The sequence below is a fragment of the Thermobia domestica genome, chromosome 4 (genome assembly GCF_964235325.1).
Source record: "Thermobia domestica chromosome 4, izTheDome1.hap1.1, whole genome shotgun sequence".
NCBI lineage: Eukaryota > Metazoa > Arthropoda > Insecta > Zygentoma > Lepismatidae > Thermobia > Thermobia domestica.
This window is the reverse complement of record NC_137457.1, coordinates 45,957,818-46,029,906: the sequence shown is the minus strand read 5'-3', so window position 1 is coordinate 46,029,906 and position 72,089 is coordinate 45,957,818.

Below are 72,089 nucleotides of genomic sequence, written 5' to 3'. Positions count from 1 at the left end.
ATTGCCTCATTCTATCCGACCGATCTCGGATATTACTCCAGACGTTGTCATTACGTCAGCCAATCTCTCTGCCCGCTGTACTCTTAAAATATTCGATCCTCTTGATAGTGATAATGTTCCCTTTAAATTATCACTCACGTCATCACTCTTACGTCCTGTCTCTCGTACCACATTACGCTTCGATAAAGCTAATCGAACAGGATCCAGAAACAACATCAACACTACCAGAAACTGAGGAAGTTCTTTATAATTCTTTGGATAAAATAACTACAGCTTTCCATGACGCAACAAGCAGTTTTGTTCAGACTGACACATCCCATAGTTATCAGTATATTATTTACCCCTTATCGGAGATTCACAAGCACTCTACAGAAATTACAAACGTACAGGGAATCCAGAGTCATTGCTGTTAGATCATCAATTTCATCGCACAGTTCACAATTATGATAAAGCATATAAACGTCCATGAATAACAGCTTGCAAATAATTTGGCAGACACTGCAACCAATCCACAGTTTCTGTAAGATTACTGATTGCAACACCCAAAATACCTATCCTCTCGTAGAAAATGAAAATCTTCTGACAAAGTGAAACCACATGCTGTACCGATCCAATTTTTCCTGGACTTCCGGTTGGAGTGGAAAACTCTGGATTCGGAAAAGAATATGAGGAAAAATTTAGATAAAACTTTTACGTAATTAAATTAACTACTATTGTATGGTGGTTAAATATTTAACCTTATTTCAACTATTTTTCAACTATTTCACAATGATGTCGTTATATTACTTTTTTTAATTTTTCTGAGAAGAAAGAAAAATTTGGAATAGTCTGAAAAGAAAGAGTTAAAGTTTGATGTTTGTTCGAATCAATATTTGCCGGGTTTTAGTTTAAACTTGTGCTAGATGAGATAAATCGTCATAACTTCGCGAAATAAGGGGCGTGGCTTTCTCGATTCCTACTTATAGTTTTTGATAGCCAGCGTTGTCTCGCTGACTTATCCTGCGTCCACCTAACCAAGCTGTTGTGCTGGCGTTCCTTGTTTTGTGTCCGTCTTAGTGTTGGAGGTTGTTCTTTCGTTCTCTGCGTGACGGTTGTTTTGTGTGTGGTCTAAGTGGTACCTATGGAGCAACACAGAAATCAGTTTATTTTATTGAAATATTATATATTATTTAATGTCTGAGTATAGTGCTTGTGTATTCTCTAATTCTAATAAGGAATATTTTTGAGACTTACGATATTTTTTTTTGTAGTTTAAAAATTTAGTGATCTTCCATGATCGAAAAGGGATTTCCAGTGGACACATTTGTTTTATAATTTTTTGTAGTATTTACAATTCAGTTTAAATTACAATTTAATTCTTTAAATGATTCGCCTTCAGAGATTGTAAACTGATTAAGTTTAGTGAATTCATTTCGTGTGAAGGAAGTGGTAAAATACATAATGCAGGATTGGAATCCTGCTTGACTATAGAGTTATTGGTTGAATACTGGAGTTCCCAGAATTTTTCCACTTTCCAATTTATTAAAAAAATTAACTAAAGATTATTTGTAAATAAAACTGAAATGTGATTTCAGTATTGTTCCATGAAACCGAAGTCCAAACCAGTATTTTAACCCGTTGAACAACGAAAAATTTAAGGTAACCCGATTGAGAAATTTATTGAGGTGAGTGAAACGAACTTTAGTATATAGTGGTTGTGGTTTCGTTTAGAATGTAATTTGTATGTGTTGTGAAATTGAAATCCACTTGGCCGTATTATTACAATTTACGCAGATATCATACTTCGTTAAAATATAGTAAAATCTAGTTGTTTTTAAGTATCGTGGAACTTTTTACTTTTTATTCCGACTAAAATTTGACATCTCGCTTTTTGGCACAATTTTTTTCTTGATTCTTCCTTTCTTTTAATATATATTTTTCTTTATTTATGGTTTGGAAAGTACTCGATATTTTTGCGTATTCTAAATATGAAGTGATATTATTAAATTCGCATCTAGCATAAAGTTTGAAGTTTATCTAAAGTTTATTGATTCTGAGTTAATCACTTTTTTTGATAAATTCATATTACTGCTGAATGAAAATTAATTTTGCCTTAAAATCGTTAGAAATATTTTGCCTTAAAATTATATTCAGCTTCTATTTAAATTCAATTGTCTAGCTTAGTTGATATATTTGGAGGACATATTTGCTGAAGAATGTAAATTCTGTGAAGTTTGGATAATAAAATATTTTTATTTTTCTTACAATACAGTAACTTCGATAGAAATTTTATCTTTTTCTTATGTTTGGTCATTAGACCTTAAGAATTATAAATTTATCATTTTTTTTGCTTATATACATATACATATATATATATATATATATATATATATATATATATATATATATATATATATATATATTCATATGATTTTTAAGTTCATCGTACTATTGTTATTTCAGTCTGTGTATATGTGTTAAGCTAACGTCATAGTACATATACACTACCATAGTTCTGATTAATAAAATATTGTTAAAATTTAAATTTGGTATTTGATTTATCAATTTTTTATTACAGTGTTATATATAATTTGTAAAATATTGGATCAAAGGAATATTGAGACGCGCTTTCTTGAGACGGTGGCAGATTAGCTTTACGGGAAGCTCCTTCTGCTAGGTGAAGCTTCTTCCTGAAAATTATTATTATTATTATTACTATTATTATTATTATTATTATTATTATTATTTATTATTTATTATTATTGTTGTTTGCATTTTTTGATTTCTGGAGGAGGTTAAACTGTGCGTAAAGGTGCGTTACAATGCCTTCTCAACCTATCTGCAATGTATCTTCAAGCCATCCTCGCTGTCATCCCACCGTATTTTAACATAAATTTACCATAAGTTCAACCCAGTATCTCTCATACACGTGTATTTTACCCGACCATCGTCTAGCTACGCCTATCACTGTATCAGATATCAACTCCGTCACGGCTCGCAAACCAAACACTGTCCCTATTATGGATTCAATCACTTATTGGCAGGTCAAAGTAGCCCCTTGCGTCTAACTACGTCTCTCGGAAACTCTTTTTACGTTTACTCTCCGCACAGGGTACCTGCCCTTTCAGTGGAAGAGTTCCAAAACACTCATGTTTGCTGAGGCACACAAACCACGGAATACTGTATCACCTTACAGGAGCATAATTAACTCAGACTTTCAGCAAAATATTGGAACGGTTTCCTGTTAACAGAGTTCACAATCGTTTAACAGCAAAAAATTACTACATTTACATCAAGCTGGTTTCCGATCAGAATTAAGCATTAACGATCAGTTACTTCGCCTCACCCACATGATCATTACAATTCTTTCAAGACTCCCTGTTTAGTTTTATTCGAGAAAGACATTTGGTAAAGTATGGCACATTTGACTTCTATTCAAGCTTCAGTCTTTTCGTCTTCCTATCACGTACATCGGCTCCATATATAATTTCCTTACAAACAGCCTGGCTTACATCTACATCAATGTCAGTGCTTCTTATTCTTTGTTTCTTCATAGCGGCGTTACTCAAGTCTCTGCCCTGCCTCCACTTCTGCATCTGTTTTATGTCGCCGACATGTCGTTCTTACCTCAAAATGTTCATATTTTTCAGTTCGCCGATGACATGGCTTTCCTGGAGTTAGCTAAAACTGTCTCTCAAATAAACACAGCGATGAATGAAGCTATCAGTCAGTTTAGAGATTGGTGTCGTAGTTAGAGCTTAACAACAAATGCAACCAAAACTCAGGCGATAGTCTTTATTCCACCAAAACGTCGAGACCCAGCTTACCGTCAACAGTGTCACCATACATCGCTCGAAGACAGTAAGGTACTTGTGTATAACATTTGATCACCATCTTACATGCCGTCCACACCACGCTACCGTCGTAAGCAAATCGAAAAATATATTAAATTTACTTAAACGTCTCATAATAACAACGTGGAGTCTTTATTTTATTAACACTTACAAGGTCTCCTCCTTCCCGTTCTGAAGTATGATTCCATCCCCTCGATAGCACCAAGCGACAAAACATTACGAAAAGCTGTTAATAATGAAACGACATGCTCTCCGCTTAGCCTACAGCATAAAATTACCGAGTTCAACTCGTGAACTGAACGATCGCATCACATTTTCTCACCTTTTTTATCATCTCTAAGCTTTTCGTCTCGGTATATAACTACGCTATTACAGCGAGCACGCTCTCTTTTTGAAAATATTTACAGCGACGCTCCCTACACACACTGCCATCGCAACACGACTACACCTCTCTCACTCCTTTTCACACTACATAAATATACTGTACCGACAGATCATCCAGACTTTAACATTATCAATATCATCAGCACGTCACACATCCCTGCCCATATTTCACCTTCATATCATGCACAGTAAACCCGGTTGTTAATAACAGGGCTTCCATGTATATCTCATCACTAGCACAGAGGCTGCTGGATTTTAACCCATCATTTTCCTTTGTGTTGTGTCGTCTTTGCAGCACTTCATTCTCATTTCATTTTACTCATCTCATCATAAATAGGTAGTCCACTCATATTTCCAAACGTCATCTTTGAATTAAAAAAAAAAAACTTATGGATGTTAAATAAAGTTAACAAATGTTCCTTTGACAATCGGAAATTAATTTCCTCATTATGATATCAAATCTCTTTCCCTAATAGAGGGTGTAGCCCTCGCAATTGGTGGTATAATATTATAGTTAGCTAACTTAAAAAAATAAAAAATGTATTTTTATTACTGATCATGTATGTGTGTTTTTCTGGTTTAATTACATTTTATATATGATTAATATTAATATAATAAATAAATAAAAAACAAATATAAAACCTCTTAGTCCAATTAAATTTCCTTCAACTCAATAAATCAAATTAAAGCACTTACCCGAAGAAAGGGCTCAAACTTTTAACCGAGATAACGGACAAAAAATGTATTTTATGTTTGTAGTGTTTTGCTATGATAATGTGATCGTTATTTTCAGGGGCATCAAGTTTCATTGTGGGCCTTATATCATCTCATGTGATTAAATGGAAGTGATAATTATGTGTTCTGTGCCTAGTGAATACAGTCATTGCAGTGGTATTTACCTCGTTGGTAATATGGGTTAAGAGATATTGCGTTCTAAGTTACCGTTCAACAGACAAGTAATTAGTGCGTTCTTTTATAACTTACGAAAGGTGAAATTACTTTAAGTGAGAGTACTCGGTTAACTGTTCATTAAACAGAGATTTTTTGGTGTAAAGGAAGAATACTGATCAAGCATATTTTACCACGGCAGCGTTAAATTCATTGGATTGTACGAAATGTGGTGTCGATTTCAAAAATCAAGTATAAGAAATAGTGAATGGAAGAAGAAACAAGATACTTATATTTCTTATATATGTTATACGATTTATTTGATATAGGGCACGGAAATGCTTTAACTTAATATACATTCAGAAGAAAAAGGAAATCCTTATATCTCAAGGTCAAAAAGTTGGTAGTGACATTTTTCTACTTTGTAAAGAAGAAATAGTAGCAAGGCGACTAGAGCTTGAAACGTAATATAAAAACAGAAATATGAAGAGAAAGAGTGTAAAGTAAGCAAATTGCGTAAATAGTCGATTATCAATTGAAGTGGTGAAGACGAAGATGTACGTCAAACAGAGAATACCATTCCAATCGAAGAAGTAGATTCAGATTAGCCAGTGGTAGGATCTTCGAGAAGAACTGAGGGGAGTAAGTTTCCTTACTCCAGGACTCTTGAGGTCTTGATCGCTATACATAGAACTTCATACACATATTAATCGCAACAGCAGAAGCATTGAGACAAAGCTTCTTCTAGTACTGGATATACGAATGGAGCTTGTATTCTTGTTGAACAGAAATTGAATATATTTTATATTTTCCGTGTAATCATCATATTTTTGAATTCCTATTAAAGTGTGTATTTGAGGAATGTGTTTCAGTTTCTTCCGGTTCATAGGTTCCAGTTTAAAGCGTTTCCAGAAACAATGACCGAGATTTGACACAATAATTTGGTTGCAGGAATTTATGATAGATGTATCAGTTTAGTTCTCTGCAACTTGAAGAAAGATATGCTTGTTCGTCCTTTTGGTAATGGAGCATTGCATATACGATTACAGAGAATGTTTGGAGCTTACAGTAGTTATTCTAGGAAGCAAGTCACCTCGAGGTATTTTTTTTCGTTTCACTGGAGGTGTACATCAGGAAAGGTGGGTGAGACAAATCATATATTGCTAAAGATAATTCTCTTCCGTAATCCTTTTAAGCATGACAATAACACTTTGCGCCTTTATGACATGTTGCGTCAATTGGACAAAGCTTTCCGCTTTCGAATGTCAAAGAGAGAAAAAAGGAGTTGTCGCGTCTGCTGGTATACCTTGTCCATTCAGTCTGCTCGAAGACTCTAGAGAACAAGCAAGACCGAGTTTTGACCCAAACACTAAAGTTATGGGGGAAAATTTGGGTAAAACATTTCATGAAATCGTATGGTGTCCTTAAAGAGATATTTTGTAACGTGTTATTCTCAGGACTAAAATAAATAAGCGGGAAGCAGGACTGAGTCCAGTGTCACTTTTCTTGATTCATTGTGTGTAAAGGCTTGGTTTAATTGTCCGAGTGCATTTCGTGCACCACATAAGGATTAACAATTTTTGAAGAGCCCTCAAACGTACAAACTCATAAACTCTGATGTTTCGAGAGTGGCTTTATTGAAGTTTTCTGTCGTATTTGGTACCTCCCAAAGCGGTATATGGCACTTTTATTTTTTGACGAGAACATCAATAACGAGCAAAAACAAAAAACGGAAGAAACTTTTTAAGACCGTGAAAGTTCATATGAAACAATGAAGTTATTTGAACTTCACGCTTGTGAAATAGGTTCCTCGAAATTTTCCTAGAAGTTCCTCGAAATGTTTCGGATTTCTACACGATTTTTATTCCTCCATCCTGTTTGCTGATCCACAAATGATAAACTTCTTTTCGAAAAAAATTAGTTGATATGATGCATGTTACAAATGACGCAGCAGTATAAGCTCAGAAGTTAATTGAAGAATACAATGCTGTTCTAACTGAAAACGAAGAACAGAAGCTTTCCTTTTGCAAGTGGTGAAAACTGGGGAAACTTGTTTTCAGGATGTGGAAAAGCTAGGTTGTGTAAAATGTAAAAGTTTTCGTTATGTCGATCTACATTTCAAATACATATTTTTGTAATTTTTTGGAAAATCAGCGCCTATCAATTTTAGTTTTATTTACTAGCTGGTTGATTTCTTACTAATGTAAATTTTATTAACGAATCAAGTGGCATGAGAAACAGATTCAAATACTTTTTTCACAGTAGTTCGTAACACTATATATTACTATAAGTACTATATGTACGGACGATGATTATAGTGAGGGTAGCTTGTTGCCTGATAACAAACCTACTGTATTTGAACATCAGTCAATTATAAATTACTGAAGAATACGGCTAATTGTTATGAGTTTTTTTGTCAAATAGTTAATTGAGTGGTATTGAAATTAAAATGGATTTTTATTTCTAGAAATCAAGATCTTTGCCTCACGGGTTAAGGTTGATGGATTTTTGTGAAATTTTATGTATGATTTTTTATTACCAAAGGAAATGAAATATGGGGACGAGCGGAAGAACTTCGGAAGTTTATTTCCCCATATATCTAAGGATCACCCTATTGCAACTCGCATTAATAAGTCTTATACCTACATGCTTATAGCTAGTCAATATGGAAACATGATGAAACAGTTGAAATTTAGCGGTTGTAAGGTATAAGTTGGAACCCTAGAGATGTAATAGTAACGCAAGATTGTTTGAAACTTGGGGGGACACTTGGGCTTCCCATTTCTTTTGAAACATATGTGGCATTTTTACATTAACCAAGTTTTATCTAATATGTTGAAAGTTTAATACTTTTATTGTAATGGCTATTGATGTAATATAGACTACGTCTTTGAATAGTCTTAATTAATTGCTTTAAATTGGTGTTAATTTACTTCATGGAAACTATATTAAACTTTACTTTTGTTCTGTTTTTGTTAAGTTGCAAAATTTATATTTAATATTGAACTCTGGATATATCCCAGGGTTACTGAGCAACTCCGAAGAGATAGAAGTAAGCAGATGCCCGTTTCTGTATTAAATTTGACGTTTTGTTTTTCATAAGGTTGCAAATAATGATTGGGCTGAACTCTACCAATCTGAACGTCTATAGTTGGATATATTCTAACCGAAAACCAATAATTCGAGAGCATGAGCGGGGTTGTTTGTAGGGATGTACTTCGTGGGGTCATCCAGATATAACTTCCCCCCCAGTCCAATCTCTCAAGTGCATTAATGGTGTGAGAAAAAAACATAAGGAACTCCCAATTATAATCTTCCATTCTACTATATAAAAGTGATAAAGGACAATAGTCTAGTGAAAAAGCAAGTTGTGATTTTACTAGTGGAAATAATTATATATATTCAGTGTTGATTGATGTGACCCGTTGCTTCTAATACGTTTTTTAACTAGTATTTTAATAAACAAGCATAGTGTCTTTCAATCCGTGTGTTTTTGTTGTATATATGAGTAATGTGTGTGTGCGTTGTGGTCTGAGAAACGGTATGATCGTCCGTGAGATTTTCGAAACGAGACATCAAAACCTCTTGGTGCCTAATGTTCATCTCGTTATTGAGACGAAGTAATATGGCTGCTGCTACAAGCAACCTTTAAAGGTCGACGTCAGTCTTCAGCAAAAATATGTAGTCACCAGAAATGGAATAATAATGTTGGAGGGCGGTTATATAAATAAGACGAACTAGGTGTGTGAACCTGGGATTTCACTGATTGTGGCTAGCCATAACTAGGTCCTTGACTGGCTAATAACGTATTCCCCGTAGCACTATGCTTGATGCCCTATGCAACGTACGTGTTTGCTCTTACAGTTACAGAGTAAGACTCTTCGGACTTTGAGGTTCGACATAGGACCTGCACTGATCGGATGATCAATGTTGGCAGTATATTCTAAAAACATTCAGGCTATAAAAAACATCTGTACATGCAAATTGAATATGAAAAAATTACGTTATTTTTAGTTCACTGACAACGACGTACAAGACATTGCGATAACTTGGATATGGGAACATTTAGTTAACCACTTGGCAAACCATGTGGCTGGCGTCGTTCTGTTGCTCCTAAACCTGATGTGCTCTGGGTCGCAGTATTTTCATAAATGATTGGAAGATTCAGTTCCAAATAACCATGCAACGTACTCTTTGTATAATAATAAGTCAGAGAGAAACAATGAGAACCTTCGACGCTCACTAAAATGTTATCACCACAAAGCACCGTTTCAGATACATAAACGATAACGACTTCTTTGTTCTTTTGCGTGGGAAGAAAAGCAGTTTCCATCGAAGAAAGAACTTATTTGCTTCGCAGGAAAAATATAAATCGAAACATAATTACTCTCTTTACAAAATATACAGAGCGACCAGAATATATACTCGTATAACCTGGTGCCGGCTTTAAAACCGTATGATAAGCATACTGTAGCAACAGTAATCGAAAGATGTTATTCGATCAAGGTGAAGATTGTAATGGAAGTTACATTTGGTATTCCGAACCCAAAAGAGACGTTGGGTGGCACAACATAGAAAGAATTACCATATGGGTAACATACCATTGTGTTATTAGGTTGCCGAATTTCATTTTTGAGTTTATTTGCTCAAACGTTTGGTCCCTTACAGTGTTTTCTTTAACACATTAACTAAAATCAATGAAAATTACTCGTTCAATTCTACGCACTTTTTTTTATGATAGCTTCGTAGATAACTTTAACTAATTTTAAGACTATATACGATAAATGCTCTTTCGTTTATCCTTAATCACTATTAAGAGTTTTCAAATATACTATTAACGAATAACACTATCTAGTATACTACTATAACTATTAGATTGTACATGGAAATAAAATTAACATAATTTTTACTTATAACATTAAGTACTATCCTGAGTGAAATTTTCAAGTATACACTTTACAAATATTGCACAATGCAAGTTGCGTATGCATTTACTGTTTTCTACATATAGTTTTTTTTCTTGCAACTAATACATACATTGAACATTCTACATATTCCTATTTACAACTAACGGAGTACGATATGAGCCAATCACAGGCAACGGAACAGGAAGACGATGGTAGTAAATGAAACGAACATCATTGCAGTAAACAGAACAGTAAGCTAGTGTAGATCAGAATATGAGAGTCATTTTTAAACACATGGATAAGATAATATGCAATATTCTTTTTAGCCCAGGCCTCAAGCGTCGGTTAGAGTTCTATTCTAATAAAACATATGTCATAGTCCTTACTATGTTATTATGAATGCTTTTTAAGTAGTTTCTTTGTGCTATTATCATATTCGCATTACTGCGCTATTGTAACTATAATACCGTATCGTATTTTTTATGTGGTAAGTCGTAAGTTACGTATTAGTGAGGTCCAATCTAGTATCATTCAGGTTATTTATCTGGTCTACGGGTGCATATAGTTAACTCGAATTTATTTTTCTAAACATCCATACAGAGTAGCACCAAGTCGATTTCAAAGAAATGGAACATATCCGCCAGATGTTCCCTAAAAAAAAGTCCAAGAGATAGTCCGAAAGAGGAGCTAAAGGCTAACCAGTAGATTCAAAACGTGGAAGCCGTACAAATAAAGGACCTCATCAGCGCTCTCTATGGTTATCGGTTTGAAGATACCCTAGGTGGGGGAGGGGGAAGAAGTAAATCCCAAGAAAAATGAACCAGACAGGTTGCCGGTGCGAATTCAAACCCAGAACCACCCAAAGACGTGAAAGTCTACAGCGATGGTTAGCATAAAAGCCATATAGAGCCTGTAAGATCGACTGGCCAGTGTTCACACTTGCAAGTTATAGCAGTGCACCAAAACAAGCTCACAACATAAGGCGTAAGTATGTGTTCATGCATGAAAATGGTATACCTGAGTAGAAAGAGTCGCCGAAGAGATGGACTTCGCGCACGTAGTATGTAATTAAAAATATCTCGAACATCAAAGTGGATATACAGAAGTCCACCAGAGAAAAACAGGTGTAGAATAATAAACAGTAGAAAGGTTTCCTTAAAGAAAGTACGGCGGGAGGAAAATAAAGCACCACCACAAGTTTGTGCACAAATAATATCTGGTCTTGTTAGTAATAGCACAAAAGGAAAATAGTAAACTATTCAATAAAATTACTATGTAGCGAGTATTTTCTAATTTGCAAGGCATGTATAGACCGAGCATTTGCAGGGAGAGCCAAATTAGATTGCTAAGAACCGTGATCCTCAACACACACAAATGAGATCCCTGTGGGATATCAGTAGTGCAAAGTATTATGGATGGCAGACACGTAAGTTAACGAACGGCGGGAAAATACGCTTAGAAACAAAGTAATATTATGAAACATAGGTCCAGAAAACCAAATGTTAAATCCATGCTGTACGAAATTAGCTAAGCCAGAGCTAAAACTCCTCACTATTCTCAGTTCGCGTTTGCCAGTTATCGTCCCAGACCAGAGGAGAGGAACGGTCAGGTGACGTAACGTTACTTGTAATTGACTGTTCTGAACATCCACTTTGCCAGAAAAGGGAAGCCATCCTTCTCTGGAATGTTAGAGAGTGGTGGGGAGTGTGGCTTCATATGGATCGAAATTCGACGAGTCTCACAAAATCGGAGTAGTCGGTGGCCAAGTACGGTTTAGTTCAAGTCCGGTTATGGTCTAATTTATATATATATATATATATATATATATATATATATATATATATATATATATATATAAATATATATATATATATATATATATAATATACAGTAGTAAGCCTACAGGACGTGAGATCAATTCCCTGATGACATGTTTAAAGGTCACGTCAAGGAAATATTAAGTTATGGCCGAGAGATCCACGTACACCTGTCAGGAGAGCCGTACTTCTGTAAGTTAAGTATGCAGTGCGCCGACCAAAGAGGCACTCACTAGTGGTGCATGTGGAACCAATGAAAACGAAAACTGCACCATCTGGTACGTGGGAAGATATGCGATCCAGAGTCATAGCTAATGTAATATGACCCGGCACAAATAAAGTGCTTGTTTCCCCCTTACAGTGTGCAATTTTAAGACTTGAAGTTATAGAAAGTCCTGCTAAAGGAAATGCATGGCAGAGAGTAAAATCATCTTCATGATGTATAAGGGCTCTCCAAGTGGTGTTTCATTGATACAAAGGAAGCTTGTTTCTTTCTTTGACTTAGATCCAAAGTGGTCCTTGTTATTGCTACAAAATATACATCAGAGAGTGTTTCATATGCACTCACTGGCATATGTTCACCTGCACTTTCCAATGAACTTCTGCTGCTTTCTATCATTAGAACAGTAGCGGATTCAATATCTAGAGAGTGGGATGAACGTTAAGTCTGAAAATAAGCCGTGCTTTATGTACTTTACACGGAAACTATGCCGTGAACAAAATAACCACAGTAATAATTCTGTTTGTGTAAAGTAATTATTTGTCAAACAAAAATAAATACGAGTAGATACTGGTACCCTCAATACAGAATATGGGTTTAAGAGTGTAGTATATCTTAGACATTGCTGTAGGTACCATGTTTAGAATAACTAATTATAAAATTAGAGCTCTATCATTATGAAAAAAATATACTTAGACAATTGGTTTCAGCTTTATCATTGGAGTTGTTTGTTGCATTACAGCGGTAGAGTTCCATCCAGATGAAATGGGACGCCCGACGCCCCGGAAAAGTAAAGAACTATTTCATGTCGGTGTTTCCTGTTCAATAGGAAGTTGGAAACTATCAGAGGCATGCTTATGAGTTAATACCATCAGTGAGTTTATACTAGTGAAGGGACAGGATGCCTATTGCGGAGGATCCGACGTGAGCAACGTCGAATTTTTAGCCATTTTTGGAGGCGGATCTGCCGCCTAGTACACCCGCCTGAACATCGAGGTTGTTCTCTTGCTCTTGGTACGCGAGACCGTTTTCTAGCGTGGTGCAGAGAACCATTTTGCATAAGTGACGGGCTTTTAGCCTTAACGCGGGCATTGTGTATCCAAGTCGAATATTTGATTGGGTACATCGTAGTAGAACGCTCTAGCTGCCCCCATCCAACAGTGCAATTAAAATGGCCGGAGGTGTTTGCCAGGTGGACTACTAAAGATAAGGGAATAATAAATATTGTGCTTGTCATGTATTTGTACATGTCGCGCGCCGAAAATCTATAGTACACATAAACAAGGCGACACTTAAATCTCAGCAAGGTGTGCATGGATTAATATTTTGCGATAATTATGTGTTTGAGATAACTTCTGATAATTTTCATAATATTCTATCACCGACATAAGTCAGACGCAATGGGTTTCAGGCTTCGTAATCTAGTTCATTGGGTCACCGGATGAATGACAGTGACTACAACTCAGATGAAAAGGAAAAGAGAGAACTTGTACATATCAAACGAGCAGTTTCCCACCAACAGTCAGGACTAAGTTCAAACTTGGGTGCAATATTGTCATACTAATAGTGTAATGGGAATCAAAGAGAGGGAGAAGAAGGAACACATGTCCGTCCACATTCATTCGGAAGAAATTCCCTAAACAGCGTGAGCAATTTTGCGCTCTTACAACTTCTCGTGGGATATTAGCTCTTCTTGGAATACATTAGTAATGACCGCAGCGAGTTCGCCACCTCACTGGAGTCTCGACAATGATAATATTACTCATTTCCTGAGGTTCAACTCGTTAATCTAATGTGTTATATAAGTTGTTAAATATATTACCTGTTAGCTTTCTAATATCACATATATAGCGATCGCTTTCTATATGTCGTGTATACTTGTAATTATGTACATCGCCGTGATGTGTTTATCCTTTTACTTTTACTTTTCTTTGAACTACATGTTACCCCTGATCTCAGTGAATTAGTTTTGGCTCTATGTAAAGTATATGTCTGTGCCCTAATACAGTTAAGTTAAATAGTGTGTAGCACTATTTGATTCACGTAGCGAATTCATAGAGTATTCGTGAAAACAATTTGTCAGTTTGCACCACCGTTATGTTATGTATCTACACTCTGCACATTTCTTTTAGAAAATATAACCTGTGGCTTCCTATCGCCATGTAAAAATAAATCGGAAAGAAAAACATCAATGTACCAAATAACTGCTTGAAATTCTTCAATTTGTCTCTATTTTATTTCATTATTATGACTACTTCTGAGGAAAATCTATCATACTTTTCTCACCATTGAGGCACTGTGCTGAAGCATTATTAAGGATGTAATATCAATCATAACTTTGTAGATTTCCTAAAATTGTTATAAATTGTATCAATATGTAGGGGGTTCGTTTGCTTTCTAGTTCGTGCCTGGCTTTGTTTGTTTTTCGGAAGATGTGCTAATAGCGTATAAAACACTTATCAAATATGTACTTGGAGGATAAGTGAGCAATTTCGTCGGTTTTTATAGGTTTTATTTGAACGTGGCCTGCAAAAGGCATCACCATCAGAAGTTGGACAGTTGATTCCTTCATATTCAATTTCCTTCCCAAACTCATCTGTGCTGTCCATGAACTCAGACGGTTGTAGAACGCGGAAGATCCAGGAACCATATCGGTGCTTCTTCTGAAGATGAATCTGCAGCTTTAATGCTTCGCAGCTTATTTGGTTTGTTACTAGAGTTGTCAGCAGTTGAGGATCCCATAGCTGAGGGATCTTGTCCACCTGTTGTGTATTGGTACGTCGCTGTCTCTTCTGCAGCGGATGGCTGTAAAGTTCCTAGTCGTAAACCACTCCGTAGGAACTGTCTGCTTTTAGACCTTCTTAAGTGAGCTACGAATGCAGACCTGTGTCTTAGGATTAGTTACTATGAACTTAGGGAATTCTCATTGATATCATACCGTAATACCACTAATGGGGTGAAATTGCCAAAAGTATATATATATATCTTGACGCGGCATTACTACTTTTATTAAACACTCTTCCTTACACGCGTATTCACTACCAAACCGCAGCGCAATGTCATAAAACGGAGTCTGTCCAAAACTTGACCAACTGATACTGTTAAGATCTTTCTATTACTCCATAAGGATGAGCAGACAGAGATTATATTTGTCTCTTGACTTATGTGATGGAAAACGTTAGTAGATTCAGTAGAAATTGTACTTTCTCTATGGTTCACCAAGCAATGGTCAACAGTCAACTCCGAAAAAGGTGACTGTTCTACAGTCTCTTCTTGTATATTAAAATACTTAGATGAACCCGCATTAATATTTTTATCTACTACTTCCAAAGTATTTATGCCATATTCGGTAGAATTTAAGACAGTCTCTTGTGTGTTCGACTCATGTGTGTCGGACTGAGCTTTTCTGTAATAGTACACCCAGATGTGTTCGGGTCTGATGTATATCTAATTGTAGTGAAGGGGATGTTTAGCGTCCTCGTTACCACCCATAGAAACTTCCCTTCGGGGTTGCACTCCCAAAACCTCACTTGACATCAATTTCACTTCATGGCGGTTTCCTGTCTGCTGGGAGTCATATCAGGGTGCAAAGGAGCTTCCTGTATTTCAGAGGAAGCCGATAAGGTACTACTCTGGACGAGAAGGTTTTCTCTCCATTTTGCATTTAACCATAACGATGCGTCCTCTAAAGTAGACCAGTGGGTTCCCTTAAAGGGGTCCCGACACATGGGTTGTTACTTGTTGATTTAGTAGATTGAATTAAATCTTGCACATTTGAGGTATTAATGTTCGCGGTAGTGGAGCTATTCGGTAAATCGGAAGGATGTTGCTTCTATTGAGCTCGTCTTCGTCTAGGGGATTTCTTACGAGATGTTTTCTCTATGTCCTTTTCTGTAGAACGAACCGAGCTATTACTATTTGCTCCACGTGGGTCTACGGAAATACATTTATCATTCTTTTTCCACTCTGCGCATGGAGCTTTTCTCGGATTGATAGATACGGGGGTCTATTTTGATATTTACTTGGCAAAGAACGAGAAATATGATACAGGTTTGATCCTCTCATTGCATTCGACTTTCCTTACAAACTATTAGGTGGTGCCTATGCTTCCAGTTTCTTACTTCACTCACACGTTTGCGTTCTTCTCGACTGCGGGAAAGTCGCTCTAGAGAAGCACTCTGGAATTGTTCTCAAAAGGCAGACGCTCAGAACAGCCAATTACAAGTCACGTTACGTCACCTGACTGTTCCTCTCCTCTGGTCAGGGACGATACTTGGCAAACGTGAACTGAGAATAGTGAGGATTTTTAACTCTCGCTTAGCTAATTTCGTACAGGATACATACGTACAATATGGATATAACTTTTGGTTTGCTGGACCTATTGCGCCTACGCGTAATTTCCCGCCGTAAGTTAACTTACGTCCCTGTCATACATAACATCTTGCACTAGTGATATTGCACAGGGATTTTATTTGTGTGTGTGGAGATTCACGGTTTTTAGCAACCTAATTTGGCTCTCCCTACTTATGTTCGTTCTATACATGCCTTGCAAATAGAAAATACTCGCTACACAGTAATTTTATTGATTGGTTTACTATTTTCGTTCTGTGATATTACTAACAAGACCGGATATTATTTGTGAACAAACTTATGGTGGTGCTTTATTTTCTCGAGGTTCGCAAGGTTCACCTCTTCGACAACTCGTTCTACCCAGGTCTACCATTTTCATGCATGAACAAATACTTACGCCTTATATTGTGAGCTTGTTTTGGTGCACAGCTATAACCTGCAAGTGTGAACACTGGCCAGTCGATCTTACAGGCTCTATATGACTTTTATGCTAACCATCGCTGTGGACGTTCAAGACTATGGGGTGGTTGTGGGTTTGCGTTCGCCCCGGCAACCTGTTGGTACATTTTTCTTGGGATATGCCACTTTCCCTCCCCCATCTAGGGCATCTTCAAACCGGTAACCATAGAGAGCGCTAATGAGCTCCTTTATTTGTACGGCTTCCACGTTTTGAATCTACTGGTTAGCCTTTAGGTCCTCTTTCGGACTGTTTGTTGGACTTTTTTAAGGGAACTTCTGGCGGATATGTTCCATTTCTTTAAAATCAACTTGGTGCTACTCTGTGTGTATGTTTAGAAAAATAAATTCGAGTTAACTATATGCACCCGTAGACCAGATAAATAACCTGAATGATACTAAGTTGGACCTCGCTAATACATAATATACGACTTACCACATAAAAAATACGATACGGTATTATAGTTACAATAGCGCAGCAATACGAATATGATAATATCACAAAGAAACTACTTAAAAAACACTCATAATAACATAGTAAGGACTATGACATATGTTTTATTAGAATAGATCTCTAACCGACGCTTGAGGCCTGGGCTGAAAAAGAATATTGCATATTATTTTATCCATGTGTTTAAAAATGACTCTCATATTCTGATCTACACTAGCTTACTGTTCTGTTTACTGCAATGATGTTCGTTTCATTTACTACCATCGTCTTCCTGTTCCGTTGCCTGTGATTGGCTTATATCGTACTCCGTTAGTTGTAAATAGGAATATGTAGAGTGTTCAATGTATGTATTAGTTGTAACAAACAACCTATAATCTAAAATCAGTAAATGCATACGCAACTTGCAATGTGCAATATTTGTAAAGTGTATATTACAAATACTCTCTGGGTAGTACTTAATATTATAAGTAAGCATTTTATTATTTTTATTTCCATGTATATTCTAATAGTTATAGTAGTATACTAGATAGTGTTATTCGTAAATAGTATATTTGAACACTATTATAATACACGATATTGACCACGAAGATATCAGCTTTTGTACACTACTTGTGACAATCATAACGCATTATTAGGTCTATTTACTGCTCCGCCGGTGACGCGTTTACCATATATTGAATGTATAAAGTCTCAATTATAAGGCATCACGAAAAATATTAATAAGTTCTGTAAATTAACTGTTTTGCGAAGCCGTATGAAATATCTACAATTTACTTAAACCATACTACTCTATCACTGACGATTACGCATGAACAAACCCTAACAGTTACTTGTCCTACATTTGACATCCCTCTGAAGGTCACTCAAAAAAATTGTGCTATTTTCGTATTTCGTTTATGTACACTTTCTGATTGTACACGTTCTTTACAGATGTAACACTACGTCCAAAATTTCCTTGTCCCTCAACCAGTACCTTACATTCTAAAATCCGTCATATTGTACCATCCAAATGGAAAACCCCATGTGCCTTTACAGTAAAAGCAGTGGTTGATTCGTTTACTTTATGTCAGCACCCACTACATGAGGAATTCCGTACGTTATCAAAGGTTTTCGTGTCGGTGAGTGTCAGCATCAACCCTCGCAGGACCAAGCGTCAACCCGTTTCGCTGTGGACCAAGGGGGGATTAAAATATCCACGGTATTATTGCACTTAAATGATATTTTGTTGCTGTGAAATTTAGTATAATTATCAAACACACCTTTTCATATAATATTTATGATTTTCACAAAGGTATTTAATCTTATTTGTATGTAACTGCATGCTGAGTATTATTCAATAAAATTAATTGGACGGATGATACCATACATAGGTTTCACATATTATTATGTGAAACTAATACTAAATTCATAATCTTGGCAATGTTAACATCAAACTAATTTTGAGTTCTTGAACTATGTACGCCACTGTTCATATGCTATTGATGTAAGTAACTTTGTAGTGCGGAACTTTTCACGGAGTATTCAATCGGAGTTTTCAGTGTCGAGCTGACAGTTCTCGCAAATGTTTACTTTCTCACTATGTTTCCCACAAACAAATCTGCTGCATTTGGTACACACGATTTTTGTTTTAGGAAGGTTATTTTGTTTTTCACGTTTCGTTCTCGCCTGGGAGTTGCATATATGACACCTACCTTTGACTGTTGTTGCAGACCGTGCAATATCCTGACGATGTGTGGTGATTTTTCTCTTCAGTACGTTTTCCATTGAGGAAACAATATTACGCTGCATACCCATAACATTTTTGGTGCGTTCTTCAATGTTTGGCTTCACGAGTTCAATTCCCAGTTCGTGAAGAAACAAGCGCCTTCTATTACTTTTCGTTTCATTCCAATCAGGAAAGTTCATTGTGTACAAAGTATATGCGCTTATACAAGCGATGTCAATAAGTGTAAAAAAGACGGATAGTGGCCATCTCCGTGTACTTCTCTTGGTGCTGTATTTACGTGCCATTTGGTCGATTGTATTGACACCACCTTTTGTTGAGTTATAGAATACATTTATGTCTGATTTGTTCTTTCCTTCAGTATCTGATATCTTGTCATAATTATGTTGAGTTGACAGTAGTAATAGAAGTTTTTTCTGGTTTTCCTTAGCGACATAGGACACTATTGTTACCGGAGGCTTTTCGCTGTTGAGATCAGTGAATGCAAACATATTAGAATGTAGTTCCCTGTTGTTGATGGATTTAAGTTCCTCAGCAACGTGTTTCCTATTGCTTTGTAATGTAAGACCATAGTCAGTGTACAAATCTCCAGCCAATTCTACTGACGTGTAGTACCTGTCAGTAGTGACATTCCTACCTGTATTCTTTATAGGAGTGACAAGTCGTTTCACTACTTCCTTTGGTCCTCTTGAGGCAGTTGTGCGCTCTTCCTTACCGGCATACACTTCCATATTATAAAGATATCGGTGATCACAGTCAGCTAACATCCTGATGAGTATACCGTATTTGCCAGGTTTCTCTTTCATAAAAACTTTGAACTTACAATTTCCGTGGAAAAGGGAAAGCATTTCATCAACAACTGTATTAGTTCCAAGTTTACAATACTTTGGAAACGTGTCGTTCAGAAGGTTGAACACTTCGCGTAAAGGAACAAATGTGTCCTTAGCTTTCCTTTGCTCTCCCGTAGCCTTGTCATCAAACCGAAGAATTTTGAGGAGAGAACGAAATCTGTTCCGACTCATGCTTGCAATGTATACAGATCGTCAAAAATCATCAGACCACAAATCGTGATAGTCTAAGTTAGTGTCATCGTTTGCTCTCATCACAATAAGCACTCCTATAAGTGCAAGCGCTTCACTTTCATTGGTGGGGTTAATATTTTCTCTAGATGCTTCTTCATTGGTATGTTTCACGATTTCTGATATAATGTCGTCTGTGAAAAAATTCAGAAATGATTCACGAAAATTGTTTACAACACCGTCTGACTTTAGTCCAGGTTGTTCACGTATAATATTTTGCTTCGTTCTTCGTAGATAAGGTGGTGGTTTATCAAGGTACACTCTACCAGATTTGCTTATGTACTTTGTAGAAACATACGTTCCCTTACTATCGTTCACATTCGCATTATCACCACAGTTTGATGTTACCGATTCCGTGTCACTGGAATGGTAAACTTCATCGTCACAATCATAAATGTTTTCGATGTCACTTGCATGGTTCTCGGTCTCACTTACATCTTCTTTTAAAGCACTTAACTCAGTTTCACTCATATCAGAAGAAAGTTCCTCCGCTATTTCTTTTTCCAACAAATATATGCTCATTATTATGTTGTAAAAGAAACACAATGCACTGAAAACTATACAAAGACTGTTCACAGACTGTACAACTGTTCTCAAAGGAGTATCACCCTCGTAGTGCTAAAGATGTAGACAGTCTACTATATCAACACAGTAGCCAGCTAAAAGCAGAAAATAAAAACTAAAAATATTCCAAAATTCATGGTACTTAATTGGACCAGGGGGGGTTATTTTGTGTCCACCGTCGAAGTTTTCTTTTATTATTAACCAATGAAACAGGAGAAAGGTTTGTCCCATCGAAACAATTATTTTAGATACTTACTGACACAAAATAAAAATATGAAGAAGGGGCTCACAAATATTCAACATCAAAACAACGATATCCAAAGGTGTGGACATTTTATAGCCACCCCCCCCCCCCTTGGTCTTTTGAGGGTCAATGTTCTACTATGCTTATTCCTTATAACCCTCGGCTGTTTATATTATCGCCTTTTAATTCGCAAATCTACACCGATCCCTCGAGTAAGATTTGTAAATCAAATACACCAGCGAGCTACCCGATCAGCGAAATATAAAACACCACGTAATGCTCAACCTGCCGAGTATATGGCTGTATTAAAAACCGGTTACTGAAAGAAAGGACATGGTTACTAGTTACACAGACAATCTATATACGGAAATAAGTATAGGGGAACAGTTTTAGTGATTATTTTACTGGCTTTTTTTTACTGAGATAATTAAATTATCGATTTTCGTTATATCTACCTTTGTTACGTTTTCTCAATTATCATTTTTATTTTGCCTATCATTTTTAGTTTTTTTAATATTTGAAATGAGCAGATTTAGAAAAATAAGTATATTTATCTCATCTATTAAGACATTCACTATGTAAATATAGGTATTCATCATCAAAATGTAAGGATTCAGTCTTTGTTTTGTATATACTATCATGTAGCATTCAGTAGATATTGCTGTAGAGTCTTAAAATATATCAAGGAATAATCAGATGTACGTATTCACTTCCTCTTTTTTAGTAGTAATAACCTCTTATTTAATACTAAACTTGTGGACTCTACAATTCCTTGAGTTGATTTTGGCATGTTTGGTTAGCACCATTTCATTCAACCATAACGTGTTCTTTAGTTATTCTTTCAGATGGATAACCTATCCTAATCATGGGCTGAGAAAAGTGCAGATAGCATTTCAGTAGGTGAGAAAACTTGATCAATGTTTATTGATATTATTTTTATTTCAGCAATATGCCGACTGCATATATACTATTTCGTAACAGTAACTACTACACACACATTTATCATTGCTCACATATCCTACAACTGTAGCATGTTGTTTCTAAACCCTTGCACCTCGAGGTCCAATCAGTTCTTGTACTAATTACCAAACTCCTGTACGAATTACATTTAGAGTTGAAACAAGGGATTTCAATCAACTCTTGTGCCTCTCTATAGCCTACTATTAGTAGTAAGGTGTATCTATTTTAGTTGTAGTTGCTATAACGATATTCAGAATACATCCTTGCACTAGCATAAGCCGGCTATCTTTGTTCCGGGTGGTCCCGGAAACTGATCTCAATCCTCTTCGTTTGTTATGCAAATAATCATTACTTTTTACAACAATTAGTTTCACTAATTACTATTTAGTTATCATAACACTATTAGTGGCCGTTTTATATTTAATTAGTTCCACCATATTGTAGGATAATTGACCCCTTGTAGTGTATATTCATTATTCGCACACGTACTACTATTGTCCTTGCAATTACTGTTGATTTAATGTCACTTATCTTATCAGTTACAAGACATTTTGTGTCCGCCATCTTGGGTGCACTTCCGGGGGTTTGACACACAAAGTTGTGTATATTCCAAGTCTTATGTATTACTAATGCTATGTGAGTATCCACCATTTTCAAAACTGAGCCCCTTGTATCACTCCACCCAACGAATTCTTGGTTCGAGTATGGACCAGGACACTAATTCTGGTTTCCGGCGGTTGTGCTTCTTTTATTATTCCTATTATTCTCTGCCATTGATAGTTTCTTGAAGTTCTCCTAAGCATCTGAGTTCGAACCCGGTATGGGTCACGCATCTCCTGCACTTACATACCAGTTGCTGGCTAGTGAAGGGCAACCTACATCTATACATAGTTATTTACAAACACAACCGCATATTAAGTAAGCTGCCAAGCAAGCTTTGAAGCATACATTCACTAAGCACACATGTTACCTGAACCAAAGATAGAAAGATCGTTAAGAAAATAGTTGGAAATATAGCAGCTGCAACTTTTCTTATGTTTATTTGCTTATTCTTATTTCGTATTTTCTGTTTTGTTTTGCTATTTTTTAATGTCACGTTAGTTTTATCAATTTAGCTTTTTTAGTTCGTTTTATCAATTAATTTACCAATTTCTTTCTTTGCTATGTTCTTTCAGTATTTGTAATACAATATGTGATTCTAGTACTTTATTATCTACATTTGTGCATTACTAGTTTTCTTATAACACAAAAAGGAAAATTACTAATACTTATGTCTAGTTATTATTAGTAGCGTAATTTTAGTATGGTGGTCAAGTACTTTTCTGTTTGTTTTTGTTTTATTTTACTCTTTTATTTCTTTATATAATTTACTTGTTCCTGTTCTTTGTGTGTTATCTGCAGAGCGCATACAAATCAATCCCAGGCTCCATTTCAACGATCTCGTCAATAGGATGGCGAGTTCCTGCCACGTTCGATGTACAATCCCGCTATTCGCATCGGCCGAATTCCACCGTATTTTGTCCTGCCTACGCGTCATTTGGCTATCCAGACTCTTTTGTGTTGCACATTTGTTTGTATTTAGTATTAGCCTATATGGTATTCTGTGGTACTGCTTTGGTTTCAGTGAATTTTGCTTCCAGCCCTCCTGCGTGATAATAATAATAATAATAATGTTTGTTTGTATCACTCTAAATTTCGTTTTCTTTTGCCTGCTTTGTATTTCAGTTTCAGTCCTTGGTACAGTGTTTCATGTATAAGCCACACTTTCCCCCATCAACCCTTTTGTTAGTCGGCCATGTTTTCTTCCTCGACTCAGTCAATCAAATCATGTTTCTATCACCCAATTACGTTCTGCTCTTTTGTCACGTATGTCCTGCCACACCTATACGCCATGATTGTTTTTCCCTGCTTTTTTTGGCACACCTCTCTTTTTGTATCCGATTTTTCATTCCCTTTATTACTAACCAGATATATATTTTGCCCTCATACAAATATTAGACGCGATTATGAGTTTGCTTCCGCAGGAATTTGTCACTTTGTTCTTTACTTTGCACCTACATGATTAGTCATCACAAGCCCACCTCCTTAACTTATCTTTGCATTTCTTTGCTCATTTGTTCGATTTTTTTTAGAAAATAACGAAACAGCGAAGTCAGATTACGCTAAAATAAGCACTTCGATACGAGTTCATTACACTCACCTGCTATCGGGGTTCTCTCTGTTGCTTTGGGGTGTTCTTGTGTCTCTCTTTGCGTTTGCACGCGGTCGTCACAGAGTCGATATCGATTCATGTTTTTTCGTATTTCTTGGCACTTTGCACCAGCTTGTTTAGCCCAATTTTGTTTATCGGTCACTCCCGATTTTGTTTTCGGTTCACAACTGCCCTGGGCCGATCCACCTTTCAGTTCCTTCTTCCATAGACTGAATTGCATAGTTCATATTTCTGGATATCCGTTTCCTTATGAGTCCGGATGGCCCGCTTTTGTTTGGAATTCCACGTGAAATAGTGTTATAAGATGCTCCCCAAGATTAAATGTGCAATAAGCTTGTAATACTTATCTTCTGCATAATCCCTTTTTTATCTTTGGCTCACGTTTTATTTCTGTTGCAGAGTAGATTCTACCTTTGACATGTTTACGAAATCCTTCTGTTACTAATTCTGATGTCTTTCGTTTCATGCATTTCTGGATCCTTGGTTAACGGTTTTGAACTGTTTGGCCGCGACTCGCGGTCTTCAATGGCTTTCTTTTGTTTGTCTGCCCTCGGATGGAATTTTTCAGTGGTACATCCCAGTATTTTGTTCTGGACCCTACGCCGCTGTTCACTATGGATATGCTATATGCCATTATAATGCTATGATCTCTGGAGGCTCTTTGATATTGGCCCCAGGTGTCACAGATAGACACACCACTAAGGCGACATAATGTGATAGTACTTTGCCGAGCATGTGTTATGCTAATATTTCGTGATCAACAATACTAGCGTATTGAGTGTTTAACCTTTATTTCGGAGCAAATAATATATACATATACCAAACTTTGAACCATACTTTTATTCATATATTTTTATGTCTACAATTGCTTAACCCGTAAGTACTATGGACCGTCTCTCAGACCGCTGGGACTTTTCGTATCATTATATTTTCACAAGTCTCACTATTGCAAGTGGATATTTTCGTTTACCTTCCTGTCTAGCTAATGGTAACGTATTGTGACGTTCATGTTATAATTGATCCCCTGTGCGCGGCGCTGGAGGGGTCGAGCGGTCTGACAAACGTACTATAGTAGTTACGTGAGTATTTTGCTGTACAGTTGTCTTTCGTTTCTACTGATTATTAGCAGTTTTGTGTTTTACCGTGTGGCATGTCTTGCACCACACATCAAATAATGACCCAGAGACTGAAAAATAATAATATTTTATAACGAGTAAAGGCGGAGTGGATACTCTAGACAAACAATATACAGATAACACATCAAGTCGTCGAACAAGACGATAGCCAAGACAATTTTCTTTATGTTGGTGGATGTTGTGTGTGGTGTCAATGCGTATGTCTTGCATCAAGTCTACGCTAAGTCCGCAGTGATGACAAGACAAACGTTGGCAAAAGGACTTCTTAGGCCTCACATAGAACGTAGATTGTTCTTCGGACATCTGCCACAAGAGCTGAGTTTTTCAATCAAGAGTATACTACAGCTGAAAGTGAGTATCCCACTATCGCGCATAAGGACTTGAAGAGGAAAACAGTCTTCTGTCCACTGAGTTGTAAGCGGAAAGCAAAGATATTCGTGTCAACAGGTTTGACGGTACCGATTTCCTTGCAGTGCAGAAAAAATATATAAGTGCCTACCCGAAGAAAGTACATGCTGTCAGAAAGTTAGTGCGGTACTTTCTTTACCGGCAAACTAAAAATAAGTTTTATTCATACAAAAACTAAAAATAAGTTTTATTCATTACCTTTTCACTACAAAAATTGTAACAGTACCTACTTTTAAGTTTAAAAAGGGTAAAATTCCATGTTTTATGTCCGTTTTTACTGTATTTTTTATTCTCAGTGCATCTATAAGAACAGTGCATTTTAAATTAGTGTTATTCTGACTACATAGAAACGGAGAAAAATCGAATATTCCAACAATTACAATTTTAGAATAACAATGAAAGCATTGTTTCAAATTTTGACTATGTTTTCTTTCTCATTCTTTTAACAATATAAAGCTTCTTTTACATCGTGAAATTACTATGTTTAATTTTTCTATAAGCAACTAAGATATGTAGGATAGCATTTTTAAAAATATGCAATAAATCTACTATTCAGAAAATGCGAAACAACAATGCGGTCTGACAGACCGTTGCATAGTAGTTACGTGATTACTTTCATCCATAGTACTTAAGGATTAAGGTTGGTCTTCATTCGGCAAGGCTCGGTGTCTCCCAATGGTGGTGGGAACATTTTGTGTTCGAGATCTATGGTTTGGGAAACGGCGACCACAAGATATGGCTTCCACTCTCATAGAACTCGGATCTTTTGGTGCAGTTGAACATATTTTTTTAATATTCGTTTTTTTTTATATTGTAAGGATGCCCGCATCATAAAAAGAACACATGTAACTCAACACGTGCTATTGACCGTAAACAGCGAAGCAGAAAAGAAACCGACCCAGGAACACCGAAAGAAGACGGTCCTCACGAAAGTAACCGGAGAGGACAGATAAAAGCCGAACAAGCGAGGGACCCGTCATCAGTCGACCAACTGATCGCTTAACCTTTACCTTCGTATGTCACTGTGGAGTAGGATCATCTCTTCCTTAACCTACATCTCACCGGACTATGGATCCCATCTTAAACCTATAATGCAAATATAACCTACCAAAGTGTTCTGGAAACTACCATGAGTGGAAGGGGCCTGGCAAAACATTTCATACTCCTTCACTTGGTTATTGAGGAATATACATTGAATTAGAGACACTTGCATTTATTATATTTTGTAATAAAACTTTGTGAAGGGAAAAAGTCATCCGGACCAACATTTGACTCTACCTATAAAGTACATTGGGATATATTTTGCATCCCAGGTTCCCATCTTCTGTGACAGCCAACATTATTAATATTAATCAATATGTGTGATTCATATATTGCCATTATTCATGTTGTTTCTAAAGTTATTCATACGTTCCATTTTATAGCTTTGCCTTGTCTGTATATGCATATATACTTATGCTTCCTGACAAAGACGAAAATTGTTTTCTGTTTTGTTGTAATATTACATTTATTATTTGACGAAATTGAAAGTGGAAAATGCAATAAAGACACCATCAATGAATTAAAAGTAAGATAAAATATCTCATAACTTCAGTTCGTTTTGATGTACCGCAAACCGGGGTAACTTCGTCAGGTTCTGAGCATATTTCTTTATGCAAACTCTGCAACACTGGATGTACATAATTGAAATCCATGAGGTATGAACACGTAAATCGTAATAAAACTGTACCATTAATGTCATTACGATATTCCCTCCCCAGAGTTGCCAAGTTAATATTTTATTGACTGACTGAGTTACGCCGCCACATGATGCAACTTCGTCAGGTAGGTGTTTGTCAATGAATTTACCAAGTGTCTTCAGGTATGGGGTGAATTCGACATACGGAAAACATATAAGAAGGGTTTCTAAGCTTTGTAAAGTTCCAATACCATACGGTACGGTATGAAAAGCACGTATTGAGTGTTGCCAAGTAAAAGAAAAACTACATTCAAACGGTTTTAATGTGACAAGTCACAGTACAGACTTTATACCGGTAATGTTGGTTACTCATGAAATATTCTGACATCATTCTCACAACTATCGCATATGTAGTGATCGTCTTTGGTTCTGTTATTGCACACCCCACTAATCCACTTCTGACAATCGAGGCATTGCACCCAGTCACCTCAAAGGCAATATCTGTTATCACACTTTCCGATACCACACGTGTTGTCGTCGCTTTCCGTATTATATGCTAGGAGGCCAGAATCTTTGGTACCTTGTCGATAGGCAGGCAGCTGTGATACCAGAGGATTCCATGTTCTTTCCCTGTAGAATATCCTTACCACGTGTGCGTTCCCTCGGCTCCATTTTCTTACGGCGAATGTTCAAGCATTCCATAAGGCTCACATCTGTTATTTTGCTGATGCTTGTCAGATGGCTTTTGGGCGCCATCATCTGTCCCTCGCGGAACAATCACCTTTCTAATCCAGGGTCGTCTGTTATGTTGGTATTGTCAAAGTTGTACATGTTTTCCATTGGTGTGGTGCTTCCTCTCTTTCATTTCATTCAACGCCAAAGGCCGTCCCACAATTCCACCTTGAGCGCATGCTTTTTGTCCGGGAGAGTCGTCGTGGCACACTTGTCACTTTGGAAGTATAAGAGGAGATTTTCCGTGAGCTATTAACTCCATGGCACTTATACGGATTTTCCCTTGTGGTAGTTTTGATAGCTGTGGCCTCCCACAACTTTGTAGTACATTCAATGCATGCTTCCAGCTCACATGAAAGAAAGAAGGATATACCCCTTATGTTCACTATTGATAACGGCACGCATGCATATAATGTGACAACATTGTAAGCATGACGAAGTTACGCCGGGGTGACATCTCTTGAATATCCGACTTTTCCGTCTCACTCCTTAAACAAGCAGTTATTTTGATTGTTAAAGAAAAGGTTCCTGATAAGCAATTGCTTATGACTCTGACAAGAGACATGTGAACAAGAGACTCATCCTGATTTCTGAAAAAATCCTGAATATCACACCACCACATGCGTCAACAATGACGAAATCGGGCATGATAAAGTGACCGAATTCGTAAGAACTGTGTGATTCCAGTGCGAGTGACAGTGCAGTGTCAACTTTTTTGCGCAAAGCCTAACATCAGTTTTTCAGGTAAAAACGTTTATGTTTTAAGTAACCTTTTCTTGCAGGCAGCCTCGGAGCAAATTCAATATGGCAAAGTATTAAGTGGAGAACTCTCAAATAATTCCTTATTTTTGAAATGATAGAATCACTTAAATCCTTTAGTAAAGGTTACGAGCAGCTTGATTGAAAATAGGTGCAATTAACATTTGTCATTGTAATTTATTATTTGGATTTTCACTTTATTCTGTAATTACTTAAACTTAGAATTTGAAACAGCTAAGAGTAGTAGAAAATGGATCGACCTGGAACATATGAGGCCACACTTGCTCAACTCAGGAGCCCCTGGGAAATTGAGCACCGAACACCGTCAACCAACGGTCTTTCACGACCTCCATTTTAGGGGTGAATTTGTTCCCTTTTATGAGCACTTTTTATGGGGTGTACTCGTTCCCTTTTATGAGCATATTTTTCATCCCCTACTTGGAACATAGCAGATAACACATAAAATTACGAACACATAGAAGAGCAGAAGACTACATAACATAGCGGGGGTGTATTCGTTTTCTTTTATGAGCACATCTAAAGGGGTGAACTCGTTCCCTTTTATAAGCATATTTTCCAACCCCTATTTTAACATAGCAGAAATGACATAAGACTACGAACACATAGAAGAGCTAATGAAAGAGTATGGGTTATTTTCCAGCCCTTATTTTATCATTTCAGAGAATACATAAGATTCGTTCCACACCTATTGGAACATAGCAGATAGTTCATACGACTACGTAACATAGCAGGGGTGAACTCGTTTCCTTTTACGACCTCCATTCTAGGGGTGAACTCGTTCTCTTTTATGAGCATATTTTTCAACCCTTATTTTAACATAACAGAAATGTCAAAAGAATACGTAACATAACTGATAACACATAAGACTATGTAACAAAGCAGGGGCGTAGTCATTCCAACCCTTATTTTAACATAACAGAAATAGCAGACAATGAGCAAAGATTACAATCGAACACCCACGTTCTACAGATAGTCATTTTAGATGGTGTATTCATTCATTCTCTTTGATGACCATTTTTCCACCCCCAATTGAAATTACATAGCAGAGCAGATAATACATAAGATTCGTTTCCTTTTATGAGCACTTTTAGGGGTGTATTCGTTCTCTTTTATGATTACTTTTTCAACCCTTATTTGAACATTTTAACAAAGCTGAAATTTATGAACGAATTCACCATCCCTATTTTAACGTAGCACTGATTTCGTTCCCAACCCTTAATTTAACATAGCAGAAATGACACAAGCATGTCCCCAAACTACTGACCATCGTGAACAAAGGTCAAACTCAAAAACAAAACAACATATCGAGGTGGTGTTTCCACATTTAGCAATTGGTCATCAACTAGTACAAGTTGCAAAATAATGACCATCGAGATCAAAGGTCAACATACATAAATCCTAATAACTCGAAAACGGATCCACATACTGAGATGGTGTTTCCACATTTAGCAATAGGTCATCAACTAGTTCATGTAAAGAAAGTACTGACCATCGAGGTGAAAGGTCAACATACTTGAAACCTAATAACTCGAAAATGGATCCACATACTGAGGTGGTGTTTCCACATTTGGCAAGGGGTCATCAACTACTACATGTCTCAAAATTAATGACCATCAAGGTCAAAGGTCAAAATACTTAAAACCTAATAAATCTTAAACGGAGCTACGTATTGAGGTGCTGTTTCCAAATCTAGTAACAGATCATCAACGAGTACAAGTTCCAAAATAATGACCATCGAGACGAAATGTCAAAATACTTAAAACCTAATAACTCGAAAACGTAGCCAAATATCGAAGTGGTATTTTCACATTTAGTAATACGTCATCAACTACTACAAGTTCCAAAAATAATGATCATCAAGGTCAAAGGTCAAAAACTCGAAAATGGACCCACATATTCAGGTGCTGTTTCCAAATCTAGTAATAGATTATCAACTAGCACATGTTTAAAAAAGTACTGCCTATCGAGGTCAAAGGTCTAATATTTAAGCTTTAATAACTTGTAAACAGCGTGTCGGATAAATTTGTGTGACCTATTCAGTTTTGTACCAATCAGAAAAAAGTGGAGAATGAATAAATTTGAGCGGCTTATTTGCTATTGTACTAACGAGGAATGCCATTTTGTACTACTCAAATAAACGGAGGAATAAATTTGTACTAACCTAAGAAAAGCGAAAAATGCCCTTTTTATTAAACGAATCAATAAATTTAAACTAACCAGAAAAAAGCGAAGAAGGACCATTTTGTACTACTCCAATAAACGAAGAAGTATTCAGTTTTGTACCAACCAGAAAAGAAGACTGAAGGAGGACCATGTTAACTATTTAAATAAACATAGGAATACATTTCTACACCGAGGAAAAGCAAAGAAATAGCATTTTTATGGCATTCAAATAACCGAAGGAATAAATTTAGATAGAGTATTTAGTTTTCTACCAACCAGAAAAAAAAAGAATAAAATTTGAGAGGTCTATTTCCTTTTGTACCAACTGGAAAAGTGAAGAAGAGCCACATCAAGTATCTTAGAATTTTATATCATTAGGTACTGTTTAAACAAACGAGAAATGACAATTTTAACTAGCTCAGAATTTATGTAACAAAAGAACAAATTTGAATGTTCTGTTTTTGTATCAAACCAGAAAAACCTAAGAGGGACCATTTTAACAAGTTCATAATTTTTGTACTTTTTCGTGCTATTCAAGTGAATGAAATAAATAATGTGTGTCCTCAAAAGTGAAATTTAATTTAACCAGCTGAGTATTTTATGTCATCTTGTAGTATTTAAATATACGAAGAAATAATTTTTAGTTGTCTGTTTTCTTCTGTACTAACCTTAAAAAAGGCGAAGAAGGGCTATTTTAACTAGCTGAGTTTTTTATGTCATGTTGTACTACTCAAATAAACGGTGGAGTATTTAGTTTTGTACCACCGAGAAAAAACAAAGAAATTGTACCATTTTGTAGTATTCCAATAGACAAAGGACTTATAATTTGTGTCAACTCTAAAAAGGACCATTTTTAACTAGCTGAGCATTTTATACCATTGTGTATTATTTCAACAAACAAAGGAATAAATTTGTATGATCCGGAAAAAGCAAAAAGTACCATTTTATATAATTTTGAACTAGTCAAATAAACAAAGGAATAGAAAAAGCCGAAGAAGGATCATTTTAACTAGCTGAGTATTTTATACCATTTTGTATTACTCTAATAAATTTGGGTGGTCCATTTCATTTTTGTAACAATCAGAAGAAAAGCTCAGAATGTTATACTTTTGTGGTGCTACATGTTGTATTACTTTTGTGTCATCCAGAAATCAATTTAAATTTCCACTCCAGTCACTAACTAAGGCTCATAAAATATTTGAACGTAAGAATTAACATACCAGAGTTGCGTCATAATTGTATAGAACAGACTCCATAGCAACTAGCGTACTAAAGAAAAAAGAAGAAACATCATGCATGGCCATATTGAATCACAGCAGAAGACATCATATCAAAGTAAGAAAAGTTTTCAAAGTTCCATTTTCCATACCATCTATAAAGAGTGCTGCAGATATTTAAACAACGATACGAATGCGTTACCTAACATTTGTATTGCTAGTATAGTGATACAAAGTCCTATGGTACTGCCTATTGCTCAACGATTCAATTATTTTTTTTAAAATTTCCTTTCCTCGTCTAAGTTCAAAAAGACAAATATATATTTTTGCATTTATGTATTTTATTGGAAGATAATAGAACATACATCATGATGTTATATTGCCTTGAAACATATTATTTGATTGTAATATAAGACGGAGAATGCATAGAATGCTTTTATTGTAGATATATATTTTGTTTATTTGATTTGTTTTTCTTGAAGAGCAGAAAAAATGACTAGCATGAAGATTGTTTATGTTACACCTAGAGAAAACGAAATTCAGCGTGAAAACGAAAAACCTATACTGTTAATTCACCCGTCTGACCCCGATTTGCCAGATGAATTACGTGATAAATTGAGAATCATATATCCAACACCAGAAATAGAAGAAGTGTATTATTTTAGACGCTATAATTTATATAATGATGAAATACTCCCGGAAAGTGATAATGACAGTCTTTCAAATATTAACTATTTTGAAGTGGAAGCTAATGAGTGCGAGTGTACTAGTGAAAGTATTAGTGATACATGTGATATACAATTATTTAATGAGTACACTCCAAATTCAGTATTATTATGTAAGCATGTTCTGAACATAATGAAAATAAAAAAAAATATCAGAACTGTTTGCTGCAGTATGACTACGAATTATTACAAAAGGTGTGGACGATCTTAATTAAACTTGAAATGAGAAAGAAAATCTATAAACTTTATTTAAAGAAGCATTTTAAAGGTTGTAATATTAAGAACACTTATACTTTGGAGAAAAAATGTAATCTGGTGTATGAATACATTACAGAGTCTGATTATTATATCAAAGAAATAGTAGAAATGTTTTTTAGAGAAAGATAAACAATTATTTAATTCTGTAAATGAACACTGAGACACTGCAGAATATGCATTTGATTGTGTAAGAATAGAAGAACTTGAACTGTTAACTATATTATTTTATAAATGGATCAATTTGTAGTATTGTAATATTACAAACATTGGACTAGCGCATGTAAATAATAGTTAGAGCTAGAATACTGAATTACCGGCAACTGAATTGTCAGTAAGAGTCAATTTTAATTATTCTCTGGATGACACTAAAATAATACAAAATGTAGCAACACAAAGGTATAACATTCTGAGCTTTTCTTCTGATTGTTACAAAAATGAAATAGACCAACCAAATTTATTGGAGTAATACAAAATGGTATAAAAATACCGAGCTTGCTATAATGAACCTTCGTGGTTGGTACAAAACTAAAAGAGCTTTTTCTGTTTGCTATAAAAGTGAATAGGTTACACAAATTTATACCTTCGTTTATTGGAATAGCACAAAAACGTACATAAATTCCTTCGTTTGTTTGAGTAGCAGAATATGGTCTTTCTTTGTTTTTCTCTGGTTGGCACAAAAAATGTACATAAAAATAGACCTTCTCCGCTTTTATAATTGCAAAAAAAATTTATTCATTCGTCAATAGGTCACTCAAATTTAATAGCACAAAAAGCCTAGTTACCATTCACCTTCTTTGCTTAAGACACTCAAATTTATTCTTTCGTTTGTTTGAGTTAGTACAAAATGTTAGTTCTTTCCTTTTTCTGCTTGTTACAAAAGTGAATAAGTCACACAAATTTATTCCTTTGTTTGTTTAAATAGTACAACAAGGTCAAGAATTTGGATAGACCAAATGAACAAAAAGTTATAATATGCTGAGCTATTTAAAATGGTCTTTCTTCGCTTTTTTGGTTAACACAAAAATGGTATTTCCTTGCTTTTTTCGGTTTGGTACAAATTTTAGAAAAAGGTATAAAATTCTAAGCCAGTTAAAATGGTTCTCGTTGGTAAAAAAAGGAAATAGGACACCCCCAATAAATTTATTATTTCTTTAAAATGTCTTCGCTTTTCTGGTCAGTACAAATTTATACCTTTGTTTTCTTTTTCTGCTTGGTACAAAATTAATAATCCATCCAAATTTGAGTATTACAAAATGATATAAAATTCTGAGTTCTTGTTCGCTTTCTCAAATTTATCCCTTCGTTTGTTTAAATAGTAAAACATGGCCTGGAAATGAAATTTCTCGTTGGTACAAAATTCTGGTCCTTTTGTGGTTATTACAAATTTATTCCTTTGTTTATTTGTGTAGCTTTATTTCTGTTTGGTACAAATATTACAAAAAGGCATAAAAATCTAAGCCTGTTATGAATGGTTCTTCTGAGGTTTTCTTCTCGTTGCTACAAAAGGAAATAGGACATCCATATGTAGATATTCATTTCTTTAAATGGCACAAAATGGTATAAAGATCTGAGTTAGTTAAAATGGTCCTTCTTTGCTTTTTCTGGTTAGTACAAATTTATTCCTTCGTTTATTAGAGTAGCACAAAATGGTATAAAAGTCTGAGTTAGTTAAATTGGTCCTTCTTCGCTTTTCTTTGGTTAGTATAAATTTATTGATTCGTTGAATTAAAATGGGCCTTCTTCGCACTTTCTGGTTAGTACAATTTTATTTTTTCGTTTATTTGAGTAGTACAAAATGATATAAAATACTCAGCTAGTTAAAATCATCCATCTTCGGTTTTTCTCTATTCCTTTGTTTATTTGACTAGTTATAAATTATATAAAATGGTACTTTTTCCTTTTTCCGGCTCATACAAATGTATTCCTTTGTTTGTTGGAATAATACACAATGGCATAAAATGCTCAGCTAGTTAACAATGGCCCTTTTTAGAGTTGACACAAATTATAAGTCCTTTGTCTATTGGAATACTACAAAATGGTACAATTTCTTTGTTTTTTCACGGTGGTACAAAATTAAATACTCCACCGTTTATTTGAGTAGTACAAAATGACATAAAGCACTCAGGTAGTTAAAATAGCCCTTCCTCGCCTTTTTTAAGGTTAGTACAGAAGAAAACAGGCAACTCAAATTTATCCCTTCGTTTGTTTAAATAGTAAAAAAGGTATAAGATTCTGAACCAGTTAAATATGGCACTTCTTGTTGGTACAAAATTGAATAGGTCACTCAAATTTATTTCTTCGTATATTAAATAACTACAAGATGATATAAAATACTCAGCTAGTTAAATTGAACTTTCATTTTGAGGACACAAATTATTTAATTCCTTCACTGGAATAGCACGAAGAAGTAGAAAAATTATGAACTTGTTATAATGGTCCTTCTTAGGATTTTTTTGGTTTGATACAAAAACAGAACATTCAAATTTGTTCTTTTGTTACATAAATTCGGAGCTAGTTAAAATTGTCATTTCTAGTTTGTTTAAAAGTAGCTAATGATATAAAATTCTAAGATAGTTGAAGTTTCTTTTCTTCACTTTTCCAGTTGGTACAAAAGAGAATAGACCTCTCAAATTTTATTCTTTTTTTCTGGTTGGTACAAAACTAAATACTCTATCCAAATGTATTCGTTCGTTTATTTGAATGCCATAAAAATGCTATTTCTTTGCTTTCCTCGGTGTAGAAATTTATTCCTATGTTTATTTAAATAGTTAACATGGTCCTCCTTCAGTCTTTTTTCTAGTTGGTACAAAACTGAATACTTCTTTGTTTATTGGAGTAGTACAAAATGGTCCTTCTTCGCTTTTTTCTGGTTAGTATAAATTTATTGATTCGTTTAATAAAAATGGGCAATTTCCGCTTTTCTTAGGTTAGTACAAATTTATTCCTTCGTTTTTTTGTGTAGTACAAAATGGCATTCATCGCTAGTACAATAGCAAATAAGTCACTCAAATTTATTCATTCTTCACTTTTTCTGATTGGTACAAAACTGAATAGGTCACACAAATTTATCCGATAGGCTGTTTACAAGTTATTAAGGCTTAAATACTTGATCTTTGACCTCGATAGTCAGCACTTTTTTAAACATGTACTAGTTGATGATCTATTACTAGATTTGGAAACAACACCTGAATATGAGAGACCATTTTCGAGTTTTTGATCTTTGACCTCAATGGTCAGTACTTTTTTAACATGTACTAGTTGATGACCAATTAAAAATGTGGAAACACCACCTCAATATTTGAGTCCGTTTTCGAGTTTTTGACCTTTGACCTTGATGATCATTTTTTTGAAACTTGTAGTAGTTGATGACGTATTATTAAATGTGGAAACACCACTTCGATATTTGGCTCCGTTTTGGAGTTATTAGGTTTTAATTATTTTGACCTTTGACCTCGATAGCCATTATTTTGGAACTTGTACTAGTTGATGTTCTATTACTAGATTTGGAAACAGCACCTCAATACGTTGCTCCGCTTAAGAGTTATTAGGTTTAAAGTATTTTGACCTTTGACCTCGATGGTCATTATTTTTGGAACTTGCAGTAGTTGATGACCTCTTGCTAAATGTGGAAACGCCACCTCAGTATGTGGATCCGTTTTCGAGTTATTAGGTTTTAAGTATGTTGACCTTTGACCTCGATGGCCATTATTTTGCAACTTGTACTAGTTGATGACCGCTTGCTAAATGTGGAAACACCACCTCAGTATGTGGATCCGTTTTCGAGTTATTAGGTTTTAAGTATGTTGACCTTTGACCTCGATAGTCATTATTTTGGAACTTGTACGAGTTGATGACCAATTGCTAAATGTGGAAACACCACCTCAATATGTGGCTCCGTTTCCGAGTTATTATGTTTTAAGTATTGTGACCTTTGACCTCGATGGTCAGTACTTTCTTTACATGTACTAGTTGATGACCAATTGCTAAATGTGGAAACACAACGTCGATATGTTGTTTCGTTTTTGAGTTTGACATTTGTACACGATGGTCAGTAGTTTGGGGACATGATTGTGTCATTTCTGCTATGTTAAATTAAGAGTTGGGAACGAAATCAGTGCTACGTTAAAATAGGGATAGTGAATTCGTTTATAGATTTCTGCTGTGTTAAAATGTTCAAATAGGGGTTGAAAAAGTAATCATAAAAGAGAACGAATACACCCCTAAAAGTGCTTATAAAAGGAAACGAATCTTATGTATTATCTGCTCTGCTATGTAATTTCATTTAGGGGTGGAAAAAATGGCCATCAAAGAAAATGAATGAATGCACCTTCTAAAATGGCTATCTGTAGAACGTGGGTGTTCGATTGTAATCTTTGCTCATTGTCTGCTATTTGTGTTATGTTAAAATAAGGGTTGGAATGAGTTCACCCCTGCTTTGTTACATAGTCTTATGTGTTATCTGCTATGTTACGTATTCTTATGTCATTTCTGTTATGTTAAAATAGGGGTTGAAAAATATGCTCATAAAAGAGAACGAGTTCACCCCTAAAATGGAGGTCATAAAAGGGGAACGAGTTCACCCCTGTTATGTTACGTAGTCGTATGTATTATCTGCTATGTTCCAATAGGGGAGGAAGGAATCTTATGTATTTTTTGCTATGTTAAAATAAGGGTTGGGAAATAAGCCATTCTCTTTTATTAGCTCTTCTATGTAATCGTAGTCTTATGTCATTTCTGCTATGTTAAAATAGGGGTTGGAAAATATGTTCATAAAAGGAACGAGTTCACCCTTACTATGTTATGTTGTCTCTGCTTTGTGTTATCTGCTCTTCTATGTGTTCGTAATCTTATGTGTTATCCGCTATGTTCAAAATAGGGGTTGAAAAATATGCTCATAAAAGTGAACGAGTACACCCTTGCTATGTTACATAATCTCTGCTATGTGTTATCTACTCTTCTATATGTTCGTAGTCTTATTTAATTTCTGCTATGTTAAAATAGGGGTTGGAAAATATGCTCATAAAAGGGAACGAGTACACCCCCTAAAAAGTGTTCATAAAATGGAACAAATTCACCCCTAAAATGGAGGTCGTAAAAGACCGTGGGTTGACGGTTTAAGGTGCTCAATTTCCCAGGGGCTCCTGAGTTGAGCAAGTATGACCTCATATGTTGCAGATCGATTCATTTTCTACTACTGCTAAGATTTTATAATTTGTTAAAGGCTTTTAAAGTATTGTCACAACACTTCGCTGTTACACATATATTCAGAGTTTTGCAAACTATTTTTTCTCTTTTCTTGTTATCTTTATTTTATTTTAATAAATTGTATATTGTTAAATGAAGAAAGAGAGTTCTTCCGTTATGCTAGTCCTAAACCCGTCCTTTCTAGGGTAGAAGTGTAGGGTACAACTAGGTGGGTGTACCTTGATCACTATAACTGTAGATAAAATTTAACCTATACTATCTCCTGTTTCTTTGCCTTCTAGAGTTGCGAATTTTGGTAGCAGGGTATTAAAAGTGGAAGTGTAAAAGCACCCAACCTGCATAACATTCAAATATTCGCCTCTTCAAATTATGACTTAACGTATACCTAACAAAACGTGCTATTACCAATAAATTGCGATGATTACGCATAGAAGCATAATGACAAGTAATTATTTAAATGACAAATATGAAGACACAAATGTAAAGATTTTTGAAATATTCGGTATCAGTGTAAATAAGACGCCGTGATTTAAAAGTACTAAAATACAATAAGTAGTTCTGTAACATCATTTGAATGTGCTCGCTGACTTTCCAGTTGTAAATCCAAATAAATTACTATCGATAGGTCTTCAGCTGAAATAAGAATATTAACCTTCATATCATTTCACTTTGATAAATTTTACCGTTATGTTATAGACAGAAATTTATGAAATTAGCTGAGATGATATGAAATAATTAAAGTGAGATGCATTCTTGTTTCACTAATTAAACAAACTTACAGTGGCAACTATACAAAAAAAACATTATTTAAAATACTACATTACAATGCATGCGAACGTAATCTGGAAGTGCATAAAGAAACTATTGAAACATATTATAGAAACTTAAAACATGGTTTACACAGAAATATTTAAGATTTTGATTTAAACGTGTTAAAATATGAACATAGCATTAAGCGTATTATAAAATTCACAAATGTTGAAATATTCACAAGAGCATGAAATACAATTTAATATTAATACAGGGGAATATAATTAAATTCTCCTATTCAGTATACATAGGAAATTATACATGAAATACAAACCAGGAATACACAAGTTACAATGAAATTTCAATGTGAAAATAAAAAAGGCGAATATGTTTCGAGCAACTACGAAATGATGTGTTAATTATTGGAGTGGTAAAATTATTCTCTTGTTCAACACACCATAACTCCCCAGAATACAGCTTGGAAAATAATGTACCATAATGTCTCTTCTTGAAGGATCTTTCGCATCAAGATGCTAAAGAATGAAACTTAATGTTAATTAGAAGCCATAGCAGTTAGCATAGACTCTAAAAAAAGAAAATATGTTTAGTTGCAGTAACTTCCGCAATCGAAGTAAACGACGTCTTGAATGTATGTATAGATGTTTTTCCTATAATAAGGAAAACTACATAAAATGCTAATTTAAAATATCTTAAGACTTAATGGTCGACTTTGCTTTCTGAGTCCAAAGACATAATATTAATATACTATATTAAAGACATTTATTCCATATTCTTCAATAATATCCATTTCACACATTGAAAGTAACTTCCTTCGGTCAAAATGAACTATGGGTAAAATGAATATAATAAGAAAAGTTAAAATTATTTAAATACAATACAAGTAAAGGATCTCTACCAAGAATCGGGGATTCAGAAACTGCGCATACGTTTAGATAGAGGAGGGCTACAAAGTAACACTGGTAAAATATGCCGGCTGACAGCAAAGGATAATTCCAATATCGCCGCCCGTAGGTCATGCCAATCGACTTTCGTAAGCAACCTCTCATCCACTTCCCATGGCCAGATTGACTTAAAGTTTTGCAAATTGATAAAAGTATGAATACTACACATTTTTCGGTTTCAATTTTCGCACACACTGATGTATTGAACCCAATATGGCCGACCAAAATGTTAATGTATCAACGACACGTGTCTGAAAAACGAATTGTACTATGGAAGTACAGTGTCACTAGAAGTGTATGAAAAGCATTAAACCCATCAAAATATCGCAATCGTAAAGTCAATAGGCCGCCAAAAATCCCGAGCAAACAGCTCGTACTGGAAACACGAAATTTGGTGTAATGTTGTATTATCATGTGCGAGTTATGAACAAATCAGAAAATATTAATAATGTCCCCACCTTGAAGCCAATTGTCTCCAAATATGCATTGAAAATAAGACAAGAACAATTTAAAACAATTGATAGGTCAAATAGTTTAAATTTACGCAAAAAATTAATTACGGATGTTAGCTTGTCTAATGTGCCCTAAGGAAGTAGGAGGTATAAGTATTATTTGCATCCACTCTCCCAAAAATCAGGCAAGACATACAAAGATATGATCGTAGCAATCACCAAAGATAAAAAGAAAATATATGAATAATTATGTGAATAAATGTGTTTTTGATTTGTGCCGCGTTCGAACATAGGCCCCTTTAATTATAAACCACGATTTTACCCGTGTAGCCACGGTCCCAGTGTTGGTAAGGGCGATTTTTGTTACATATGATATGGTTTTCAAATTTTAAGACGCGTATTCTAGGACGTTTGTGGCTAGTGCGTGTTAGACCTTAACAAACGAACAGTATATGTTTGCGTGTAACACTTCAAACAGATAGCACAGGTACTGGTAACATTTTTAACTTATTGGCATTTTACCTGAAATCTTTCCAGTGACATAAAGAATATATTCATGCGAACCACCTGAACTGTTTACAGTGGATATTTTATATGCGTATTTCACGCCTATATTCACCCGATGTAAATACTGTGATCCATTTGTATTATTTTCCTAGCATATTAGTGGTAATGAACATTTACACCAAATTTCATTTCTGTAGTAGGAGGTGTTTTTTCAAGATTTTGTTCGGCCATATTTATTTTCAGATGGCGATATTTTGAACAGTTTAATGCTTTTCGTACACGTTTAGTGATACAGTGCTTTCATAGTACAATTCGTTTTCCAAACACGATTCGTTGACACATTGACATTTTGATCGGCCATACGTCAACGTCCTCGAATTTTCAAGCCAAGAGATGTGTAGTATCCATACATATATCAATCTGCAGATCATTAATTCAATCTGCCCATGGGAAGTGGATGAGAGGTTGTTTGCGAAAGTCGGTTGGCATGACTTTCGGCCGTCCATATTTAATTTATCCTTTGTTGTCGACACGGCATAATTCATCAGTATTCCATAATAGCCCTCCTATGTCTAAATATATGCGCAGTGCCCGAATCCCCAATTCTTGGGAGAAAACCTTTACTTGTAAGTCATATACGAGTAATTGAAAAGTAACAACTCAAAATGTCTGTCGATTCCTTTCTTCGAAAGGAGACTTCTCCTTAATAAAAGCCCTCCAGTTAGATTTGAAACAATAAGTTTGACAAACGAAGACTGTCAATTAGATGTGTTGAAGTAATATTACAACAAAGGATGATCTAAATAGAAAGATAACCAACGAGTGAATATTAAGTAGTTGCTTTGTCTTGGTTTACTGGAAATCACCTTTTGGGTTATTGTTCTTGCTATGCTCTCGGTTTCCACATCAGGTTTTGGTACTAGGAGTAAGAGAAATAAGATTATTTGGGGTGGCACGTGTTATTAAATTCAAATCTCGTAAAAGGTGTTTTGAGAGTTGCCTCTTTTCCCAAGTTAACCATATTTAGCGGGTGTTAGATGCCGGATTCCAAAGTTTGATCCAGTTCGTAAAACGTAATCCTACATAAACACCCATCACAATAACAATAAATTCTGCAACACGGTTATCAAGGGCTTTTACACGAAGAAAAGGAACGCGGTAAATGTAAAAAAAATACACCTTTCATCACTAACGTTACGCTACCTTGAAAAGACTAAGTCAGGTTGGGATACCAGACGACGTTTCTGTTGTCTTTGATTCCAACGCTTGATTCTCTTATAATAATCGCCTTTCTGCGGCGTTTTGCATCAGATATTTGTTACTCCAATTAATATCATCTTCTTCACCAAAACGTTCAGAAACCTTTGAAACAAAATGTTTAAAAATGGGACGCGAAAATTGAATATTAGGATGTATGCTCGCAGGGGAAATGCCTAGTCTCTCTCTCTAATACAGTAATTATATAAGAAAACTGTCTGTGATAGATTCTTAGTCCATTGCTGGTGCTATTGACTACACAACATCCTAAGATTAGATAGAATTTCTTTATTAGATCGTTCTCTGAGATTAGGTTGAGCATGATAGGGTGTGGAATAATTTACTTTAACATTATGCTGCTGCATCTGAGATAGAAATACTTTACTGTGAAACACTGGAGCGTTACCTGTGAGTATGGCTTCCACTAAACCAAGAAGATGCATACAAATGTCAAAAATGCATTTAAAAACTGCAGTAGCCGTGATTTACTTTACTAGGTAAGCTGTATAGTAATTAGTAAATACATTTAACGCAACTAATTTAAAACGACCGAACTGTTTCCTGTGGGATAAGGGCCATGAAAATATAAAACTAATAATGCTATGGAAAACAAATAAGTATTAGTAGACAAAGAAACTAACGGATGGTGATCAGGTTTCAACTGCATATACCTAATGCAATCCTAAATGTGCTTCTTCACATCAAATCTCATTTTGCTCCAATAAAGCGAATACAAAATAATTGTTATTATTTAGTCAATAAAGGGTAATGAAATTGATTGTGATAAGCAACTCCCACCTTTTCCACTGAAGACCTAGGGATACAAATTTTCCTTGAGTCCGTTAAAGGAAAATATCTATACAATAAAATACCATTGTCTAACTTAAAGAATTTATAAGAGTTCCCAGAATTTTTAGGTAAATCTTCCATTATTTCACCATCTAGAAAAGAAAAAGTACGTAAATATTCAAAATCTTCATTCTGTAAACGCAGAAGTTCTTCATGCGATATATTAATGATTTCATCTTGTATGGCCTGTAAAACAGAAACGGTTAGGAGGTAAATCTGTAGAAGGAAGTAAAAATGAGAGTGCGTCGGTATATAAATTCCCGCTCCACTCAAGAAAAAAAAACGGTTACTATTTCTAATGAGATATTCTGCTAATGAAATAAGCATTCAGTTCAATAAAGAATAATTTCTTTGTATAATTGACGGTGGAAGTCTGTCTACAGAGGACCTGTGTTAAGATAAATGTAGTTTCTCACTGGCTCTAATGCATTCAGAGCAAAGCAACAACAACAAAAAAAAACTTTTCCATTCACATGAATAAAATAATAATTTTGTTCGATGATTAAAAGTCGACGACAATATAGTTTGTCCAAGAGGATAGTTGTTATTGGTTGAATGGGCTGTGTAAATTAACGCTCAAGAACTTGCGCTGCCGAAGTTAGGCGAGTAATCGCGCGTGGTCAAAAGGACGGCATGAATATAATGTGTTGGAAATATCGTTTTAATCATTTTTCCTGTAATTTTGTTTGTTGTTGGTTATGGCGGAATAAAATATTTATTATTTTAATCAGTTTAGCGGCAATAGCTATTAGAGAAACCTACAATTAGACCTCTACTCTTTTTTATTTGTTATTTGGAATGAAATAAGATTTTCTTTCTTACATTCCTCTTTAGATTGATAACTGTGCACTGGTTTTATCGAAAACCCGAATTCTGATTATGTCCTTTTGTTTTTGTAACGAAATACAATATTTCTTTCTTGATAATAATACATCTCTTTGGTTCATCAAAAATTAGAAAAGCAATTGTAAATTAGTAAAATATATACTATACAAACATAACAAAAAACAAAACTTACAGTGTATTTTACATTCAATTAGAGCTTACTGTAGCTTGTAGTTTGTAGCTAAGTAGTTAGCATACGCGCCTTTGGAGTGGAACTTCCGAGTTCAATTCCCATTGGGAACCCACGTGGTTCGGATTCCACGTTAAGCAGTAGGCATACGTCTCATATAACATTGAAAGGGGCCCTAAATTGAAATCATCTAGGCAAGTTTTGAATAAACATTCAGTATGACAAAATAGACCATCTCTTTGATGAGGAGAAAAATGTACTTAATTCCGATGTATAAAATGCAGCGTTGGATTACACCCAAAAATGGTCCCTTTTATAGGCGAGGATTCAAGGGACTATGGAGGCTATAGCCCCCCTTGACCCTCAGATACGCATTGGCTAAAATTAATGTCAATCCTACATTACACTGGATAAAGCGGCAAACTATGGTTTATTTATTACTGTCCTTTTATACCACAAAAATAAAATGTGAAGTTTGCGAACCGTATCGATACATAAAGTGTAACATTGGATTGAATTCAAAACAGTATTCCTCTTATTTCACTGATGTACTGGGAATACAGGATTCATTATAATAAACTATGTTACCCTTGTTATGACAAGAAAACTAAAGTTTAGTTTGGAGTGAAGCATGTGAAGAAAATATTAGGTTATCTTTTAGAATAAAAAGGTCATCTCAAGTAGATTGTTTCCTGTCTTATCCCAGTATGATTAATCATATAGCTCAAATGTATACGAAATCATACGTGAATGTCCAGTGCATGGTTTATCATACGTCCATAAACTTTCTCAAAAATGGGACACATTCCATTTTTATTAATTTTTGTATATTTGGTAACCCATAGATATTGAATATAAAAGATGGTGAAATAATTCAATTTTTAAAAATTTTGGTATATTATGGGTTAACATTAAGCACCTACGATGATAAAATATACGTATTAGAATATAGGATACATTCTCTTGCTTGTGATATTATAAGTTCAAAGAAAAAATTAATAACATTAAAAGAAATAAAATACGAGTATAAGAGAAAAAGTCAAACAGAGAAAAGAAGAATTAAATAAAATATGTATATATAATTAGTTTTAACTTTAGAATGTAAGTTATTTTATTGTTCAGAAACTGTAAAGTTATATTTGATTAAATTATATGTGTAAAATACTTCTAAGTAGCATATTTAGTAAAGTATGTTTAGGAATGATGTTAGCCATGTGCAATATCCATATACGATGTACAAAAATGCTGTAAAAGTGTATTTTAGTGGTAAATGTGGTTTAATATCACGCTAAGAGTGCTTTGTAGGTAAATGTGGTTAAATATCAGGTAAATGTGAATGCTTTGTAGTATTGTGTAGTTTTTGTTGTTGTTCTTGTTGCTGCTGCTGTTGAATGTGTGTGTTGTACGTAGTGGTGTTGATGTGTTTGTTTAAATTGTGTTTTTGTTCGACGTATTATAGAAACTACATACTATGTATCCCAGTTATACTATTCCACTTAGAACAAGGCTCCGTAAATAACCTTCCACTACACGGATATTATCTTTTAGCAACAGCTTGCTCTTCTCCTTCATCCAGCGCATCAAGTTTTATAATTAAGAACATACTTGCATTTAAGTCTGGGAAACTAGATTCTGTTAACGGCCCGCTAGTTCGGAGGTATGAGAAAAATCTAAGAAGTCTCACTTAGGGACGGTGAGTCTCAAATGAGAGCATGCACCAAGAATCTTACCCTGGTATTACAACACTGTGTTTATGTAACATTAGATGAACTAACCAAGAGCTGGTAACGGTATAATAGTTGAAGCAAACGATTCTATCATATGTTTCTATTGCAATTAAAAGAAAGAGAAAAAAAACAAAATATAAATTACAATTTTTACCTAATGTAAACACAGTTGTAGTGTATAGCCTCATGTGAAATCATGTGATGTGTGCCCCAAATTCACTGACTATAGTCACGAACCTACAGCAACTATGGTACTCTGAAACTACAGTTATAACTTCAACATTCCCTTCATTCTTATGTGACTTATATTGAGGTTTACTATAGTTGATGTTCTAACAGGCGTCGAAAAAATTACAACAAAACTCGAACGATTCGCACGTGCCACATGCCCTCTCCAACAGCGACGCAGCTTGCTCCACGCCCTGACAAGAAGTGAAAATTTAATTTCCTGTTGCTTCCGCAACGCTGCATCACCATGGCGGAAAATTGGAGGGGTACCCCATTCCACCCAACTAGCCCGATTTTCCCTCGCCTTCCCAAATATTCCAATCGCATGTCATGATATATAAAATTCATTCCTAGAGTGACAAATAGTTTGAACGATGTTAAGATTAAGGGATTAACTTGTACACATGTTGTCCTCCAAAACTTAAGGTGCTCATCGCAGATATTTTAGTATTCTTAATTTTGCGTTCTCAAAATTATTCCGTATATGGCTTAATAGACACAATGACAAAATTCATAAAGTTTTAACACAAGTTAGCAGCATGATTACTATTAGCAACGTACCACTTACACAGATAAACTGTATATATATTTAAATTCATCTCTCAAATACCTATACGAATCCTATTTTTCTCTAAATTGATATTGTTTTACTGTCAGGCACTACAAACTAAATCTAGAGTATGAAATTAGTAAAAAATGTAGTTCTTGTTTAAATTACGTGGCACATTATTATTTAAGATTGACCTTTAGGTTTATAATAGTAAATCATAATAGAATATATCGATAAAAATACTTACGTTTGAATTCAACTGAAAAACATTTGAAGTTATTTAGAAAAGTACATGGTATAATTACATGTATAAAATGTAATAGTTATATACGTATATTGCAAAGTAACTATTTTAAGAAATATCAATATTTCGATATTAATGTAAAATATATTTATTGACTGAAACACTGCCTTAAAACATATATTTCTGTTCTTCACTAGACACTCGTCAGAGAATTGCAAAACTAACACATACAAATACGTTCAGGAAGGAGGGAGAATGAACAACAAATATATACAGGAATCAGAGGTTATTACTTCTCATTTCGATTCATAATATACATGTGTATGTACCTAATAGAAGAACGCTTAGCAAAACTAATTTCTACTACTCTACTATCCTGTAACGAATCAACTATCACAAGTATTTGAACAAAATTCACTTACTCATTTCGTAGAATGAAATCTGTAATGAAAATTGTTTCGTCACTTACTTTTCCGAAGTTACCCCTACCACACTCTCCAACCACCAACTGAGATATCTACCTATCTATCTATCTATCTATCTATCTATCTATCTATCTATCTATCTATCTATCTATCTATCTATCTATCTATCTATCTATCTATCTATGTGTCTATCTATCTATCTATCTATCTATCTATCTATCTATCTATCTATCTATCTATCTATCTATCTATCTATAGCACCAAGAGGTCTCTGTGTAACGTGCTGTAGGCAATAACTATTCGCATTTATATGACATTTTTCTTGGTCTCTAAAGTTACTACAATGGTTACCTACATCAGTTTAATGCGTTTCACAACTCCAAATAATATATTCAATGTATATAGTAATTTTTTGGCCAAATAGAAGATGCATCTTTTTTTACTTTGAATTGCATATATATTATTGTTTTGTCTTTTTATACTTAAATAAGTTCATTTTATATTGTTATAATTATAATGAGTCCTATCTACTACGTTATCAACCCACAGACAAAAAAGTTGGTTATTCTGAAGACAAAAAGTGGAGGTGTTTCATTATGTTCTATCTGGACTTCTTTTTCCCAAAACAGAAAAATGTATTTTATATTTTAAACCATTGTTGTGTCTAAAGTATTTAGAATTTTCCTGTGAAATTCCAGGGTTTCATAGCTCTTAGTGTGGGAAACCTTCACAATAATTGAATTTTCCCCTGCTCTAAAATTGTATGTTTTATATTTAAAAAACTACATTTTCGGCAATTATCAAGGGTTCTTTGTAACCAAAATAGCTATATTACATGTTAATTTCTTTTTGTGTGTATGAACTTTATGCATACATTTATATATGGGCTAAGCATTTCTTCTAATTACTTTGACAAAGTATGAAAAAGGAGAACTAACAATTTTCGAAGGTATTTGCATATCTACATTGTTTTTCCAAGTGGTTTCTAAGTAACGTTTTGAAGTTGCCAACCTTACGTGTTTTCGACCTACGATACTGACGAATCAGATAATTCACCCATATCACGTGACCACTAGTGCGTTGTTGTTTGACTGTGAACTTCTCATTCAAGACATGGAAACATTGAGTAGATAATATTTTTTGAAGCGCAGCCAACATTACGGATTTATCTTAACCAATCAAAAGCGGAATGTTCAGTGGGGAGAGGGAAACTAGTTTCAGTTGTATTTTGATGACTAAGATTAGCGGCTGCAGTGACTGGCGCGCGGGGAAGGGGAAAGGGGTGGCGGAGTGGGATGGATTTTTAAGAGCTTTTAGAAGGTAGGAATTAGACGCTTGAATGAATCTTTTGATTCTCATTAGTCATAAATTTTTCAGGTACAAGCTTTTTAAAAATAGACTGTCTTTATGCTGTTGAATATACAGTAGTACTGAAAGTGAATGTATTTGATAGTAACATAATAATAGCGTTAACATAATGACATCAAAATTTCAACAATAGGATGCTTATGTAAAATCGGAAGATTGCATATTTATATACGTATATATCGTCTGTGTATTTCAGAATAACTGAAAAAAGAAATATTGAAGGTTAAATGGAGGAGAATGTAAGAAAACACACAGGCACCTCTATCTGAGAGCACCCGTACATCGCTTTTAAAGTGAATCGGGTAATCTCTATAGAATTGTGATACTTCCAAATTCTGGTATTAATTGGAAGTGGTACACCCAAACCGAATATTCATTTTTTCTGAACATTGTATATTTAGGTCAGATTAGGGTTGCACTTTAAAAATTTGAAACACACTTGTGTTGAACATTTTTGTAGAAAAATCTTCGATCTTCCTTAAAGGTATTTTAAACGCTTGTCGAACAGATTAATTATAACTAAAGATATTAACTACCAAAGATTAATCTTAGCTATCTCTGCTTTCATTTCAAGAAGAAGAGAGTTGGTTTCTAATAAAATTACGAAAATTAAATAAATAAATCTGGTAGTCCCAGTAACTTTGTGAATGAATGTAAACGAGATTATTGATCCATGGGTCAATTTGACACACGACTAGTGTTCCAAGGTTCTTCGAATATAGCATAATATATGACTGAAATTTCGAAAGTTTCACGTATTCTTGTGGACCACCACACTTTGACAGACTTAATAGCTGTTTTGAACAGAGTTGACAGTTGTTTTCATTGCTGACCTTTTTTTTGCCTTTTCTGCCATTACATAATAGAACTGAACACGAAGAAAGAATCTATCTAGTTGTACTTCCGAGAGTAAACTGTTTGCCTCATGTAGCAGAGTTCCTCTGACTCTCATTCTCTCTCTTTCTCTATCTGTATGTAAGTATGTGTGTCTGTATCTTGTTTGAATGCTTCCATCCATCATCATTTTTGTTTTTGTTATGGATTGTTTGACGCAAGTGTAATGAAAGCGATTAAAGATAATTTGAATGGTTAATTAGTTTTAGTTAAACCATATCAGAAAAATTATATCCCGATAATTCATATGTGTTATTTCTCGGAATTTTTGGAAGGGGAAATCCATTAATATATCTTAGGGGACAAGAAGAGGAAAATACATACGTAGCCTGGGGTCAGACTTCAGTTCATTCAAACGCTAGCTACGGAAACGTATCAAACTTGGCACTAAAAAGATTAGTGTTTGCGAAAAATAAGTAGCATTGATTAAAGCAACAGAGAAATGAAAATGAAACCATGGAATGAATTTGGTGAAGGAATATAGTAATTGTGAACTGAATAAATTGATAACTGAAGAAAAATGAAATAAAAATTATCAACATAAGTAACAGATATCCAGCAATAGCTAAAATAGACTATCCGAATTATTTCACAACTCACCATAAAATAAATTAAATTGATCAAGTGTCAATCTCTTATTGTTTTACTTGTAAACCCATTTCCTCTTTGATAGTCTCTTTTCTTATGACTAGAGTCCCGGATGTTTATTTGCTTACATTACCAAAAATCATGTATTTATTTATGTGCTTGAAATGTTTAAATGTTAGGGATGGCATCGAGACGAGACTTTATACAGTCTCGGTCTCGTCTCGGTTGATAAATAGCGGTCTCGGTCTCCATCTCGTCTCGAGTCAAAAATCACAGTCTCGATCTCGATCTCGTTTTGGTCAACACAGGGATGGTATCGAGACGAGACGAGACGAGACTTCATACATTCTCGGTCTCGTATTGGTTGATAAATAGTGGTCTCGGTCTCGTCTCGAATCAAAAATCGCCGTCTCGGTCAACAGATGCTTGTCTCGGTCTCGGTCTCGAGGACCAAGTCTCGGTCTCGTCTCGAAAGTCTCGAAATAAATAGTGTGAAATTAAAATTGTGAACGTATTATTATCGCACAGTCTGTCGTTTCCGCTTCTTATTTCTGCCTTCATTTTTATCAGAATTATGGTATGGTGTACATCTTCATACCTGATTTGCTAGCGCTAATGGTTTCCATGCGTGTATTCCAGGTTCAATCGTCAGCGGGTATATCACTCCTGGGATAAAACCCTAATAGTAAGCCATATTTACTTTCAGCAGTAGACTTTGTCTCATATAGCTTCAGAACTCCCTATACAATTAAATTCTATTAAATTAACTCCAGTAGTATACAGTAGTTTATTTACTTCGTTTGAATCAGAATTGTTCAATTCCTCCTAACGGATAATGCAACATATAGCAGCATGAATGTATTTAACCATACCGAAATTGAAATTTTACAATATCTCATTTATTATCAAATGCATTCTGTTTTGACTGTCATTTTAAAAATAGAATATTGTAGTATACCAGTATTGACAGAATGACAATATAACGTTCATTATCTGCACAAATAGGGTAAATTATTATATATTTTGTTTCAAATTGATCAAATGCTTTAATACCGTTTCACATCTCAATGTTTAATTGATACTTTATAACACGAACTTTCCGAACCTGTGGTAGGAGCTACGGCACTCATCTTTGCTATGTGTGTTCTTGGGTTGGATCACCAAACAAGTTAGATTCAAAGTCGCATAATTCGCGTCTCACTTTAGTACAATATTTCTTATACAAGTCTATAAGGTCGTTTTGCATTACATAAGCATATATCCAGTGCCGTAACTAGCCAAGAGCAACTGGGGCAGTGTCCCCTGGCCCTCACCCATAAGGGTCTAGAAAAAACCAGCCAGGCCTACAAAATTTCTACTCTGAGAATTGAATAAAGGATAATAATGTAATAATATAAGTCTAAAAGCATCCTACTACTTTGTAACTACTTAGTATAGTTTGAAAAACAGTACTATAGGTCCTAGTTAAGGAACCGGTCTTTCGCTTCTTCTGTAAAATTACGAAATTATGACTTAGTTCAGTTTACCTCTGAGGTCCAGATATAATAAATAATCACCATCATCATAATCAACCATTCTCAATCCACTACTGGATGAAGGTCTTTCCAGGTTTACTCCACAACTATGTATCTTGGGCAATTCTTTTCCAGGTTACTTCCCAGTGGTTCTTGGACGTTTCCTACGCTGTTTTTATCTCTTGGGATCCAGTCTAGAATTGTTTTCGTCCATCGATCATAATATCTTCTTGCAATACGTCCAGCACATTTTCCAGCTCATGTTAAAATTGTTTCATTAGTACCAGTCATTAGTTGCCAAATAATTTATTTCTATATATCTGGGCTACAAATAGTTCAAGTCCGTTACTTTCAAAGCAGAGACACGCTACTTTTTGATCTTCGGATCTGGCAAACACTGACTGAATTATTTAATCAACACAATGTGAGTACCACCATTTCGTCTAACAGCTAGTATGCTTGACTTCGGTTCGTGTGGTACCGAGACCGATTCGTAGTGGGGGTAAAGTTGAACGACCAAAGTGGTTCGGATTACAATATAATCAGTAGCTGCACGTCTCCTTTAGTTGCCCTGGCATAATCGTGGGGACGTTAAACTAAAACAAAACAAACCAAAAATGAACACAATGTGTATTACTAACCGTAAGCCCTTGAAGAATTGCATACAGTTATATGGTATGGACAAGGCGACCAGACGTCCCGTTTTAGCCGGGACAGTCCCTTATTTTCAACCGTTATCCCGTTTTTTTCTGATTCTCAAACGGGACGCCTAAATGTCCCGTTTTTAAGCAAACATGATCCAGGTGTCTCGTAATTACTATTCAAAATACAAATGGTCAATGGAAATTCTGCACTCTTCCGTACCAACACTCATTGGGAAGGTTCAGCCGTGCCTAAAACTTCTGAATATTCAAATGAAAATTGAGTGTTCTGTGGTTCAAGTGGGGATTGAGTGAGAATTCTGAGTGTTCAAGTAGTTAAAAGTATTGTTATGTAGTACTTAAGTTAGAAATGTTGTGTTATCATTCTTACTTGTGTATTTTGTAAATTGAAAACATTGCTGAGTCCCAAAATGCAATGTGGAAGTCACCCTCCCCCCTCGTCGCCGATTCGTATGCGTCCCGTTTTTGAAAGTAAAAGTTCTGGTCACCTTGGGTATGGATCGATTTTCAGGTGGCCGCTGGTCAAACTAAAGCAAGTGAAATGTAATTAGGGTGTAATTAGAACTTTTAATTAAGCACGATTTTAATCTAAAGTGTACACTAGGCCTAAGGCTTAGTGGGAACAACTAGTATTACTGAAAATTTATGACTTATATTTAATTTCAGTTACAATTTGCATTTACATGTATTGCTGGAACGAAAACTTTGACATTAACATTATAAGTAGTCCAAAGACTATGAAAACCGTCTTCTTTTGAAAGCACTATAGAATACACTATTGCACTATAAAACAAATAAAGAGTAATTTTAAAATATTTTATGCTTAGCTACGTTATTTGCACAATACTTAGAATAATATTTAGCAATTTATTTCTGTGGGCAACACTGCCTAAAATAATGTAACTGCGACTTGTAATTAAAACCACCAAAAACTATTGTTGTAATGTTATAGAAGCAAAGCAAAGCAACAATCATTATAAAAATTTAACACAAATACGTCATTTTAAACGGTTTGAAGAATAAGTGTTTTAAATGGCATTATGATCATTTAAGTTTTTTGGAAGCATCTACATGATAAGACATGATATGCCAGCATGTTTTCGAAGTAAAGTCTAGATAAAATTAAATTTTCCATTTTTTGTAACTTTGTTCCCTCATTCATTCCATTGGGTAACTGGTGGTAGTATCTCTTATGACAATTGTATGAATTAAACTTTGATTAAATTGGTTGGAGCGTTTTAGACGCTAAGATACAATATTGATGCGCATTGCACCGTCCATGCCATTTGAGTTATTAGAGATCTCCAAAATGTTGATGCTAGTGATACTGTATTGTCCTTTGTTACACTGAATAATGTATGCGGTATTGTGGTTGTATTTTAATATCTAAATTAGAAATATGTAATACCTTACGCAGTGCAGTTTGAGAAAATACAACTTTATGCTGCGTTAACAACACTGCTAGGTTATCTACTAGTATTGCAGCGTATCTAGAAGAATTTCCCTTCAATATTTCACACAACGTATTATAAAATTTCAGCATTATATATATATATATATATATATATATATATATATATATATATCGCGGATCCAAAGGGGGGAGTATAGGGGCCATAGACCCTTTGACGCTCAGATATACACTCGATAAAGTGGGCTTCAATCCTACTTTCTTTACACTGGATAAAGCGGCAAATTATGGTTTAGCCCCTCCCTTGAACATATCCTGGATCCGCAGCTATATATATATATATATATATATATATATATATATATATATATATATATATATATATATATCTAAGGGCGGATCCAAGGGGGCTATAGGGGCTACAACCCCCCTTGACCCTCAGATATACAGTGGATAAAATGGGCTTCAATCATGCTTTACACTGGATAAAACGTCAAAATATGGTTTAGCCCCTCCCTTAATCATATCCTGGATCCGCCACTGTAAAATTTGGCACTCTTATTGAAAAATATCTGAATTTTTCAAATTGTCAAAGGAAATAAAAGAAAATTGCTGTTTAGCTCGCCTTTTGGGGTGTAAACACAGAAGTTCATTTTCCTTGTGGGAGATTCAATGTTAAATTTTGGAAGCAGTTTTCTCCAATACTTATTCGTAAAGATTTTGGGGCAAATGAGTTGTATTTGCTACAAAATGCAAAAACACTCATTTACAAAGCTAATAAAGCCGTCTCAAACATTAATTTGGGAAGGCCACCCTTTTGGGGAGCAAGGGGCGTAAAAAGGTGGTGGGTAATATGTTAGCAAAATATCAAAATTTATTTTCGGAATTCCAGTAAGCGTCAGATTAATCACGAATGTCATAGTATTAATGCTCCAGTACTCCTTACATATAAGAATGACTTATAATGGAGCTACAGCCTTCTTTCAAAAATAATAAAAAAAAAATCACCATAAATATCCTTAATAGGGACTACGAAAAGAAGGTATATTTTGTTAATTAATGTGAAATTTAGCGTAGTTGTAGCAAAAAGTTATGAGTTTTCACATCTGGAATGTTATTTTGGTAACGCATCGCCTTAGGAGGGCACAGGGGGCTGAATAAAAGTAAGTTTATTTTATCTGTCTTACACTTAGATTAATGAAATCTTTAAGCAATTTAGTTAATGACGACTGAGCCAAGAAAAGTGTTGTTTTCGAAAAAGAATAATATGTTTTCTTGGGTTTATAGTATAGCCTTACTCAACCTGATCCTTATTCCTCGCGAGACATGTGTTTTTACTACAATCATGTGTCCATAGTATACGATTTCCTGACGTGCTTACATGTGCTCTATACGAGTAAGCTACTGCGTGGAAAGTGGGATCATAAAGTTATTGTGTAAGAAGTAGGGAACGGATATAACTTTTTCTGACTAAAGAAAACAATATTGAAGCTTAAAGGTCATCTATTAGAATCTTAATTTTTAAAATATTACTTCTGATTAAGATTGTTTTCGTTCGTGGTACGTGCGGCATTTTCCATTGTCATTTTGTGTTCTATTTCGACCTGGTTTGCTTAAGTGTGCAGAAATATGCTGGTGACTTGTATGTGTAATTTTATGCTATAAGAAGAGTCCATTTTTTTTTTTTTTTTTTTGAAACACAAAAGTCTTTGATTATATTTCAGTGATGCCAAAAGAACGAAGCTATATCCTCAATCTGGTACACTGAAAGACGATATTCATTTACACTAGATTCGAGATTTTTTTAAAATCAAAACATTCTTCTACAATAATAAGAAATTGCACATTAATTGTAAAGCATATTTATTTTCCTTCTTGCCGTACGTCCCTGCTAAGGATATTTATCATAAATTATACGATTTTTGGAAGTGTGGCTGTAGCCCTATATCAGACATTGGCACATGCAAGGAGTATCGTAATATTAATTTTATATCATTTGTGATTAATCTAATGCTCTCTGGAATTTCCAAAATATAATTTGAAATTTTTATAAATATCCACCAAAAAATGCTTCTCCCCCTGTGCCCGAATAAGGCGGTGCGTTATAAAAATAACATTCAAGATTTCATAAATGCATATTGTTTGCTACAATGACGCCAAATTTCACATTAATTAACAAAAAAAAATACCTTCTTCTTTTATGTCAGTAATAAGGACCTTTATGGTGATTTCATTTTCATTTTATGGAAGCGGGCTCTAGCCCCATATAAGTCATTGATCATGCAAGGAGCATTGGAATATCAATTCTGTGACATTTGTGAGTGCTCACTGGCATTTCCGCAACAAAATTTGGATTTTTTATAAAGATCCATTATTTGTAGCTTCGTCCCCTGTGCCCCCCTAAGGCGGTGGTTACCAAAATAACATTCCAGATGTGAAAACTCATAACTTTTTGCTACAACCACGCTAAATTTCACATTAATTAACAAAATATACCTTCTTTTCGTAGTCCCTATTAAGGATATTTATGGTGATTTTTTTTTATTATTTTTGAAAGAAGGCTGTAGCTCCATTATAAGTCATTCTTATATGTAAGGAGTACTGGAGCATTAATACTGTGACATTTGTGATTAATCTGACGCTTACTGGAATTCCGAAAATAAATTTTGATATTTTGCTAACATATTACCCACCACCTTTTTACGCCCCTTGCTCCCCAAAAGGGTGGCCTTCCCAAATTAATGTTTGAGATGGCTTTATTAGCTTTGTAAATGAGTGTTTTTGCATTTTGTAGCAAATACAACTCATTTGCCCCAAAATCTTTACGAATAAGTATTGGAGAAAACTGCTTCCAAAATTTAACATTGAATCTCCCATAAGGAAAATGAACTTCTGTGTTTACACCCCCAAAAGGGGGCTAAACAGCAATTTTCTCTTATTTCCTTTGGAAATTCAAAAAAAAAAAAATCAGACATTTTTCAATAAGAGTGCCAAATTTTACATTAATATATACATACATACATGCACACACAAACACACACACACACACACACACACACACACACACACACACACACGGCGATATATATACGGTGTCTCAAAAGTCACCTGACATAGGGTAACTCTGTTATTATCAGAGTTACAACAAAATGGAAGAGGGAAAACCGTCTCCAAATATGATGTTTTCAATCTAAAGTGAAGGATTTTTTTTAATCGGACGAGACGTTTGGACTGTACACTCTTTATACTCCGAATGTTAAATTTAAAATGCAAAGTTGCCATTTACTTGGACCCATAACATAAGAAAATAAAGTTACTGTCTTTTATGCTAATGTGTCGATACATACTAATATAATCCTAAGTTTGCTTAATTAATATAGACTGATATAGACGCATTTAAATTATCTTAAGCAATCTTATGAAGTTCAAGCTTTATGGCAGGGAAATGTTATAATAACGGGGCCAAAATCATTTTAGTTAATACCGGTGTGTTAAAATCAAATATACCTATTTTATGGAGATATGTATCTTACTTGTGCTGATAAAATTTCCGGAAATTTTGAACCCATTAGAAATATTTCGGAAATATCGGCAAAAACCAGAAAATATAATTTAAAAAACTATTTCTTTGCCTGATGTTAATCTTATTTGCTGTAAAGTGTCTGCAGCGTATATACAATGTATTTCGCTAGCAGGGAAAATACTTAAAGGAACATGTTTTAATTTTACCTTACAGTTTTCTGATTTCTGGTAAAAAAAAAAATATTATTTGTATATTTTTTGAACAACTCAGAAAGAGAGATGATTTTATTTACACATACATATACACCGCACAAGTGTAAATTTGATCAGCGAGAAATATATTAAAGAATTTAACATATGAGACTATTTTCAAATTATCAGACTCAACATTCAGTTTCTGAATATTTTACTGTTCTTACAATATTACGTGAGAAAATACGTTCGAACTTAGTCCAAATTTCTACTTTATAACTCTGTCGTAATGTCTAGTGCGTGTGGCATATGCTTTTCAATATCAATAAAACATGCGTACGTAACATTCAAATATAATAACTATAAAGTGTGTATATCCAAATTGGAAACAAAAAATAAAATGGGATACTTACAAGAAAATTATCTCTCACACAAAGATTAATATTTCTTATGAAGACTTATTCTTTATTAACTCTTTTATCCTTTGTGGTATCCTATGTACGAGTTTAGCACATTTTGCCTTCAAGTCAGATAGCACAAATTTTCGATCTCCTTGATCAGTTGAAGTTTGGTTCTAATGTGCTTCTTCTCTAGCTTTTCTTTCATGAAGCTCCAAAAGTTTTCAATCGGGTTCATATCAGGACTGGTGCCTGGCCACGGAAGAGCACTAATTTCGTTGTCCTCGAAGAATTTTGCCACAGCCTTGGCCCGGTGGCATGGGGCTCCACCATGCATAAAGATGAATTGTACGTCATCAAACCAGAGTGCAGTCTGGGAAAGCAGTTCTTCTTGAAGAACTTGTAGGTATTGGTCGTGCTTCATTGTCCCCTTTACTATATACAGTCTTCCAGGCCCGAAGACAGAGATCACGCCCCAGACCATGACTGAAGTAGGATGCTTCACGGTTTATTAAAGACATTCTAACTTGAATTCTTCCCAGGTCAACGTCGCACATATTGTGAACGTGAACATTTATCAGACACAAAGATACATGATTCATCACTGAAACACAGTAGTCTCCAATCGTCTGCAGTCCAATATAAGTTAAATCAAAATCAAGCCAACTCAATCAACTCTTGGCCTCGTGCCCATTCGAGGCGCTCCTTTGCCATGATTGGAGTAGACTCTAATTTTTGTTTTCTTTCTTGACCGTGCGCTTTTATTCCCTCGGCACAAAGAATCGTTTGAACGCTTTCAGGCAAAATGTCTGCGCCATTCTCAGCCATTTGTATGCTTAGGTCTATTAGAAGTTGCACTTCTGTTTCCCAGCGCCAATCTTTTTAGTTTTCTGATACCTCTTAGCGATAGCTTTGGTTTTCGCCCACACTTCCCAACCCTATTTTGGCTCTTGTTCATTTCAACAGAAATTCTACTCACATATTTTTGTTCTATCCCAACTCTGCTAGCAATATATTGCCGTGTATATATTATTTGCACCAGAAGTATTTTGGTAACTTCCATTTTACGCGGAGAAAGATCTTTTGCTTTTCCTATTAAGCTGCAATTACTGGACTACACAGAATAAAAGATTGATACACGGAACACGTCACGATTAATTTAAATGGGCCCATTCGAACTGTTGAACGCTTTGAATGTTGCTAACTTCTTACGACAGCAACCACAACACTTCAGACTGTAACTTGTTGATAGGAACCACGAAAACTATCTACAACTGAAACGCCACTTTCAGAATTCCCCCTTCCCCCTCACTAATAACATCTGCTGTTCAACGGTGATATCACCACTTCAACTGTACAGTAAACAAATGAAAGATCCCATATTGGTTGTTTAACCATTCAATTAAATGTTCTAGAACTCTGAAATTAGGACTCCTACATCAATTTTCAATTTTTCGAGTGTGTATCTAATAATTTGAACACGTCTGTAAATACTGGTAAAATAAGCGTTCTTCGCACGGGGACAATACATTTCATTTTGGACATAAAGGGTACCAAAACTATCACCAATGAACTGGGACCCCAAAAACTATGAATTCGATATTACTATTAGTCATTTTTAATTACATGTCACCCTTCCCCTTCAGGAGTACTGATAATGGCTGAATTTAGATTTAAACGGCATCAGTAGCGTCAATGTTCATCTCAGCGACCCCAAAAACTATGGATTCGACACTAACTAATGTTTATCATTTTCCATCACTTTTTTATATATATATCTCCCTTTCCCCAATTTGCGGGGATGAATTTGGATTTAAACGGCATCGAAAGTGTTACTGTTTATCTCAGCAACCTCGAAAACTATGGATTCGACAATAATATCGGTCATTTTCAATATATATCCCCCTTCCTTCCTCCAAGTTGCACCTTCAAAGTGAAATGATAAAAACCATCTTAGGCCCGAACCCCATCTATGTTGAAAATTTTATCGAGATCGGTCTGGTGGTACAAAAGTTATTAGGTTACAAATATAGTCACTTTCGTTTTTATACAATTTGTCACATTAGAAAACAGGAAAATTTTGTGCATAAAGTTTATATAAAATTGTATATTGAAATATTAAATAATAATAATTGTATGTATTAGCACATGGGTATTAGTGAAATTTGCCTACTGCTGTGTCTTTTAAGAAGTATTTTGGTTAAAATTAATTACATTTCACCAGATCAAGAGCACATTAGGAACTCAGTTTCATTCAAGAACCCTATTTGTTGCAACAGAATCGCTTCATGATGGTAGTATGTATGCAGGTCTTACAGTCCAGCAATAAACGACTAAACAGCACAACCACGAATAAACGACTGAAAAGCATATAAAGGAAATGAGTGCAGACTATTAATTTTCAAGAATAATTACGACAGTTTTATTTTCGATTACTTACTTTTTTAAATATTCACAATATTGAAGTTTCTCAACTTATACTTTCGCACATTTGACACAAAAAAAAAACGGTTCCATTACTAGTAAAATTAACCTAATACAAAGATTTTTGCTATTTTCCCAATTTTTCCGGAAAGAAACCGAAAAAAACTGTTTTTTTACCAACGGGTTCAAAATTTCTGGAAATTTTACAACACTAGTCAGGAGACGGCCTGATGAACGTTTGTTGTCAAACTGTAGTAGTCGTCATCATACCGGTCCGACTCCGGGCATTATGGTATGGAGAGGGATTTCGTATGATCACAAGCCCCCGCTAGTGATAATTCCTAACACCATAAGAGCGCACGTCTATATTACAATGGTGATCGAACCCGTTGTTCTCTCGTTCATGAACGACGTGGAAGGTGTGCTATTTTAACAAGACAACACTTGTCCCCATACCTCAGCTGAAACTCTACGTGCTCTCCAAGATGTTAATGTGTTACCTTGGCCGGCAAGATCTCCAGATTTATATTCAATAGAACATGTGTGGGGAGTATACTTCTCTTCTTAGTATCTTCAATACTATGCTTAAATATTAAGCTACCTAAATATACAAACATAAAGAAACAAAGATATCGGACGACGCCTCCAGACCCATCTTCAACCAGCAACGACCATTGCCGATCTGACCTTGCAGGTGGAGCAGGTGTGGAACGCAATCCCACAGGATGACATCCCACACCTCTATGATCGATTTCCTGCTCGTGTGGACAAATGCATTCAACAAGGTGGTGACTACACTGAATACTAACGACAAATATCGTCCTCTTACGTCTTTCGGTGCAACTGCATGCTGTAAGTTTTGTACTTCAAACTTGAAAAAAATGAAATGAAATCTTTAAGTTTTACGTCCCACGGTTACGCCGGTTAGGCTAAAGGAGACGGTGATGATGAGAGATGAATGAAATGGTGGAATGAAGAAAGTGGGAGGAAACGGGAGAACCCCGAGAAAACCCACGAGCACGGTGTTTGTCCACCACAAGGTCCACACGGCGCGAGCTGGGATCGAACCAGGGACCCCAAGCACCGGAGGTGAACGCTCTACCCCTGAGCCACCGCGCCCCCAACTACTTCAAACTGGAATAAATGTAATAACACATATACATGATTATTCTATGCAAGTTTCATCCACCTATCATAACTCCTTCTTGGTGTTGGGATTTCCATTTCCGTCAGTGTACATTAATTTGGTAATTTGAAATTTGCTTAATATAAAGAGTAGACCATAGCATTAACTTTCTGAAGCAATGGGCGAGATTATTCAACGATATCGGTTACCAGAAAAATACCCTCCCCCCCCCAGAAAAAAGCAAACAATAAACAGTTTTGATCGGAATTACCCCTATTTGCAGACAATTACACAAAGTAAACTTAGTGAGAAACTACACAAATTAATGGCGCGAGTTAATATTTAGAGGCAGTTTATTTGCTTTTACGTATTTTTGCACATGCTTGTACGACCCTACTTTTCAATAGTAGTTATGAAATAAAGTTTATTACCGACAAAGTTAGTATTACAATAATAAACATTATAGATTGAACATTAAAAAAAATCAAGTATGTGAACTGCCTAATGAGAAAATACATTATACATACAATGATTTGGTTTGGTTTGATTGAGTTTAGCTTCCCACGCGTATGCCATGCCCGCTAAAGGAGACGTGGACCTGCTGATTATAGTGGAATCCGAACCACTTTTTTGTTCGACAGTACCTCCATCGGGAATCGAACCCGGTACAATGCCCACCGAAGGCAAGCGTGCTAGCCACTAGACCAAGCTGTTTCTCTGTATTGTTTTATTTTCGTCCCAACTGGGACAATCGACCAGAAGACCACAACCCGCCTACACGGCGTAATCCAGATACGACAGGGACATGAACACAGAAAGAACTAACTAGGACACAGATGAATACTAGTGAATGGATTTGCTCCAAATGAAGGTAGAAGATGTAATCAAGTCTGCGAAGAAGATATTGTTGAGATTAACCGTTCACATAGCTAGACAAACAGATGGAAGGTGGACATTAAACGGACTTTTACACTGGATTCCCAAAGAAAAGAACGACCAGACATCCGAATATGAAGTGAGGACTGACTGGATGAAATCAGTTATTTTTCTGAGTTGCATGGATGAGGAAAGCTCTAACCGAGATATGCGGAAAGGAATAGGAGAGGCCTTCATCTAACATGTGGTTAAAAAAAAAATAATCATATAATGGTGATGAAGTTTGTTTGAACTGCTAACTTCACCTGAATTGATTCAATTTTCTTCTGCCCATAGTATGTAACTCATGAGAGAAAATAATCTCTAAATAGGGTCATTTTGCCGGGAGACACGAGAGTAGTGCAATAAAGATTTATGGGAAACGTTTCTTTTAGATTTGGCGGCCGGTAGTTGTTAGGTATGTGTCTTCCTCCCTGGAACTGGGTTTTGTTGGTAAAATATTGTTATTGGTTCAACCATTATTATTAATATTGCAATTTTACATTATTTTAATTAAAGACACAAACAATGAAGTGTTATTTTAGAGACTGTGTCCCATATCCATGGACGAATAGTCATCTTAGCTTACGTACTCATGTGTTTCGGCTTGTTATTATGTATTTTGTTTTATTTCTGTTTACCTGTAAACCTATCTCATCGCGCTAGTGCAGTAACACTGATACTCGAATGTCCCGCGTTCAATATCCCAGCGGTGGCATGGATGTTTGTAATTATGTTAAATAGAACATGATGAATAATCGCCACGGGCCGAAGTGGAAATGTTACTAGAATGGCCCATTCAAATAGTTTACCAAAGTTTTTTTTTTAAACACATTTCATTGCAAGCTTCTACTAAGATGTCGGTGTTACTTTATAGTGTTTGCGCGTGTACAAGCAGTTGATTCAAGTCATTAACGAATAAACACTGGTACAATGAAAAAAATGATCACAAACAATTTACAGCACTTTCTTACATTAACCAATGATTCAAAGCATGTGAGCAGCCAGGATGGCGTCATTCCTGCCCCAACACAATTATTTCTCTTTTCACATCCTAAAACGTTTAAAGAAGAGTCTTTGATACTATAAAACAAATTAAAACAAATCGTTCACAAACGATTTAAGCTAATTTTGTATATTGACCGACGATTTAAAGGTTGTTGGGGACCAGGACAAAGTCGTTCCGGCACTTTAAAAATAATCCCGGACGACGGATTTAAGTTTCGAATCAAGCAAGTATCCAGGTTTTCTTTTCGGAAAGGGCCCAACGTGAAGCCTCGTAAGCAAGTAATTCTAATATTTTAAAATATCAATTTGTTTTCAAAATAATAATAATAATAATAATAATAATAATAATAATAATAATAATAATAATAATAATAATAATAATAATAGTAATAATACACAAGTAATAATGTGTTTTACTCTTCTTAAATTTTTCTTACCTTTCATTTTAAGAACCGGTTTACTTTGAACAAACTACATTGTGACACGAACAAAATCAAATAAATATTTTTGAAAGATATGTAACTAAGGAAAACTGTCTGCTGTAACACATAACAAAAGTACTGGTAGCAAGAAAACGATGAGTGTATAGTTCTGTTACATTAAAGTTATAAACAGAACGGAAACGAAATTTCAATCATTATTATTATTATTATTATTATTATTATTATTATTATTATTATTATTATTATTATTATTATTATTATTATTATTATTATTATTATTACTTTAAATTATGCCAGGGATCAATATCATCACAGTATAGTCTTCGATTTGAAAGAAGCGTCAACACATTACCCAAGATTTGGACACTAACTCAAAGTAATTTGAAACGAAAGAATCTCCAAAGGGTAAAAACAAGTTTGTTAAAAGCATGCTTGAGTTTCCGAGGGGACCCGAGCCCCCAGTGACCTCTCTCTGGATACGTGCCGAGTTCATAATTTTCGAGCTGGATGAGGTCAACGGTAACACTTTCGATGCCCTTAAGGTTCAAGTTAAGTCCCCACCTTTGAGATAGAAGTATGAGGGGTGACATTTTAAAAATAATCGAAAAAAAACGATATTAGTGTCGAATTGATAGTTTTCGAGATCATTGAGTTAAACGGCAACACTTCTGATGATGTTCAAGTTCATCCGTACCCCATGGCATGGGAAAGGGGTTCTTTTAAAAAATAACCGAAGACGACCGATATTAGTGTAGAATTAATAGTTTTCTCTGTAGATGTGCGAAGCGCTGCTAGTCTTTTATACAGTTAGCTCAAAACTTATTGATACACTTACAAATTCTACACACACATATATAGACAGACAAAAAGAAAAAAGGCACTTAACGTGTCCTAGAAATGTAAATAATTTAGAGAAAACGCTTTTTCTTCAAATTTGACTTTACAAATGAAGTAATAAAAACATTGTCCGTTTCTACAAAAAAGCAAATATGAAAAACTTGACTATATGCTGAGACACTTCAAGTTTCGGGTATAACAGTATATCTCAGGGTGAGAGTCTGTAACAAGGATTGCTACTAAATTGTCCCTGTTGTCACAGTGCTTACATTTTAAAAGACTGGAACTCAAAATTGTGTGGCAAACCAGGAAGATAGTTTTCCAAAGGCACAGTCCATATTCTTGCACAATACTATACACTCTGTTCGCCGTTAACCTGTATTTCTTATGTCCAATCCGTACAGAGTTTCCGGCAACTTCTTTCTCAAGATGGATCTGATTCATATGCTGATCTTTCTTAAATGCATAGATCAGCGTTTCCCAACCGGCATGCCGCGACACACTGATGTGCCACGAATGGACCGCTGGTGTGCCGCGAGGAAATCAAAACAAAATTATTAATTCTATAGCAACCAAATTGCAAAACATAGGAAAAATATGTATATTTTTGTATTTCACATTACTATGAATTTCTACCATGGAAAAAATTATTGTAATTGTAATATATTATTCCACATCTATTACTTTGTAGCAGACAGTATTTCAGCTCGTACACATTTCCACGGTTAGCTGCTATGTTACGCCTCAATTGAGAGTCATACTAACACCGAGAAATGGAAGCACTTGTACGATACGCGTCAAGTGAATGTTCGTAGAACACTCATTCGCATGTGAAGGACAGAACAATATGTTCAACAGTTGTGTTTTGACTTCGACCCATCGCAAGCTGTGTGATTGCAATAATATGCACCGGTTTGGGTTAAAACAGCAAAGTACAAGACGTTTGTTCGTTCGTTATTTAGTGATCTTCGTTCTGAGTGAAAGATTGGATACAGTTTTCGAAAAAGAAAGCGCATTTTTAAAAATCTGAGTCCTATAGTTCATTGCAATTCTTTTGTATTTTAAAATTAGAATAAAAAATAAGCATAATGAATTAGCATGGGGGAAAGCCAGTGATCGAGCTTTTATATCTGTGAGCAGGAGATCAGTAATCACAGAAAAAAAATACCATGGTATTTTATATTTGCAAATAATAATAATATCTATGAGTGTGCCGCGAGAATTCAAGTTACACACGTAGTGCGCCGCAAGTTGAAAAAGGTTGGGAAACGCTGGCATAGATGAACGTGAAGATAGTACTACGGTGAGTTCCAATCATGAAACTAAATCTTCCGAACCATCTCTCTATGTTGTTGTTTATCTTTGCAATTTGTCATCTATATTAGGAAAAATATCGTATGGCTAGTTGGAAGGTTATTAATTTCCTTTTTTTTTTCATGAAAATATACATGAAAGAATGAACAGATATACTTTTTCTAAGTGTATGAATACTTTGTACACTAACTACCTTGTACAAAATGTGCACTTTCGTTACTTAAACTTAGACATATTAGTGATAGTAGGCCTACGTATAAAGATTATCGTTAAAGATATTTGTTTTTGAGACAGTCTTCCGTAGAGATATACTAAAGAGTTGCAGAACCCCTAGACCCTTTAGAACAGTGATTCCCAACCCGGAGTTTCTTAGAGTCTTTTGTGTTCGAGCTATTTGCGAGGTCATTTTTGGTTTGCCTTTGTCATTTTTGACCAGGACTCTTTGACTCGGGCCTTTTTGATCCTGGGTCTTTCGGCCTTGAACCCTTTTCAACCGGGCCTTTTGGCATCAGACCATTTTGACCGGGTTCGTTTTAGCATCAAGCCCTTTTGACCCGATCCATTTTGTACTCGGGCCCTTTTGACTGAGACCTTTCTGTCCGGGTTCTTTTTGCCGAGCCCTTCTGACAGACTGTTTCGAAGATGGACATTTTCTGAGCAAACATGTCAAGCAAGTAATTTCTTGCGATATATTGCTTCATTTGACTTCTGAAACGTAAAAGAAAAAAGAAAAAAAGAAAAAGAAAAAAATAAGGCCTACCTATTATAGCGTTTACTTTACATTTATAATACGAAGTTGGAAAATCTAGAGTTCCAACTCTGGGATGAGCTCTATTTTTTATATTTCATTTTTTTAAAAATATAAATAGTATCCTATTCCGGGAGAGGCGATCTCTCCGATCGCCCTGCCCTAGATTCGCACCTAACTTTACATTATATGACTGTACATAATGAGATTAGAAATCAGTGTGTGTGCAGACCTGTCTGCTAAGTTCAAAATATGAATATGTATCCATTTATGTAATCAGTGAGATGTAGTTTTTGTTATTATTATTATATTATACTATTTTATTATTAAACATGTGACATCTTTTGTATCATAATTGTACTTTATTATATAATCTATGATCTACAAGACAAAGAAAGTATGATGCTGAATAATGTGTTTTTTTCTTATGCCTCGAGCAAATACGTTCATTTCGGTAAAACAAAATACTTAGGAATGTATAAAGTATAACTATTCCTTAGTTGTGGAACTTCCCCTGCTGTTTTTTTTTTTTCACTACAGTTCAGAGCTAGGGATTTTTTTTCCGGTATCATTTTTTTAAGATATTTTTCATCAGGGTCATTTTGTGCAGGCTATTTTTCACTATTTCACAAAATGCAACTTGACGCTGTCTCTGATCGTTTTTGTCCTATGGAGATCAGTGTTGAAACGGGAACTGATAGTGAATTTTTGGTTTATTCCTCTTTCGCCGAATGATTTAAGCCCTAATTATTGCACACCTGAAAAGTTTTCCATCTTCGATAAAAATTTGTTTAAAGAAATTTATGCTTAGAAAGCTATTTTGCGTATCTCGCTTTCCACTTTTTGTAATCTGATTTTTGTGGTGGTACTAAGTATCAATTTCCATGGATCGCTATCATGATTATCTATCAAATATTCCACTTAGATGTTTCAGTACGATACATTTTTCTTTTTCACAAAATTTATAAATTGAAAGTTTACTACTTTCTTGATTGGTTGTCACCTTTCACTATCTTTTGTTACTTCATTATGTTTTAACTTTTTAATTTCCTAATTTCCTCGTTCAAAGCAATTTCTGTAATTATGTAACGACAAATACAGTTGAAAAAACAAACAATGATGATAGTGCTTCTTATAAATTCATGAGGTGTCTCCATTTTAGACGGCCATTGATGGGAAAGGAGCGGTTACGGCCTTATTATTTGGTACTATTCCGGTATTCCCTGTAATAAAAGTGAAGGAATGGCATGGTAAAAGTATCTATTCAGTTTTGTCGGTCACATGATATTAGTGGCGTGAGCATAAAGTTCGGTGTTTTAACCTTGAGCAAAATATTATGAAAAAATAAACCTCTACTATATTATATACTGCGTACGCTACTTCCAAATACTGTACGATGTTCCCACGTTATTCACTACATCACATTCCACGTGCCAATTTTCATAAAGATAACTATTTCCGACACACAAGATGATTAGAAAAATAGTCTGCGCACCTTTCATTTGAAAAATGAAAAATTAAAAATGGTACGCACAAGATCATGCCAGGCAAATATTTGGTTGGTGATTTTTGCAGTTTTGAGTGTTCTTCCCCATTGCTACTTGTACGTATATAATGTAAACTTACGCAGTTTTACTTTGCTCTCCTTTTAAAGTTGCCAAGAGAATGCCAGAATGGTGCTAAATATTAACGCCCTGGCCAGTTCCTTTTCATCTCTGTCCGTCCCAAGTACATACAGGGACAACTATTAAATTAACTATATGTAAAATACACTTTCACTTTTCATCCTCGTTTGGTTATCAACTGCATCTCTTAAATCGTAAAAGTAGCTTTGGAAGGAAAATGTGAAGGAAATTAAAAAGTTACAATATAGAGACGACCAAAAGTTAATGAGAGGTGATAATTAAAAAAAAAAAAGTTTTTATTTATTTTTTTTATTTTCAAATTTTGTGGGAACGAGAAATATTCTATACTTAAACATCCAAGTGGACTGTTTTGTTCCATAATCAGCATAAAGCTCCACAAATACTGAAGTCATCACAAAAATTAAACTACAAACAGTGGAAAGTTAGGTGGGAAAGATCACTTTGGCAGTATAAATTTACTTGAAGTGTTTTCCGAAGATTAAACAGTTCACAGGTGTGCGAAATTTTTCACTTCTGGTGTTAGTAGAGATAAGATTTCAGACTAAATCTATTCTTGGGACTCTAAATCAATTGGAGAAAGATCATATTACCGTTTTTACTGTACGTTGATCAACTTTGAAACCAGAAATGATTTATTTCTATTACTTTCGGTTTGAATAGAGGATTATGGAATAAGGATCCTATTTTCGGGACACAGAACCGATTAAAAAAAAAAAAAAAAAAACTTCTCGCTATCTGTTAGAATTTTCCTTCTGATATCTGTCAACAGATAAATGAACGGATGGACATAGTCGTTCTATTCGATTTCTTACACTTGTGCATATCACCAGTGGCATAGCGTCATAAGGAGGGAGTACAGGGGGCACGTGCCGAATTTTCTCTCTTAAAATATTCATTTCTAGGTTTCTGGGCCAATCGTCGCCAGATAAACATGTGTGTAAAACTGTTTTCTCACCTCGTCCGTAGAATGTATATACATATATATTCTCAATTTATTCAAAAGTAACAATGCTGTGGTTATTTTTCGAAAGGAAGAGAATTACAAATGAAAGAACAATGCCAAACAGATTACTTAAAAAATGGAAGATGTTTTACATCTTGGCAGAGACGTATGGTCACTTGTGAAGAAAATGAGAAGCATTGGTTCCTATATTTATCTCACTTCTGAATCTGAGCTCAATATTAAGAACTAGATGACTCAGTGTAGCATTTTCAACCGTTGCGTGTTACTTGCCACGGTGTTACTTGCCACTATTGGAATTTCGTGTTACTTGCCACGATTACCTTATCGCATATTTATCTATCTATGACAGTGTGTCCCTTGCCACGAACCTGCATCTAGATTTGACCTTGAGGGAGTGGGAGTAATTTCCCTGTGTTGTTTTATCTTGGCTGGAAAGCTCATTCTAGTTTCTTATAACAGCGAAACACACTTCCTTCCACAATTTCTTCTTTTTATATATTTCTTCTTTAATGCTGGACGTTTCTCTATTTCCTCAATTAATTTTTCATAGTATTTATAACTAATTAAAGACATGGTAGTCACTAATCAAAGAATGTATTAGTTTCCATTCCGAACACTTCTTTTCACGCGCTACACACGGAAGGAACTGTTACGTGAAAAAACTTGTAGAAAACATTTATTTTTTACCTTTCTACTTGGAGATATCTCGGCAACTTTTCTGTTGCCGTCGCCTCAGTGAGCGGACTCCCATAAGATTCAATGCATTTTTAGATGTTGCACAACTGTTACGTCGCCGAGCTCTTGTCCTGCTGTCACCCTGCTTAGCAACACCTTGGCAACTTTTCTGTCGCCGTCGTCTCAGTGAGCGGTCTCCCATAAGACTCAATGCATTTAGCCAGAGCAACAAGATAGTTGCCCGACAAAATGTTGCCAGTGAGCGGTAGGCCTAAGGCAACAGCTTGGCGACGAAACAGTTGGGCAACATCTAAAAATGCATTGAGTCTTATGGGAGTCCGCTCACTGCGGCGTCGGCGACAGAAAAGTTGCTGAGGTACATCCAAACAGAGAGATAAAAAAATAGATGTTTTCTACAAGTTTTTTCACATAACAGTTCGCTCCGTGTGTAGAGTATGAAAAGAAGTGCTCGCAATGGAAGCTAATACATGTATGTCTTTAATTAGTGGTAAAGACAATGAAAAATTGAGGAAATAGAGAAACACCCAGGATTATATTAAAAAAAAAAAAGGTTTGCACGAATATTCAGATATAAATTGAAAGAAGAAATTGTGGGAGAAAGTGTGTTTCGCTATTGTAAGAAACTGGAATGAGCTTCCCAGCCAAGAAAAAAATAACACAGGTATTTACACAGGAGTCTATTACATTTTGAAATGAAAATGAAATGAAACCTTGGAATTTTGTTCCACGGTTATGCCGGGTAGGCTAAAGGAGACGGTGATGATGAGAATGAATAAAATGGCAAGATGAAGAAAGTGGAAGGAAATGGGAAAACCCATCCACACGGTGTTTCTTGTATTTCGTGCGAGTTTTGTGAGTTTTGTGACACGCATAAATGTAACAAGGTTTCTATTGCTTAAATCAGAAATTTGGTTTGTTTCTTGTGTTTCAAGTGATTGCCTTGCTTTGAAAATTGCTTGGGAAATTACTCCCACCCCCTCAAGGTCAAATCTAGATGCAGGTGCGTGGCAACGGACACGTTGTCATAGACAGATAAATATGCGATAAGGTAACCGTGGCAAGTAACACGAAATTCCAATAGTGGCAAGTAACACCGTGGCAAGTAACACGCAAACTTTTCAACAGCGTACTCCAGCCTTTCAGATTTGTATTAAATTAAAATGAGCAATTTTTTTTTAAATCTTCAAATATGAATTAATGTTACTTTCTTTTGTGATAAATATTCTATAGAAATAGTGCCCACTCCTACCATCGAAAGTTTTGATCACCCTATGTCTGTGTATAAAACGCGACTCATTTCGTGTTTTGAGTCAATTCAAAGATGCAAGATAATCCGTTGTCCAAAACATTTTGCAGTGTAGTGAAATACAGCGTGTTTTACAAGCACTCTTTTGCTCTTCTATGGTTTCACAGGGACTTCGCACGCTAAATAGACACACACATTTATTTTTACGTAGATAACAATGCAAGACAAATTAATGCCAAACAAAAATGAAAATAGAGTGTAAATGCTTAAGTCTGTATATTAGGCAGACTACACATGTTAGATTACATATTAGATTAGTTTATACTATTTTTCCCCCTTTTTTTCTAGCTACGAGGTAGAATCCGAACTACCATAATACATTCAAATTTCAAGGTCTCCAATTGGCATTCGAACCCGGGACTCCGTGCACGATCTAAAATTAGAAATTTCAATTTGTTCCACATCTAAATACATGTGCTCTTCGAAATATATGTCAAAATATTTAGATTATTTACACATTACAATATAATTATATTAAATACTAGTATGTGGTTTAACAAAGTTATGCTATGCCGGTAAAAATTATTATTTTACTTTTTTTTTACGTCCAACGTTTATGCCCCAGGGCTAAGCGAGACTGTGGTGATGAGAAGAATGGTTATGATGGAGTTCGATAACTCACGTTCGCTCAACTACAATCGTATGAAGTGAGTGTGGGAAAAATGAAATGAAATCTTTAAGTTTTACGTCCCACGCTTATGCCGATTAGGCTAAAGGAGACGCTGATGATGAGAAATGAATGAAATGGTGGGATGAA